The 54,296-nt window shown below is 40.6% G+C and overlaps 2 protein-coding genes across 2 annotated transcripts; both read left to right on the top strand.

The window, feature by feature from the left end:
* Positions 1-10,784: 10,784 nt before the first annotated feature.
* On the top strand, positions 10,785-18,038 carry TMEM45A (transmembrane protein 45A). Its single transcript, XM_010020885.1, has 5 exons — positions 10,785-10,996; positions 13,145-13,357; positions 14,065-14,249; positions 16,381-16,526; positions 17,630-18,038. The coding sequence occupies exons 1-5, from the start codon at positions 10,807-10,809 to the stop codon at positions 17,721-17,723; spliced, it is 828 nt and encodes a 275-aa protein (XP_010019187.1). The 5' UTR covers positions 10,785-10,806; the 3' UTR covers positions 17,724-18,038.
* Positions 18,039-27,035: 8,997 nt separating this feature from the next.
* GPR128 (G protein-coupled receptor 128) lies at positions 27,036-51,681 on the top strand. Its single transcript, XM_010020884.1, has 16 exons — positions 27,036-27,144; positions 30,411-30,518; positions 34,943-35,074; positions 35,869-35,978; positions 37,984-38,139; positions 38,647-38,738; positions 39,055-39,173; positions 39,258-39,371; positions 41,194-41,354; positions 42,805-42,954; positions 44,254-44,366; positions 46,030-46,394; positions 47,949-48,030; positions 48,993-49,154; positions 50,058-50,214; positions 51,463-51,681. The coding sequence occupies exons 1-16, from the start codon at positions 27,036-27,038 to the stop codon at positions 51,679-51,681; spliced, it is 2,349 nt and encodes a 782-aa protein (XP_010019186.1).
* Positions 51,682-54,296: the final 2,615 nt, after the last annotated feature.

The following is a 54,296-nucleotide window of genomic DNA, read 5'->3' as shown; positions in this document are numbered from 1 at the left end:
GGGTGTTTCATATTCCCGGGTGAAAGGACAACTGCTGCTCCATGTTTGCCTTAGCTCGGTCCACGGGGGGCACTCCTGAGGTAAAAAGCTCGGACGCGACTTTTAAATCCGAAGTAGCTTTGGCGGAGGTTGCTGGTGTTAAAATAAGGCTGGAGCCCTGGAGTGCAAGAGTTTTTGCAGCAGTGGTTCAGGATCGTTAAACAAAGGGGGATTAAGTGTTAGAGATGTGAGTAAACGTTCGGTTTAGTTTTAAGTTTCTTGTGTGGGTTTTTTTTCCCCTCCCTTCCTCCTTGGATGTCTCAGATGGAGATGTACATCCAAACTTGAATCTTCAGGCAAAATCAAGAGAATTTAAATGTAGCCATGCATATTTAACGTATGAGAGAAACCTTAAAATTAGATTATCTCAGTGTCTCTATTCTATTTCAAAACAGAATATCACTTGGAAAAACACTTTCGGTCCCTCGATATGTTCCAATTCGTTTCATTTTTATCAGTGATAAACCATATTTTGCTCTCCTAATAACACTTACTACTTGACACAGTATCAAATATTTAATTTTTCTAAAATTTCAGAGCTTAGGAACTAAAGCATTTAAAACCAAAATATTTATGCTTCTTGATTCTTAAAATTATTATTTAATAATTACTATGCATTTACCTACCTAGAACTTGTGATTTCTCCAGTATGTGTAACTTTGTTCGTATCACCTTGTATTACTGTTTCTGTAGACCTCTTTAAATTACGGCATATGTCATACTGTAAGTCATCGTAAGCACTTTGTGATTTGTTAAAGGTATGTATTCAATATCCATTTTAGATGAAAATTCATCACTGACTCTGGGGTTACCTTGCTGAATTTTACTCTCTGTCTTTTCTGCTTTTCTGGGTTGCTTACGTGGGCTTTTCCTGTATGCTTTTCTTTACAAAAGGGAGCTGGGTAATCCAGACTGATTTTTCTCAGCTGTGGAAAGTGAGGGTAGAAATGACTGCTTGGGAAGGAAAGTCAAATGAACCTAAGGAGTGGCTTCAATAATCATGCCTGTGTTTAGGCAAACTGCTCTGTGTTTATTCTTTTCTTGCACACCAAGCCTGCCTGGAAATATCATTTTGCTCAGTACTGCAAATGGCCGGTACAGCAGCACAAAAAATGGGCCCCTTGTTTCTGTCTGAAGACGTACATTAATCAAGACTTCTCAGTGTCAAAACTCTTGTCAGCTGGCTCCTACTCTGTTTCTTAGATGTGTCCAAACTTGCCCATGCTCACTTGCAGTTGGCAGCAGTAGTCATTTTGGTTGTCTCTTCCTAGCTATAAGCAAGGCAAGCTCCTAAAGCCAGGGATTATAAATAATTAAACACCAGTTTTGAAATATTTTAGTTTTTGGTAGGGTGGCACCCTTATGTGGTACTCCTATCTTATTGTGCAGCATGAGCCAGACCTTCAGTTCTGGCACTGCCTTTTGCTCCAGAAGGTAAAAAGGAGGCTTAAGTCCCTTCTGATCAATTTATGCCTAAATTAGGGCCTGCTGTAACATTTTAGTTCTATCTGAGCAAAATCCTAAAACTCTTGCTCCACATAACATTTCACTTGAGACATTTCTAAGATACGGAGTGTAGCATCTGTAAGACCAGTGGTTTTGGAAGCAGATACAGCCCCTTGTGCAGCTGCTAGTCCGATTGAATTACAAAGCTCCAACTCCATAGCATTACTCTTGGTCCTTCCATTAATTCTGTTGTCTGAGGGGCAGCAGGAACTGAAGCTGCTGCTACTGTAGCCTTTCATTAAGTGGACTCTTCAGTTTCTGCTAATGTTGCATTAGCACTAACTGATTCCCATTTAGTGAGTATGAGGTGGTCCCGTAAAGAGGAACTATACCTCTTTCTCTGATGCCTTTTGATTTTTCTAGCTGAGCTAACGCAGACAGCCATTTCTCCCAGCTATTATCAATGTTTCAGACTGCTTTGCCAATGTCCCCATTTATTCATTAGTGTTTCTCTTTCTTTTCTGATCCACACAGCTTTCTGCTGTTGAGAGTGTGTTTCCCCAAAGCAATAGTAGGTAGGATGCAGTGCATTCGGTCACCTTGTGACAAGCAGTATATCAAGCACCCTGATCTCAGCAGGGTCAAAGGCAAGTCAGCCAAGGCAAAGCTCAAGGTACAAATCCCACCTGCTCTGTCGCATAGCTTTATGGAAATTACTGACAAGAAAGCTTTTAATTGTTTTTTTCCCATATCACAACACAATGTTGCAAACCCAAGCACTCATATCATTCGCTACGGCACCCAAATCCATGAGGTTTAGATATTTATTTTGAATAACTTTGTTTGCCATATGAGAGCCCTGATGACTTACACTACCTAGCAGTACTCCACAGTCAGACAGGATGGCAGAAGGTTACAAATAACTTCAGAAAGCACAGGTTTAAGAACAAGTGGCTGGACCTCAGTAGGAGGAGACAGCAAAATGCAGCAATTTAACACCAGAGGCCAATATTCTGGACACACATACCCCTGGTTTCCAGTCTCCTCCCCAGCAGAGGATGGGGGAAGTGTCATCTGCTTGTTGCACAGGTATGAGCTGTTACGAGCATCACATTGGCTAACTGAGCCCATTTCTAATTTTTTTTGTAAGAAAACTGAGTCCTTTCTATGAACACTACCACGGACTTACTAATGCTCTTGCCTTTGTTGAGATGAGCTCCCTTCCAGTTTTTGTCAACTTGAGACTATCCTTAAACTGAAAGCTTACTAGTAGGCACAGCACAGCATCACGCTTCTGTTTACCACATTTTGTTAGAGTTTGGTGATTTTTAAAACAGAGTCATCTTAGTAACATTCCACTTTCTCATTCGAAGGCTTCAATAACCACATTATCTAGTGCTGTACATAATGAAGAGAAATCTTAATACTTTTTCTTCACAGTCACTGGTAGTTATGGTAAGGGAGCAACCCTTACAACCAAAGAATTATAACCATATCATGGTCAGACCTCTCCTTCTCCAGGAACAGAATTCCTCACTTTTCTCTTTCAGATCTGACTTCCTTTCAGGCAGAAAATACCTTTTTAGACCATTCAAACACTGAGTTTTCTCAATAGACTCCCCTTCCCCCTTCTTTTTTGGGGGGGTTGTGTCTTCTTGTCATCAAGAAGTATTTGGAAACATAACAATTGCAGAAACTTCTGACAGTCTGTAAAGAGCTCTGTACATGCCAAATGCAGGATCTTTCACAGCCTAGGTGGTTATCTCTATTTGTTACAAATATTTATCATAGTCTGGAGGTCCTGTCAGCTGTGCTGTCTTACAAGATTGTCCCACTGAAGCCCTGACTCAATTGTTAAGACACTGTAGGTCCATAAAAGGGATGCCAATAAAGACCAAACTGTATTTTATTTCATTTCCCTAAATCATCAGTAGATATATCAAACTTCTACTCTTGTGACATTTTCCTAGCCTATCAGGAAGCAAAGAACATGTAGGTGAGCACACTTGGAACTACAAGGAGGAGCCAGGGATTACACCCTACAAAACTGTTTTTTGTAAGGTCTCCAAGGAGCAATCTTCTTACGGGCAGTGTGTCCTCTGCTTGACCATGGACCTTCAAGAATACCTAGGGTCCTGCAGAGGTGGTTCACTGAAGTGTCTCCAACTGTTTAAAAGACAATAAAAGGTATTGACTTTTAAAAAAGAGAGCATATTGGAATTACATTAGCTGGCACGATTCACGTTAAAATCAGGAAGCACTAATAGCTCTAGCTGAGCTCAGCACTGAGTGCTAGAAAGGGGAGCCATTCTTGTATGTCAATGAAGAGCTCCTGCAGCACAGCAGTGGGATGTTGCAGCTCATCCTTCCTACAGCAGTGGGATGTTGCAGCTTGTCCTTCCACCACGCCATCTGTCCAGCAGTGCTCAGCTGCTGCTGCACACAACCTAAACCTTGCTCCAGTCTGCTGGGTTGGGAGGAGAGGAGCTGTGCACCACCACCACCTCACTTTGAGGGCAGCAGTCTGCTCTGACTCTGAGGGGAAGGGATCTGCTGCTCTGCAGAGGGGACAGCTTGGAAGGTTACCCTGCAGGATGCAGCAGCTACCGTTGGGCTCCTAGGGGCAGGGAAGTGGCTGCGGTGTCTGAAGCCGAACATCCTCCTGCAGGAGGTGGCACTCTCATACCTGCAATAGTTTGCTCACATACCCATGATATTTTACCCTTTATTTCAGGCAATGCTAGGAAATGCTAGGTTTTAAGGCCTATAAAGAAGCTATGAATCTTTCATAGGAAAATATGACTTTTATTGTATCCCATACAATTACAAGATTTTTATTTTTTTTAATGTGTGTGTATGTCTTTTGAGTTTGTGGTAATCTGAATAAAAGGCTTCAACTTGGCAGTCCTGAAGACAAAAAAATCATATCCACAGACTAGCAGCTGCTCTGATACCAAGAGCCAATGGTAAGATCATTAAGGAGTGTTTGTTGTCCCTGGATAACCCCTGGAGATGGTTTGCTTGGCTATGGGAGCAGAAATACGGTCAGCAGATGCACAGAGAATGTGGAAAAAGCCAGAAAACTGAGGGTCACGAAAGATAAAAAACCACAGTGAAGATCACTCAAGGGGCTGAGAAGGACAAGTATCTGGGAAGAAGGAGTTGTTGACAGATGCAGGGCACTGAAAAAAAATGGAGTAGTTCAGGCTGTGGGCCCAAACTCAGCACTATGAGAGATTGCCTCTTGGAGTCTCTCCTTTCTTAGGCCAGTATATAGATTTCTGGACATTACCTCTTTAGGATTTTTAGGTCTCATCCCTGTCTTGTAGGCCTGAAGAGTTTACCAAGGGTTGAATTCTTCTCTTACAGGCTACAGAGATGCCTATTCATGACTTTTTTTTCTTCCTTTTTTTTTTCATTCTGAAAATCCTTATCTCCCACAACCTTAAGCCAAAGATATCAAGGTTGTACTGTTATTTTTTAGCATTTCAAGAAGTCTTGAGTTGTGCTTTCATTAGCATGTACAGTACTTAGTTCCAGTTTAATTCTGAAGGACCTGTGGATGCCAGCTGAGTATTTTCTTAACACCAGAGCAGTGATATCATCTGGAAATGTGGGACTGTAGTTGCTGAAATTCTTTTAGTCATCACATGAAATCAGTAATGCATTTAGTGAATAAAGTAATTACAGCAGACATTGGTTTTCAGATTGGTGTGGGTCTCCATGATATTTACAATTTAATGGCTGCAGGATAAAAAGCACTTGCCTCATGAATACATCTTTAACTGCAAGTAGGAAACTTTGGTACTGGACTGGTCTGTGATTTTCTTTCTCTTAGATGCCTTCAATTTTGCTGGATTCCAGTTTTCAGTAAAAACTGTATGATCGTAGCTTGTGCACTGATTAGGAAGTGTTTGCAAATGGGTTATTACCTCTTCTTATGTGGGTGCACTATTCTCACTGATCATGATCAGTTCCTGCAGCTGTAATGAATAAAAACATTTTCTATCAAATATTATAATCTCTACGTAAATTTTTTCTAATCTAGCACATTTTTATCATTGGAGAAAATTCACTGATGTTAAATCTTTGTGTTAAACTTTTATTATCATACAATTCTGTAGTAGAAATGAATGTATTGCAGCAGTGTGAGTCTGTGGCCTCATAACTTGTGTCATTTCTGGAAAAAACCTCTCATTTCTGGTTGACAGTCCTCTTTAACATCCCGCAGGGCTTCATAAACACAGGAAATTGCAAGGCATACTGGTGTGGCAGGAGTGGGAATGGAAGCTGCCTGCCTGCCTGCTGCAGGGCTAGCTCTGGCTAAGCTACCGCTTGCACCTCCATCCAGTGCAGGTTACACTGCCTGAGCCTCTGGCTTTTTTTTAAAGGGAGAAGGGGGAAAAGGGGAACTAATCTAGCACTTCAAGAAACCATCTAAGTAACCAGGTGGTATAGCTAGCTTCTCCATACCACTTGCAAGTTTTGCCTTAGTCCCCACACGGGTGGCCTCAAGAGGTCAGGAATCAAACTTGTAGATGTTAGGAAACATTCCTCCCCAGAAAGTTGAAAAGTGTTTAAATCAATCATGTAAGTCTGTTTCTTGCACGCCTTTCATGCTTCTGCTGGTGTAAGTGAAGTACTTTTTGGGATTAAACCCCAGCTCTTAATACCCACAAAAATGCACACCTTTTCTTGAATGCTCACTCAGAAACTGCCTTTGCTCATCCTGTCCCTTGCCAGCAGATCCACTATTCCCTTCTGACTCCAAGGAGTAATGTATAGCCTCAACTAAGGGATGAACATCCCAGGTGCACTAAGCATTACTGCTACATAGGGAATTTGTAGGCGAACATCAACAACCTGTGTTTGGTTGGCAAAGTTGGAGTGTAAAGCACTTGTGCAATACTATGCAGCTTTCTAATTGCTGTGAAAGCCTCAATCATGCAGAGTTTTGTGTGATTATTGAAGAAAAATCATGCTTGTAGTTCTCACATGTGGAAAAACACCCAACATGTCACATTCACAGGTAGCAGGTAGTTGTAAATTATTCTTGCTCCTCATTCCAATCAAGTGCAGAAATGTTGCCTGGTAGTTAGAGTTTCTAAACTACCTTGACAATTTCGTTTATTGCCGTATTTACATCTCATTACCTTTTTCTCCAATTGCCTTGCGACCATGGGCCCCTGGGCAGGGATCCTGGGGGTGCACAGAGCAGGTAACAGGGACAATTTGATCAGCAATGGTCAGGGAGTTGGTATAGGGCCGCTGGAAAGTCAAACCCTGTCATCCATGGCGAGGGCTGTGACCAGGTGATGGTGTCTGTCTGTATGTCTCTTGTAGGCGCCAGCACTGGCATTGCCTGGCAAGGTTAGGAGCAGGATTTGGGTAGGGTTGAGTCTGTGCAAGCAGGTCACCCACTGCAGGTACACATGCAGCACCTGGTGTGACTGGGTGGCTTTGAGGGGCAGTGGAGAGAGCATGGGCAGACCCTGCATGGCCAAACCCAGAGCTCATGGAACTCAGCTGTGGGGCAGCCTCAGGATTTTCTCTACTTGTCTCTCTGGCAGATGATGCACTTCAGAGAAGGTGGTGGGCAGCAAGGAAGGTTTGCTACCGACAATGTGGCTGAGGCTCTGCCAGCACCCCTGGCCCTGAAGTCACTGAGGGTAAAAGAGGGCCTGGGATTTGTACAACTTACAACTTCAATCCTCCAGTGATTTGTTTGCTACCTCATGGGATAAAGTTCTGTAAAAAAATAAACCCTCAAATTTATTAAGTATTGTCATAACATGCTGATGCCATCTTTATCTAATAAATAACACCTGAGATAGATACTGTAATTGGATGGCCCCTCAGTGTCATACTAAGCCTCCAAACCATGTGATATTACCTGGTTTACTTGCAGGCAAAAATTCTCAGTCACATCAAAACTGTGTGTGGTGCTAGGTGACTTCTAGACTTACTGAAATATACTCTTAGGCCTGGTAAGAGAAAATTAATGAATTCAAAATTTAATCAATTTAAGGCGATTCCTGTCATAATGTTTTCGTGTTTCCTGAGGATTTAAATTTATGTAAAATTCATGTAAATTCTTTCTGAAGCCCGCTGTGCTGAGATTCAGTGTCCCAAAGGTGTGCCACAACAGCTGGCTCTCAGGTCTGACGTGTCTCTTTCTAGAGATATCCCACACATAATCCCCATTTTTGAATGAACTCAAACTGAAGTTTACACTCTCTAAAGTGAATAAGAAGTGATTGTATTGCTTATAGCAAAACACCAGTTTTTCTGGTTCTGTTTTGTTTGTATTGGATATGCAACAGTAGCTGCCGTATCAGACTTCTCTTCCCTTGTTCTTAAAAGCAAAAAGTAGTTTTAAACAGCGTATCTTGGTGGATTACCCAGACTTAAGGCAGAAATATCCTGCACTGATTAGAGCTCTAGCTAACGCAGGTGTGAATTTACAGACTGAGAATTACTTTTGAAGTTCTGTATACCATGCACTACAAATGCCCTTAGCACACTGTTGTTCATTTGAGTCTTATTGCAGCTGTATGCTGCAATAAGGGTCAAATGAACTCTTAAAAAAAAAAAAAAGAGGGAGGCTTTTCATGGGTTTAATTTACCTTTTAATCCAGTACCACACTTTGATGTGGGTGATGTGAGGTACAGGGTAAATCTTCCTATTTAGAATGCTCTGTAGCTGTGGCAAATAATATCTAATGAATAAAGTCCTTCTAATGAATGGTATTCAGTGAGATCAGACATATGGTGAGGAAAGGCCACTCTCAACTCCTCCCTTCCTTTCCTGCAGAGAAGGGAAAAACCGAATGTGCTACAATGCCTTTCAGGCCAGCAAGTTTTAGAAGAACCAGAAATTAAGGTTTTCAAAGGAAAAGAAGTATTTCAAAGTTTAAAGCACAGTTTAGGCGACTGTCTAGAACTTTAGCTCCCGTTAGTACTGCCCTTTTTTGAGGCAAACTATGGTGCAGTAAGTACTGGCAGTGATGCACAAGCTGGCCAGATTCTTTGAACTAAAGATGACCCAGCAATACCATGGGGCTGGGTCTAACCTGTGGGGCTGAGGCCCCCAGCCACACCACTTAAAGCCTGACTGTGCTATGGGCTGCTCAAGATCGAGTAGTGCTTTTCCCACCTGCAACCAAAACAGGCACAAACCCAGCAGAGCTTTCAAGATGTTGGGGGAGGCAGAGGAAGCAGAGAAAGGCTCTCCCAACCCTTGGACTGACACCTCCTCCTCCTGCACTTCCCAGCCCTCCCTGGGCTAGAACCAGCTCAGCTCACAAGCAGGCTGAGTTAGCACCACTAATACATGCTCAGCCCCAAGTAGGTTTAGAGATTAATTCAGCATTTTGTAAGTAGGGATGGAGGTGGTCATCATCATCCTGGTGGCTAGGGGCACATGCTGAGAGCTGCCTACCAGGTCTGTCGTTGCTTGCTCCTCCTCACAGCTTTTTCTGCTCTGATTGGGGCGCCCAGCCAGCCACCAGGTGAGGCAAAGCCCCAAACAACAGCTCTGGGCATGGCACCCTTGCTTTTGTACTTAACAGAAGACAAGTGGCATGCAGAAGCTCTTGTCCAGACAGCAGAAATCCCAAATAGAGCCCTTTACATTTTGTAAGAATACATAAACATGTCCCTCATTCCCCCTTTGGCTGTGCCATGGCTGGCAAGTGCTACTCCTCCAGGAGCCTTCCCTCGGCTTGGTGCAGCCACCTCAGCATCATTTCCTTCCAGCATGAAGGGAAAAGTATTCTCAAATGCCAGCACTTGGCAATACCTGTGAGGACACATCCAGAAATAGGCTTGCTTGGGCAACCAATATCATGTTTCCCTTTTCTTGTACTTTGGTAATACTGCCCTAGAAAATAGCAAAGTGGAGTTTTATCCAGGGAAAGCTTTTAAAGCTCACACCTCCCCTTCTGCAGCACTTGCACTGAGAGAGATCAGCTCTGGAAGAGGAGGGGACAGGCAGCAGGGACAGGACATTCTTCAGCATCCCTGTTTAAATCACAGCCTGCCTCACACTACACATGAACAGTTGTATATTTCTAATTCTCCTTGTAGCTATATAGGTCACCTCTCCTCACGCTGTTGGGTAATAGTCTTATGGCAGCTTCAGGACCTGTGCATGTGGAAAAGTTTATCTTCTTAAAAAAAACTCAAAATAATGCTTTCAGTGGAGCTTAGCCTCCAGAAACAGGAGAGGGCTCACACTACGTGACTAGACAGCATTACGTGAACCATCTGCAAGTACTGCATGGCCCACAAGCTACAGTTTAAAAATTCTTATGAAGAACTGACCATACAAAAAATACTTACTGGAAAGAAAAACATACCAGAGCCTCCATATTCTATTCACAACCAGATGGCTACAGTGTAGTATGGCAATCAGATTTATAAATCAGCAACAATAACATCAGAAAATACAAATTGCCAATGCTTCTAAAGTGGTTATTCGTGATTTTTGCCTCTGCAAAGATTTAGTATGCCTTTGGGTCATGAGGCACAATAACTCAGTTTATAATTTAAAGAAAAATTGCAATTTAATGTTAGAACTGTCACTTTAATAAAGAAGCTATTAAAGCTAAGTTAACTCTCCTTAAAAGTTTGGATGATGACAAGAATTACTAGGTTTTATTAATGGCACTGCTTTTAAATGACTGTATAACACTGACCAACTAATAACCTTATCACTCAGTGTACTTAATGTACTTGATAATGTGTATTTAGTTGTGGGTGCATAATTCACCTATCAAATACTGAGAATGACTTGATGTTTGTAAATCGTAACAAGACATCTGATTGAAATTTATTACTGAGTAGCTACCCATTGTGTAAGTATACAACCTGAATTTCCTTCAGTCAAGTATTGTCTTGATTTCTGTTTGTGGAGTGAGGAAACAAAAAAACCCTCTAAAGGTGAGAGAACCAAACTGTGAATATTCAAGTCCCTCTTTTGCTAATATAACTTCAACAGCATGATATAGTGCACTATGGCTTTTTTTCTCTTAACTTGCCAACAGCCAACTATGCATTTTGGGTCAGCTGCCTTGCAGTTGGGTCTCTTACTTTGATTCTGCAAAGCTATGAAACTGGGGAGACTGGCTGGGTGTTTTGAACAGCCAGGGAAGATGAATACCCAAATTTATTTTTGAATAAAGTGTGAGTGTTAATTAAACGATACTTTTATGATCTATGCAATGAGATACTTTAAAATTATAACCCACAGAATTCTCTTACTACTCCCATAATCAACCTGCATCTGTTTCACCTTCAGGTATCACCTAGCAGTAAACCATGGGCAATTTCAAAGGGCATGCCCTCCCTGGAAGCTTTTTCCTTCTTTTTGGCTTGTGGTGGTCAGTGAAGTATCCACTGAAGTATTCCTGTCGAAAAAACAAGAATGCTTGCTACCTTGGTTCCAGGGCAGGATTTCAGCGCCTGGAGTTTGTTGAGGGGATTATCAAAGCTGTCTTTGCCCTGATCGGTAAGTAAGGTGGGCTGAGAATGAAAAGGCCACGTCTTTTAACACTATTTTTTTTCCTCTGATAAAACATCTCATTGTGTTTTGGTATGTTGTCTTTTAAACACCAAGAATCTAAGTGGGGCTACTGCAATTAATTACATAGTTATAGCTGTAACAGGGTTTCCATCCATAGCACTCTTCTGGAGCTTCTTTAAGGTCTCCTGACTAGTTCACAGCTGGTCTGTCTGAGTGTTCCTATACTATTCACTACATCAGGGAGGGACAAAAGACGTATAGGCAGGGGGCTCTCACATGCAGACTGGGAGCACCAGACTGTGGGGGCATTGCTTTTGTGTTTTGAATCCAACCATCTCAGATGTCGTTAGTCTCAACTGAGTTATTGACAAAACATGTAAATGCAGATGCTTCTCCACTGATGTCATTCAAAGTGAAAATATTCACAAAGAAAGACTGAACTCCAGATGCTACTGCTGCAGGACTGTTGCAACAGGGGGGTGGTGGTGGATTGTTTCTCCTTCTGATGTGGACTGGCCTGGGTACAAAGCCACGGAGATGGTTTAGTGAGTTGTGCAGCCAACTGGAAGTGCCTAGTTCTTGTTTATGTTCCAGCAGGCTGTATGTCAGCAATTTATCTTTTTAGAGTAAGTAAGCTAAGTAACAGGGGGGCTGGGGAGCTCAGCACATGTAGCTTTCAAGTTGAAAAGGATCTTAACTTTTACTATTTTTTGATTTTTAGATTCTATCTAACTACTCTTCTTTAGACGCTCAGAGTTGCTTGGTTTCTGATCAAGGTGCAGGCTGTGCCAAAATCTTGTTCTTGCTTTTCCTCAAGATCAGCTCCGAAGTGATAATGTGTGTACAGGACTTCGATATGCCTTAAAAAATTATCAAAACCTAAATAATAGCATTCATTTGAGGTGTGAGTGGGGATGTCTTTCCTACAGGTCTCCCAGTCAGTGTCTAGAGGTAGCTGAGCAGCTAAAACATTCATTTAGCATTTTATTTTCACCCTGAAACAAAAAGCTATTATTTTAACATATGGTAATTTCAATTCCCAAACATGGACAAGAAAGCCTGGCAAGGACAAAGAGTAAAAGTAGCAGAAAGAGTAAACCCTGCTGTTTCTGTGTTAGGAAATTTGAAATAAAGGTGGAAAAGTATTGCTTTTGCACTGCAGCTTATCTACTTACACAGCATGATGCTGGCCCACTAACAATGATTTAACTTTAATGTTTTTAACTTTTAATGTATTTAACTTTAATGTTTTAAAGCATAACACATTTTAAACCCTTCCCAAACTTCACCAATTATACAAAGTATCTAAAAGCAGCTTTTCTTTTGCTGGAGTACTGCAGCTAGTTAGTAAGACACTGAGGGGCCAAGGTAAGGGAGGCAATGGAGCAGCAATTCAAATACTAACTTGGTATACATTCTCATGGGACTTTTAACAACTGCATAGATGGAGGGATTTCCTTTTATGGCTTTGTAGGAAAAATCCCCTTTGAATTAAGAGTCTGAACTCTGCCATCCTGCACATTGTAGAGGACTGAAATGCAAAATCTTTCTTTTGGGGACTTTAGCATGTGTTATACTCATGATTGAACCACAGGAAAAGGCAGCTGAAAAATTCAGTTAGAGGACTACTACAATAGCAATTGTTAGGAAAAAAAATCAGCTCAGAATAGCTGTTTGCTGCTGGAAACTGCGAGATGCAGATAGTCCAACCAGGAGAGGAAATGAAACCTCATTTTCACTGGCTTCCTCTTCTCCGAATTATGTGAAGCTTAATATATGCTTGAGCTCACTCTGTGGTCTTTCCCTCAGCAAAGCAGCTTATTTCATATCTCCTCCACCCATTGCCTATTTTCTTGTAAATTCGTGTAAAATCAGTATCTTTGAGGCCTCTGTGCATTTTCACTTGAATCTGGATATATTAAAAACTTTATTGCAAGTGGCTGAACTGGTCAGAAAGGAGGAAAACATAGCAATCACCCAGAAACATAGCAATCCTCAGGCAGCCAGGCTGAACCTCAGATTGACTGGTTTTATGCTGTGTGGGGATATATTGTGTCCTCTATTGTTTGCATAAAGACTTATCATCACCTTAAGCATCAGGACAAAAAGTTATACTTCTCATTTCATGTGCAGGAATGGTGGCTGAGCAGTTTGTTCCTGATGGACCTCATCTGAAGCTGTACAATTATGAGGAAAAGCACTGGGATCACCTCATGAACTGGCAACATGCCACCATGTACCTCTTCTATGGCATTTCAGGGTTGGTTGACATTGTGGCTCACGGGACCAATGCATTGCCAGTGGCCATGGACAGGATGATGCTTTCTTTAGCAGTGTTTATTGAAGGTCAGTTGCGGAAGTGTGTGTGAAACTTACACAGGGGTATTCGTCTTGGGTCTGGGAATCTCAAATCAGCCTTAAAGAATGAGCTTACAGGAGCTGGGTGTTTAACTCCCTGAAATGCTTAAAAAAGATCAGTCTTGGTCCTCCTTAAATGGCACTGCAGCCCAGAGCTGATCACACATCCTAAAGGTGCATCTGTGCTTTCCTACCTGGCTTAGATAGCAAGAGAAATGTTATAAAAATAGCAGCACAAGCCTATTTTGGGTAAGTGCTCAGTAGCTCAGGTATGTGCTTCAATGTATGTACAGACATGGCACACAACTTGTTGGAGTACATTTACTTGTACAGCAATCATGTTGAAATTGCATGGAAGAGACACTCATTTTGTGTTTTCTGTACACACAGCATATCTCATAGCATCCCTCGTTACACTGCAGAAATAGATGTATGAGACTTTTTGTTAATGTGTTTTAAACAAAAGGTTACAGAGCTACAACTTCCCATGCAATTTCCTGGTCTGAGCTCAAGAGTGGAGGTATACACTATGTAAGCATTAGTCTTAAAAATTGCTGCTAGTTCAAGCAGTTGACTAAATTCACTAAGAAGGTGATATTGGCATAAAGAGAAATGCTAAAGGTTCACTGTTTTCTAAAAACAGATGCAGGGAGATTACAAGTGAATCCTTAAACCGAACACTTAATTTATTCCAGGTTTTCTCTTTTGCTACCATCTTCATGGGAGAGCCATGCTGGATGTTCATGTTCATCAGTTACTGCTGTTTGCTATCTTTGGAGCTGCTGTTTGTATATTTCTGGAAGTTTTCTTCCGTGGCAGTATTGTGCTAGAGATGCTTCGTACAAGCCTCTGCATATTACAAGGCAGCTGGTTCTGGCAGGTAGGTCACTTTTCTGCCTTAGGAACTTCTTCCTTCACCAAAATTAGTGGTTTAGCCCTTTGAAGATGTTTCATAGGGGATATAATATGCCTTTTAAGCACAGGCCTAAAAGGACTCATAGAAAACAAGGCACTCTTAATGTTACTTTAAAGAGGTAAAAGTATTTCTCATATCAATTTTACGGAAGAAGCAGAAGCCGTATTACTTCTTGTGCTATCAACAAAAAGCTAAGGAGGTTTTCTTGAGCTCTCCCTTGCTACCATCATTGACCATTCCCTCTGACCCCTATAGCATCCTGTTCCAAATCTGCCAGTCAAATGGCAGTGATTTTAGAGCCCAGCAATCTATGCTGTTCTTTATGAAGTCAATCTCCAGTCAGCTGCCAGAGCAGTGAATGGATGCACAGCAGAGTACTGAATGGGTGACACAATGCACTCATTGACATTGCCCGTCTCAAAAGGTATTTAAGCTCCCAATCCACATTAAGAAACTGGGTGATGCAAAGCCTCCTGTTTTTCCAGGGCTCTGGAAACTGAGCAAAAGAAAAGACAGCTGAAACTGTGGTATTTCCAAGATGCAGCTCCCAAAAGGACTCTTCAAAATGCAGCTTCCATGCCCTCACTTACTTATGATTCTACCGAATTAACAGATGTTTGATAGTGACCCTGTCTCTACTGTCAGAACAAGAGAAAGAATTTAATGAATTGTTGTGATCTCATAACAAAGAAATAAGAGCGCTAGTGCTGATGTGTATTTCATCTTATAGTGGAGAATTGAGGTCACTCTAGTGATTTTTCTTTCCAGCATGTCTAGACTGGCTTCCCTTTTTTATATGCTGGCCAGACATGATGAATAAAAATGTTTGCTGTTCCTTAGGAGAACTGGACACTCAGCACCAGATCAAATATTTAAATACTTGCTCTGGCAAGAAGACAGACCTCCTCAACAGCAGTATTTTTCTATAAGTGAACTCAAGAACCTGGTGCTGTAGCACTTGGTGGTTTATTTTCTTGTTTGCAAACTTTTTGTTGGTGATTTAAGAAGTTTTACATAAGAGCAATTAGATGTAACCATTTATTCTTTGTTGTCTGCCCAGTCTAATTTTAGAACAAGTTATTTCTTTAGCTCTGGATACAATGTGTTTTTCGTTTCAAAGTAAAAAGTTGAAGAACTAAAAAAACAAGCGGTTTAAGTGTGTAAGCGATTTAAGCTTTTTTCACACCCGCGTCAGACTTCAGCTGTACGTGTGATGAAAACCACATACTGGCTGCAGCATGACAGATCTGTAAAAAGTAAACGGACTTCTTTCCGCATCATCAACACCCTCATTCACTGAATTCTCTGCATGAAAGCGCAAAATGCATTCCTCCCATCCTCCTTCCTCTCCTCTTCCCAGCTCTGAAATTCTCAGCTGAACTGCTGAGCCATGACTCTGAAGAGTATTAGGCAGTACAGAGGACCAGTGCTTGTCACGCAGACCCCTGTGTAGCCACAGGATTATTAGTTTCCCAGCTGATGCATTAATATGAATTTGATCTTTCCCTGCTCTGAACATACAAATTAGCTATGTATTTCACATGACCTTATAGCCTTGGGTAACAGAGCAACATTTTTAAGTAATTTCAAAACCTGACCTTTCCCCTGGATGGCCCAGGAGAAATAGACTTATATTCACCTTTATTTATTAATTTATTATTCATCTTCAGAACCATGTAGCACACTCCCAGACACTGTTGGAAAAAAGTGAATCAGTGAAAATGGCCAAGCAGGCTTTCCTGTTGGCGATGTGTTTGCAGTCCAGACCATATCAGGCTGAGCACCAGCCCCTTTCTTTACAGTAGATAACTGTGACTGTTGTGGGACTTGTTGGGCAGAGTCCTTAATTCTCTAGGCAAGAGCAGGGGGTGTCTGGGACTGGCTCTGCATCTTCAAAGGCACTTCTTCACAGAACTGTGTAAAATGATCCATTGCATCTGAGTGTGACTGCAAAATTGTTTTTAATAATAACCACAGAAATAATCAGCACTATAAAAAAATGAAATGTCTGCCTTGTGATAAGTAGCATAAAACATGATATGGCAAAGGATACACATCAAATGACATTTGCTAAGTATCTATTATTTTATTACAGATTGGCTTTGTGCTTTATCCCCCAAATGGGAGCCCAGAGTGGAATCAGATGGATCATACCAATATGATGTTCCTGACCATGTGCTACTGCTGGCATTATGCCTTTGCTTTTCTTATACTTGCAGTGAATTATACAATTGTCAGCTGGTAAGTTATTTGAAACACTAAAACTTTGGAGACTTGTCTATTTAGTCTAGTAGAAGCTTAATTTTAGAAAAGTTTCACTGACAAATCAAAAGCTTTCTACAGAGTAATTAATTGCCTTGAAAGGTAAAATAAAGATAGGTATTGTTAATCAATGAAGACAACATGACTCACTGCTTCAGTGGAAAGGGGAAAAATATTCATGAAGTACAGCTCTGACAGGTTAATGCTTCTCACTTATAAGGAGCTCTTTCTGATAGTGTTCCACATAGGTAAGTGGATATGAAGTTAGAAGTAGGAGAAGCTTTTTTTTCCTACAGCATCTTCTCTCCCTGTGATCATCTCTAATTCCAAGTGACTTAGTCAGCAGGCTTCTTGACTTTGAAGATTATTGGACAGGTTTCACTGCTAGCAATTTTCTGTGATCAGACCTGATTTCTTTTTCATTAGCCAGTTTCATCTCCTCAATTTCTAAAGTTAGCCTTTTTCCTCATCGCCCAGTGCTAATGCTGATAAAATTTTGCCTGCACTGTCCTAAACATGCTTCTCACCTCTTGGTTTACCCTTACTATCCTAATAGCCCTATTTAATCAGGCTTCAGCCACATGTAGTTCTTGCAGTCTTGCAAGAACTGAGGTGCCAGTTCTTTTTGGGTCTTGGTCTGAAAAGAACTGACATTCAAGGCTGGGTAATTGGTTTGTTGCGTAAAAGATGGCAACTATAGAGTAGGTGACAGCAATCCTACATCCCTTCTGATACTGGAAATGGTGGCTGCTGCAGCATCTCTTACAAACAGTATATTCAGGTGGTATCGTTAAAGGTAGCTCATACTGATGTCATGGTACATGTTTGCATTGTACAGTTGTCACTCATGCTAACGTACAGCTATATACAGCCAAGTCCTGTGGTTAAATACTTCCCGGATTCTGCTTGAAATCAGAAGACATCTTTACAATGTTTTCCACAGTGGGCCACTACAAGTCTTCATACATCAGTCATCCTAACTCCCTGGTGAGATGCTAGAGTTAGACAGCTATTAACGATGTAAAAATGGCCAGATAAGCCTTTGAGTTCCAATTGACATCTCTTGGTTTTGTTGTTTTCAGGGCAGTTCGTTCAAAGGTTAAACAGTCCCAGTCCATGGAAATGGGATTACTGAAGACGTCTGAAAGAGATCAGGAATCAGAAGATGAAATTTAGTATGGATATGGCTTGACTAGTTTACCTGCTCTACCATTAGGCTAACTGATACCTCATTTATAGATTCTTTTTGACATCTTATTCATTCTTTACTACAACTTGCTATGCAAATATCATCCATGAGTACTGTCTACATCGGCACAGTTACATCTTTATTTGTGGAGGGTAAGCTTGATATTGATTTGCAGCAGTTGCACTAGTACCTTGCTTACCACGTGCTTCAAAGAAAACCAGACTAATATTAGACAGACTTGGACTGGATAAGGTGGCATGATGAAGTCTGTGTGTTTGCCTCATTAATAGCTAAGCAAAATGCTTTCCAGTGGCTGCTGAATGGACCCAAGTTTCCATAATTAGGGTGTTCAAGTAAGTGCATTCGTTGCCCTGCAAGTAGCTGTGCATAAATGACTGTGCAGACCTGGAAGGAGTAGAACAAGATGAAAAATCAGAGTTTTGCAGCTGTCTTGTATAACACCTCTGTGTATCTGCTTGTGGCTTTATGTTAAAAGACGATCTGTTTTAAAGCAGGGTGCTATCCCCCATGCTCGACGTTTGGGATGTGCTCCAACCTCAACAAAAGGGAAAAAACTGATGTGGCAAAAGTCATCAGAAAATGATGTTGTACATAAGCACACTGCCCCTAAGGGGCAGACTTTCGAATCATCACTCTGGCTCTAAATATGTCTTTCAAAAGACAGCCACAGGCAGCTTGAGGTACGGCAACACCTACACTCTCTTTTACAGAGGACTGAGCATGGGACACATGCTGGTGGCCAGGGGCTGTTTTACACATCCATCAGTGGTAAGGTGGTCATGGTAAGGTGGTCGTTCTAGAAAACAGCCCCTTCCCTTTAAAACACCTTCTAAAGATATTATTATCTTATTATTTTCAGAAACAGGCTAATGCAGGACAACAAATTCTGTTCAAGTAGTGCCAGTTCATCAGGTCTGGTGCTGTGGAAGCGTGTTTCTTCTATTATTTAAATATTTCCAGATGCTCCTAAGGGAATTCAGACCTGGATTCTGTTAGATGATGATCTGATCCCTCCACTTTTGAGTTTCTTTTAAATTTTTCCAGTGTGAAGCAGAAAAATTAGTAGCTAAAACTTACTAACTGCAGGAAGCAGATTGCTTAATTTAGGCAATAATATAGTTTGTAGCTCACAGGGATCCCAGGAATCAGAGGGGGAAAAAAAAGAAAGAAGAAAAGAAAAAGTAAAGACTTTTCCTAAAGCAGTTTAACCTTCAATGCAACATAAGCATTCATTTCATTTTTAAGATCTACCTTTTGTGTCCCCTTTTTCAAGAAGCACCTTCCTTAGCTGCACATGCTAATAATGCTGAACTTTAAACTGCCAGATTTATCAATGCCTTTCCAAAATCAGTGGTGCTGTTTATTTTGAAGGACATCTTCAGAAAGTGCTTTGTTTCTCATAGGCAGGAACAATGCCAGTTTCTTCACTGCTCTTCTTGATAAATATATTTGATACTGTACAAGTACTAAGGTGCTGTATCTCTAAACTAAAGGGATAACCTCAGAAGAAAAGTGTGATAAACTGGCTGAGCTTTCTTAGAACATTTAGAAGACTTCAGATGGTAATTTTTTAGATTATTTTAGATCTTTGCCAAGTATTGTGAAGTGACACTTGTAACCAGGTATCAAATTATCCATACAAACCTACTTTGGAAAGCAAGAGTAGTTGGCTTACAGACATTTCTACATTTACAAATGTAAAATGGGAAACTGCAGTTTGCTAAGCAAAGATGACTTTTCTTAATAATTGTTTTCCCTTCTTCAGCACTTTCTCTGAAGGGTCTTGGAGATTGTGGTGAACTTTTTTGAAGCCTGTCTCAGGACATTCTTGTAAGCGAGGTTTTGATATGACACTTTTGTAGCTCCATGTCTCAGCTTTACAGTGGTCTCACTATAAATTCTGAATTATTTTTTACTCCACTCTACAAATCTAAGACTTGAGTTTCACTGCTGTGGTTGCATTAAAATCAGATTTTCTGTTGGCATAAGCAAGAGGCAACATTCATGGCTTTGCTGAGGAGCTTACCTGTTAATTGCAGCAGGGATACACTGGTGAAATACAGTGTGTCATTACACCCAGCTATAAGTTTACCCTCATTGCGCCACATCATTCATGTTTGTAAATTGTTGGGACTATTTTAAAGGGCAGAATTTTTTCTGGTTAGAATGGCTGGGGTACAAAGCTTCTGCAGTGCTGGGAGTGAAGATGATGGCTATGTATCAAAGAGAACTTGGGAATTATTACAGAAGTCTGTTGTGATAAGCCCAAATCAGTTGGCAAAGTGACACTCATGGGATTCAATGATCTGAGTGACTTATGATCATGGAGGGTGCTCAGCAAACTCTCCTTTTGAAAAAACTGCTTTTTCAGAAACAAGAAGTGCCAGTACTTGAGTGTCATGTCCAGAAGAGTGGCTGTCTGACACGGTTCCCCCTATGACTGCCTCAGCCTGGTAGCTCTGGCTCTGTCCTTACTTACATACAGCAGTGGCTGCAGGTCTGTGCAGTTTTTTTGGAGAAAACATGAGCAAGACTCTCAGCCTGCTGAGAGGTATCATCACCTGTATGTCCCTCTGTCTCCCTACTGTGAATCTCCCATAAATGATCAGACAACTGGGCAAATAAGCCCATCAGACACATCTGCTGGTTTTGGTGCAACCATGCTCAGCAAAGATGCTTTTAAAGAAGCCCAACCTGGAGGCTAGTGCAGTCTGTCATACAGAACTGTAGGGCAGGCTTCTTACAGAAACTCTCTTTTTGCATAGGAGAAAGTGGCATTGCGTTATTAAGCTTGAAGAAATGCAAGGAAAAACAGATTGTGAAGCCTCAAAGACACGATAGTCTCTTGGATTTAATTTGTAATGCTTTTGTGCCTGCTATATTTTTGGTGCCACAAACGAAAGAAACACCCCATTTCAGGGTGGGTTTTTGCTACACAGAACACCTTACCCATTCTTCTCAAGCACTGTTCAAAAGAGATGCTCAGGAACAGTAAGGTAACTCTTAGAAGTTAGAAGGTACAACAATCAGCATTTCACTAGCAACAGATTTTGCTTCAGTTGAATGAGTGGAGGGAAGTCTGACAAGTTTACAAACACCACTCAGAAAAAGGTAGCTGCTCTCAAGAAAATTTAAATTATTGTTAAATATCGGTGCTTTTGAAAAACTATATGGTAGTTTATAATAGACAAGATATGCCTGTAATATTATTTAAATAAAATTGATATATTCATATAAGATGTCTGTCATGTTTCAGGGGGAAAAATATATGCATTTATGCGGTGTGATAGATATTACTCTCATAGCCAACCCAGACATTTGAGCAAGTTGCACTCAAATTCAGGAAAGATCAGTGCTGCATTGTCAAATTCCCTTGATTCTATCATTTAGTCATAATTTACAACCCAGTTGAAGGCAACTCTTCTTGAGGTCTGGGGAGTATGATCCATGAAAGTTAAATGCTATGGAAAAACGAGGTCCCAGATCTGGGTCTAGTCTCCTATGTCATACATGATGGAGCAGCCAGCAACCAAGTAAACAGAACTGCATGAATGGGATCTTTCTGTTTTGCCAAGCTTTATAGTAAGAATATTTAGAATTTTATTTGACTTTCCTCCCTTTTTCCTTTAAAGAAAAAAACAAAACACTTTTTCTGCTGTAAGGTGAAAATGCATTCTGAAAGAAAAAAGCTGAGATACTTGAAGAAATGTTGGCAATTACAGATTTTTTTAGAGTGGGATGCACTTATCTGTGCATAAGAGAACTTCTAAATTTCTCTAGGACCAAGTAAGAGAGAGAAAGCCAGCACTTCCCAATTTCCCATTTCATCTGGTTGTTCACAAATCTGAAAGAGCTGCATAAGAGTTCTGAAAACTATCAGTCAGAAACTTTAAAAATCTAGAAGTAGCTTTAAATAAACCAGCTGGGGAATCAACCAGTTTGCATTAGAAAGTCAAATGTACCAATGTCATTGTACATCCTAGGGTTGGGGCCGGGGTCAGCTGTCTCCAACCACATAGCCAGTGTGACTGTTTACTGTCGTGGTCAGCCTCAAAGAAAAGCTGGTGATAAGATACATGCCCCATCCCATTCAGGTAATCATGGAAAATGCACATTTTAGCATTAGTTTTCTGTAAGACATACCAGCTTCAGTGTGTGGCAGCTTGGCTTGCAATGGGAAGGTGTTTTCACCTGTGTGGATCCATGGCTACATTAGTGTTGGGGTGAGGCATGGAGGGAGGCACTCATGCAGAGTATGGGGAGTCTGGTCTTGGGACAGCATTGCCTGAGCCCAGGAAGCTCTCTCAGTGTTGTCACTGGGCTGCAAAGGAATCAGAAGCCCAAAGGAAAGGAGGCTGAAAACACCCCCATGGCAAATAGGGAATACGTCCCAGGGCAAAAAGAGCATCTCCTAGCTGGCAGCATAAAGGCAAGACTGCTCTTGTAGTTCCTGGGTCCATGACCACAACACTGGCTGAACCAGCCCTAGCATTTTTATCTGTATCAAGAGACCACTTTGGATTTTACCTGCTCATCCTAACTTAAATACCCAGGTTTGTGTCAAGGAGAGGAGTCAGAGCATGGGATCTGGAGTCCCTTCACAGGAAATGAAGTTCAGTGGTGCTCTCCAGCATTGCTCCTTGTGTGCTCCAAGCGCTAATGAGCATCTGCATCCCTGGGACAAAACTAGAGTTCCAAAATGCCTGTAGTGCGAAATGGTTGTGCTGTAGAGGTATACTCCTTTGGCACCACTGATGTGTGCCTTACTCTGAGACACAAACGTGTAAGGTGAGGAATTTGTCTGACAGAAGGGAAGGAACCTGTTTAAGTTTTATCATGATGGTTAAATGTGGTTTTCTCTCATTTACATTACCTGTGTCTCTGTAAAACTTAATAACTGTGATATTTGTTCTATATTCTGTAAATATTTTTTTTTCCTTGTATCTAAACCTAGCTTGAACTAAATAAATTTGCAGCAAGGAATTTCAATCCTAGAGGCACAAGAAAACTTTGGTGTATCTGGCACCTTACATCCTCCTCCCACATGTTTCAATTCCTCTGAACTACAACAGTTGGGGTAGGAATTACTGGTACAGAAGCTGGTGGAAGACAGCAGTAGTTTTGTATCCAAAAAGCCCTTTAGCATGTGCCATAGTGGAAAGAAGTGTGACTCCAAGGACTGAGCAACAACAGCACATCTGTTAAAAGGGAGAAAGACAACTGGAAAACTGCTGGGCACTTGCTTTTAAAATCTATTCTGGGTAAAATATGTGCTTACTAAAAATATGTGGGAGTAAAAAAGCCTAATATTTGTCCAATAAGGCATAATTTGTCCTCAGATGGCTTCTTCAGAATAGTAATTTCTAACACTTTTCTATGTAATTGTTGCAATTCTTAGATTTCCATTGATACACTTCTTAGAATGATAATGCATTTTAAAAGGAGTTTAAAAACATTATTATAAATACTACAGAATACTTTAGAATTTGATTCAGAAGGAGAGCTCTTGCATGTAGACCACTGCCATTCAACGACAAAATATTCTGAAGAGGATGGTATCTTAGAGGTCAATGTCACAGTAAGTGCATGAAACGGTTGTGTCTACATACCAGCCATTGCCTCCCTGAGGAGAAGAAAGAAGAAATGGAAAATAGACTACAGATCTAAACAACTGAATAGCAATTAAGCAATTAGAAAGCATTCCCAGTACTCTAAGACTATAGGAGAGATAGCTGCATTCATGGCGTACAGGATTCCAGTAGGCCTTCAGCATTATTTACCAGGGACAAGGTTCTCAGACACACTCTGGAATTTTTATGGCTCCTGTGTGGCAGGCCAGAAGCAGTAATGCTGATCTCCCGCTCTTGATGGGAATGACAGCAGGAGTGAAAGCCTGCACTGCTTTGCTGGAATTTTACTTGTTTGTGACTCCAATTCAGACAGATGCAACTGAAACATAAAAAAAGTCAAAGATGGTGTTTACTGCTGGCACCACACTTCATTCAGGCTTGAAAACAAACAAAAAAAGAAAGGAAATAAGAAACATCTGGCTCTAATTAAAGCTTAAAAGAAATGGAGGAAAGCAGAAGAAACATATCCAGCCACTCAAGAATGGTTTGTGTCCCTGCAGCTGCATCACATATGCAAATTTGCAAGTAATAAGGTTTTCTTTCAGTTTGATTATTCTATCATATAAACATGGTTTAATATTTTCATAAATAAATGAGTACTATCCTTTAGGATGTATTTATTGATTTGTTTTGGTTTTGCCAAAGGCTTATGCCTTTTTTTTTCCCCTCTAAGATTTATATAAAATATTCATGTGAAGTTAGAAGTTCCCAATCTTTTCAGTTCACAATCCTACTTCTGCTTCCCAGCTGACAAACTGTCTTCCATTTGCAAACTTGGGCTTGCAACCGAAGGTTTTGGACTCACAGTATTTTATATATCTAAACACAACATGCTTCTCAAAGATATCCATGATGATGTTAGCTATGTAAAGGAATGAAAGCACGGATGTTATTTCCATTGAATAGGAAGGGCAACGTCAGTAACCACAAGAATAAATTCTTATTTCTTTCCTACCTTGTCATTTAAAAATCTTTGCAAGTATGCGAATAAATGATCCAGCAGCATTTCTACCAGCAAAGGACCCAGACCTGTGATTCAGAAGCTAGGTATGCTTTTAATATACTGTAAACCTCAGACTTTGTGCCACATTGGATGTAGCTTAACTTAATGTTGCTGAACTGCTCTATGGCTCAGTTTCCCCATCTGCAAGATCTAGTCTGTCTGCACTATGTTTGGTTCTGCTTTGCTTTGTACAAGTCCTGCAGAGGAACAGGCATCTTGTGTGTTTTGAACTCTTGGCCTTTCTAACCTCAGAAAGGCAAACATTTAACTGCTATGGCAAGAGGCTGTAAAGTAATTAACATGTGCAAGGGTACTAAGCATTCTTGGTGAGTAGGACAAGGAGGAGATCTTCCCCTCCAGCTGAGCATTGTGGTTGTTCATGGTTCAACAGCAGCAACATAGCTGGGCCCCACAGCTGACAGGCTGACAGGGCTTGCCTGGTTGACTCCGCAAATGCTTCCTAGCCCACAGAATGGCCTGGCAGTGGGATGCATGCTGGGGCCACCCCTGCAGCTGTGCCACCCAGCCTCCACCCATGGCTGCTTTCACCAAACAAAGGGGGCACCTCTGCTGCCTTGCCCCACAAAGCCCCATTTCGGCCCCTCTGATGAAGAAAGCCTGACAGTACTTGTGCAGCCCCCTCGAGGAGGATTTGCAGTTTGGCACTCTATTGAGTTAAAAGGCTCAAATGTCCCCTCTGAGCCACAGAGATGTCTGTCTCCTTGCACTCGTGCACTCCCTCCCACCCATCGTCTGCATGCCACGGCCCCTGTGTCCTCCTCGTGTCTCAGTGCTGATCCGGAAGGCGATCTTTCCCCTTCTCTGTTTTCCATACTAATAAGAACAACGTGGAGAGAGGAAAGATCTAGGACAAGAGTCAGACTCTTAACCCAACAGCTACCTGGGATGGGCAGGGAGATCCCCAGCTGGCCAGAGCTGTGCCCAGAAGGACAGCAAACAGCCGTGTACTGCCTTCAGCTCTGCCCCAGTACCAGCCCCTGGTGTGGCAGTGCAGCCTGTTTTAACTAAAACCTCTGTGAGCAGGCTGTTAAGCCATTAGGCTGTCTGAAGAAGCATATTAACAATTTTGGAGCTCTCATTTGTAAACCTAATTATTTCAGCATTTCCTTCGTCTTTCCTATGTCCTTAAGTACTTTCTTCCATACAGCGTATCTTGATCACTAAAAATTAGATGTCTGGTATTTTCTGTATCGATTTTTTGAGTATGAGCATTTTTATGAATATTTTGCATATTGTCACCAAGGAGATTAAATGCATACCTTATTTTAGTAATCTTTTTTCTTGATAAGAGTAAAAAAAAATCTTAATAATATGTAAGGTGTTAAAGAAACAGTAGCATCTAGCAGAACCAGTACTATCCAGTGGCTAGACCACTGGGCTTCATCCCAAGAGACCTGAGCCCTTTTTTTGACTGTTTTTTTATAACCTTGGCATATTACATCAGTTTTTTGAGTCCTGTTTCTAAAACTGAGATGAAAGTACTTCAGTAATTTAAAAAAACCAAACAAGCCTCCTTTCCTCACTAATGAAGAACACCATGTAAGAGCAAGGTACTGTTCCTATTCACATGGAATTCATCCACTGATCACTGATGATACAAAATACAGTGTTTATTCCAATTAGTTCTTTAAACAACTCTATTTGCTTCTTCACTTTGACTGTGATATTTATCTCTTAGCTTTTAATTTGTTAGTGGGAGACACAATAACATGCAGAAGAAGATGCTGATTTTGGCAGTTCTGGTGGTGTAACTTTTCTTTCCACTTCACATTTTACTTGTGCCTTTTACCCATTTTCTTTTCCTTCCCCACTTCTTTCTGGATGGATCAGATGTCTTGGGAATCTGATGACAGAAATTTCATTCCTAGTTTTGCCAGTACCTGCTGAGAGACCAGATGTAATGGTGGAGTTGCATAGAGGGGATGCATGTACACTGCCTGTCCAAATTATGTAGTATGGAAATGCCATTTATTCTCCTGGTGCATGCCAAGTACATGATTAAGGCCAATCCTAACACAGTCAGCATTTCCACTTCCTCTCAGCACAAGACAAATGTTGCTGTAGAGGAGAGACACTATTCTCACCCTTCCACAAACTCCTCCCTGGGTCCAGCCTGGCCTCCCTGCTGCAGAGCCCAGTGATTATGGCTGTGCCAGCAAATAAAATGAGGCTACACAACAGGACTAATCCCTCAGGTGCGAGCTACACTGCCTGACGTGGTTTTGGCCCATGCCATCCAGCACCTCACCAGACCATGTGCAGGTCTAATTTGAGGCTTAGAGTCAGTTCCAGAAGGCTATATATATAGTATATATGCTTTGCTAAGAGGAAAGAGACATTCTCTGACGTGGCTCTGAGCCTTACCAATATAAATGTAGCTGTCCGTCTGAGCTGGGACATTGCCCTGTAGCAAGTAGAAGACATGACATTCAATGCCTTGCTAAGAGAAATGTTTTATTGGTTGGAAAATAGTAGAAGTAATGGTGTGCTACTTCGGTTTTTTCCTAAGTAGAACAGAAAGGGTTAATGTTTTAGCAGTAGACAAGTAGTTAATAGTTCACCCATCACAAGGTTATGAATGTATATTACCATTTTATAGCAGAGCAGACAGTCTGCAACGCAACATGTCTTCACTCCACTGGGGCAGAATATTGGTTGGAATTACCTGTTGTGTAGTAACAACAACCCTTTGGGCACTGTGTATTTGGCAGCTTGTCCTCAGGTTTAAAACAGGTAAGAAATATATTTCTACTCCATTTAAGCTCTGTTTGAGTTCTTTGGGTTCTTTTTCCTTTCCTTAAGTATTTAAACATGATTGCTGATACACATTATTACCTCTGTGCTGTACGCTTCTTAGGTGGAATCATTTTTGTTCTTACCCTGATGTTTAAGGAAGTATCCCAAACACTGCATTCTGCTGTAAAACAGAACAGGATGGCAAACACTCTCTAGAGTATTTTACTTGTAACATGTCACACAGAAGACATTAGTCTTCTGATAGAGCTTTGAGAAACGTCTTGATATTTTCTCACTCTTTCAGTAGAAATCTGATTTATTTTTCAAGAGACAAAAATAAACCTCTAGCTAATTTAGTAAGTTATGTTTTAAAGAGGAAATATTTAGCTTTACATAAGTTTATGTTTGCATGTGTATACGCAAATCATGTTATATAGCACCTGTTCATGTTTTCATTACAATTTGCATTACAGAAAAATTTGTTGAAAGAGTATGGGAGGTACGGGTTTGCATGTTCTATACCTGAAAATCATGTACCTGCACCCTTGTAAGACACTTCTGTGTGCAAATTTGTAGCAGAAAACTGGCCAGTGTTTCCTTCCAGGAAAATAATCACTATATTAACATGATACAAAATTATAATACTGACTACAAGAGATTTATCAGATGTTTGGAGGGAACATATCCATATCCAAGAAATGGCTCATAAGTAAACAGCAATTATTTAACATATGTCAGTAGTAACCTACCTTGGCTAGTATAAATGTATACCCAGCGCTTTGTTTGACTTGGTGGAGCTAAACCTGGATGAGATGGGAGTTAACTCCTAGTACTCCCAGAGAAGTACCTCTGCTTATGCCTAGGATTTACACAACTGCAGGTAAATGAGCTTCTGGGTTGGATTTAAACTGCATGTACTTCAGGGATGGAGAATACCTCCATGCCCACCTGATGCATTGCTTGTTGTACATAGTGGTAGTGTTTATTCGTTATTGAAACTTTATCTGCAAGTATTAGCATTAACAGTTCCAACAATATTTGATTAAGAAAACCCCAACGGTTCACGATGACATAGTATTATGCAAAAATATTTTAGTTTTAGTTTAAAAATATATACAATCAAAATCACTGTGATTCTTGAGGTGATTAACATCTGCAAAAATTCAAAGTTAAAGACAAATAAAAAGATGTTTTCTGAATCTTAAAATAAAACCAGAACCCCATTATTTTAAGCCAGTGCCACAATTAATGGAGCCTGATGAGTTTTGTTGTGTGGGGGGTAGATGTGACTGCATTAGTCATCTGAGGAATTTGTGTTTGTGAAAGACATAGATTTCTTTCTGCTTAAAAAAAAAAAAACCAAAGCTTTATAATGGCACACGAGACCTTGAACAGCTGAGGAAGGCTATCAGCAAGCACTAAATAGAGCCACAGTTTCGATCAGCATTAACAGATCCTGCAAGCATCACGTTGTTTTTACGGAAGGGCTCTTCTGGGGAAGGCAAAGGTAAGGCTGAAGCTGTTTGCTGGCATCTGCTTTTTGCTGCAAGGGCTGTGTGGCAGCTGTGTCTGCACCTCCAGGGATAAACACCGGAGCTCTTACCCCACAGCTTTGTGCTTTTCTGTTCTACTGCTGTCAAAGAAGTGTCAGCCCTGATTTCCTTTCCCTTTACTTGCACTCCTTTAGCAGCCTGTGACTAACAGTGCCAGAGCCAGACCCTGACACCCTAGCTGGGCTGTGGAAGTGCCACTACCACTGCTCCCACCCATGGCTGCTGCAGCTGGTCCCCTGTCCTGCCCCTCAGCAGGCAGCCCAAGGCCTGTGCATTTGCAGGGCAGCGCTGCTCCCTCCCTGTTTTCAGAATGCTCTGTGCCAGATTACTCTGCTGTGTCACCTTCTCCCTCGCTGCTTCAGGCATGTGCTCACCAAGCAAGACAGAGGCTTGGAGCTGCGCTGCAGGTTCCGCAGTATTTTGCAGGTTCCCAAGCTCCCAAACCCAAAGCAAGTATCTGAGCCCCTGTGTGACTCCTCTGGCACATGTCCCCTTGCGCCACATGCATGTGCCTGGTGGGTGAGCCAGTGCTGCTGGGTGGTGGGGCAACAGCTGCCCAACCAGGCACCCAGCTCCCCAGATACAGCCATTCTCCACAGCTACTTGGCTTGGGCTGCCCAGGTCTCAATTGCTGGAGGAGTTTTCCTTTCCTTTCTTTAAGATTTCCAGAGGAGAGACAATGTGTTTTCAAAAGCTGATGGCTAGCAGAGACATTACCTAGTGACACATAGATGTTATTCCACTATCATCACAGACATCTGGCTGTAATGTAGCTGAGACAGCCTGCAACACAAGTGCTAAACAGCAACAACGTGAGCAAAAGCCAAGCGATATGTGCCAAGAACAGAATTACCCCCACCACGTGGCATATCCCGTATAGTTTGCAATAATCTTCCAGTTATATGAATCTAGTTAGAAAGTAAGAAGCTAGGCAATCTTTTTAGCTCAGTGAGAATATTAGAAATACACAACAGCACATGTTCCTGGCAGCAGGTTTTTACTTCTGAATTTTCTGGCTTTACTGTATTTATCAGCATCTCAAAACGTAGGCACTAAAATGTCAGCTCAAATGGCAGTCCGCAGCTCCAGTTTTCTGCATTATTTCAAGGCACAGGTGCACAATTTCCACCATGAACCTTATGGGAAGGGATTCCAACTCCATTCCTCACTTTGGGACTGTGCGAGGTTGACTGTGACATGGGGCGTGGGGTTTTATCAGCTTTATTCAATAATGCCTGTCTCAAATCAGGGTATCTCTGTCTGATTCTTGGATGTGTGACTATCCATGTTCTTGTCATTGTTCTGGGTCCCTCAGCACTGGGGTTCTGTGGCCCTGTTTTGCCTTTTTGCTCCTGTGAAATCCTGCAGAAGTAATTTTGGCTTTTCATGGATTCAACAGCTCGTGCTTTTGGCAGCCTGGAGGCCCATACCATCACTCCTACTTGTCCAGCAGCTGCACAAAACTGTTTCCACCTACACTGTTGTGGGAACAAAGATTCATGTTTGAAAGCTTTGACCCCACATTCATGCCACTGGTTTTAGGGTCAAGGAGGGATCAGTGATTGAGCACATGGGGGAGACTGTGGGTCACATATATTTTTAGTTGAAGACTCAAATTAATCATGTTTGTTTCTTTCCTTCAACAAATTAAATAGGTACGTGTTTTTACACCGATATTAATGAATATATCTTGATTGTTTATTTATACAGACACTACAGAATCCGAGGTACCTCTGTGCTTCTGCCTCAATGGTGGCATCTGTCAGGACGGAACCTGCGTGTGCCCAGAGGAGTGGGTGGGATCTCTTTGTGAGATAGGTCAGTACAAGCCAGGCAGCATGGGCAGCTGGTGTAATTTCTGGGAACCCCTCTGCTTTGGGAGGCCTCTGATCTTCCCCTTTTGCTGAGGCATGGTCAGCAGGGTGGATCCACAAGCAGTGACATGGCTCTTCTTGCTAGGTGAGGCCGTATCCTTCACCCACTTCTGTTGTTCTTTCAAACAAGTAATATATTTGGGGACGACATTACAGGTCTGTTCCTAGCCGTTTTGCTCTTTGTTTGAATTCCTGTGTTTGAAAATCACAGTGAGTTGAAGATCTGGCGCAGACCACAGTGGCCAGTATTGATATATCTGTATCTACCATTGTTTAAAGGGACACCAGCCAGCTCAGCACCCTGCAGGACAATGCCTGTCCTCAGTGCCTGCTGCCACTGGCAGTTTTTGGACGAGTCACGTTCTCTACGCCTGGCATAGCACTGGACTAGTTGACTCCCACTTCAGTACTCTCTGCCCCAGCATGGCACTGCTGTAATTGGAGCGGGTGCTTCCAGCAGGTGCTGTAAGGGTGCTGGCTCACCAAGCTGCAGTATCTCCACAGCTAGTAACATCCCCAGCTTGTGTTTTCCAAGCCAACAACCTACACTGTGGCCAGTGTGACACATGGATACACTGTCATTTATGAGCTGTGCCTTTGTAAAATGAAATCACATGTTTGGTCAAAAGGATGTCAAAAGATCATCGGAAAATATTCTTGGTGAAGACTGCTAGATAGATGAAAACTTCGTCTCCCATGTAATTTCCTTAATACAGGATGGGTAGCTCATCCAGCAGACAATGACAGATTGGATGGCTTCATGATGGATTGGAACATTCGGGCAAATTGTTTTGGAGAAATTGGCTTAAACGAAATAATCATGGCTGGAATTTCAGCACTGGAAAACATTATGATGACTCTGTAATTCCCTATCTTCACTCCTTTCGTATTCTGTATTTGATTTGCTGTGAATTGCCTTAAAGAATAGATTTTAATTACTGTAGTTCTTAAAATATATGAGGTAAGAATATTTGGACTGGCATCATTAACTTGAAATAACCACAAACATTATTTCATTCACAAAATCTGAGGAATGTTTATACTGCCCATTTGTTTGTTGTTCTACCTTCTTGGCAACTCTAACTTACTGAAAAGTTTCAACTAAATTCACTAGATGGTTACAAGTCTTAAAGGTTTTGAGATCTTACAAGGTTTGCACATATCACTAGTTGGGTACAGAAGACCAACCCTATAAATACCTCACTGAGAAAAAGGGAAGGAGACTTAAGCTGGCAGTGTGGAGGTGGGGACTGCATGGACAGTCAATCCAGTCTAGCCATTAAGATGCACAGCTCTAAACTACCCATGACATTTGTCTCCTCTCCACCAGCTAAAAAAATAAAGATCTGTATTTTATGTATTGGGAATCAAAAGATGGATGTGGGAGACAGAATTGAGGGAGGGGCTGAGGCATGATGGGGCATAAAGAGTGTGGGAACATAGGGCTAAAGGTGTTGGGGAAGCTGGAAGGAAGTGCAGTTGGGTGTTGGGGGTATAATAGAGGAGGTGATCTAGTTTATTGCCAGCAGGAGAGAGAAGGACATAGAGGGTAGACAAATTTTGTAAAACAATTACTTTTGTTCCAGTGGTGATGGAAAATTTCCACTTTGCTCATATTTCATTGCTTTTGTACATTATTTCGTGGTTATTTCCTTTAAAGATCATGACATAAGGGGCTGGTTTTCTTCATACTTGTGGTTTGTTTGGCTTTTTAGAAAGATCTGGAGCAATTCTGCTGAAGTCAGAATATTTGCAGTAATTTGAGATTTGCCTCAGTGGGGAAAAAAGCACCAAGCAATTTTATTTCAGATGGACTCTCCTTTGTAAGTCTAAACCCAAGAAGTATAGATATGTATACAAACCAACCCAAAGCTCTTTCAGATCGCAGCTTGAATAACTAGAAACATGAAAAATAAAGCTTGAATATGTACTTAAGTATGAATGCATATCAACTTATTCCTGGCTTTCATCTGTCAGAAGGAAGGCAGGATCACCACAAAAGTATTCAAATCCTTGGATCTAGACAGTATTCAATCGAAGCTGCTGAAAGACCTGGCTGATGTCACAGTGGGACTGCTATCTGTCACTTACGGTGATCCAAGGGACACCACAGAGAATTGAAAAAAGGCCAACATTATGCCCACATTTAAGAACAGCAAGAAGGAGGACTGGGGAAACCGTAAGCTAGTCAGGCTTACGTCAGAGCTAAGAGTATTATGGAGCATGTCCTCTTGGAGTCTGTTTTCATGCATATAAAACACAAGAAGATAATCAGAAACATCATGGATTTACAAAGGGAAAATCATGTCTGACCAACCTGTCTGCCTTCTGTATGAAATAACTGGCTATACAGACAACAGAAGAGCAACAGAGGTAACATACCTTGGTTTTAGAGATGCTTTTGACACCATTTCCCTCAGCATTTTTGTTTGGTAGGTGAATACATATGGGTTTGGTGAATGAACTGGGTTCTTTAGCTGGATTGAAAATTAACAGCCAAGCTCAAAGGGTAGTGATCAGTGACTTGATTGGCATATAATAAAAGTAACCTGCTGATCAGTACTAGGGCCAATGTCATTTCATGTCTTCATCAAAGACCTGAAGGATGACACAGCATGCCTTCTCAGCAAATCTTGATTTTAGAGATCCTTTGACACCATTTCCTTCAGCATTTTCATTTGGTAGGTGAATACGTATGGGTTTGGTGAATGAACTGGGTTCCGTAGCTGGATTGAAAATTAACAGCCAAGCTCAAAGGGTAGTGATCTGTGACTTGATTGACGTATAATAAAAGTAACCTGCTGGTCAGTATTAGGGCCAATGTCATTTCATGTCTTCATCAAAGACCTGAAGGATGACACAACATGTCTTCTCAGCAAATCTGTAGACAATACTAAACTTGAGGTGGAGCAGAAGTATTGTTGACACGGTATAGCACAGTTTCAATGCAGAACCATGAAAGACCTGAGGATAATGCCAACAGACCTCCCAGTGTCTGAGAAGGACTAGTGCTGATCTCCGTGCCAGGGACATTGGTACAGATCAGGAACTTGCTGGCTGAGGAGCAGCCCTGCTGGAAATTACCTGGGAGAGATGGTGAATGCCAAGTTCAGTATGGGCCAACAGTGTGTGTTCATCACAAACAAAGCAGAGCAATTGTGCTTTGTGGAAAGAGAAAGGTTGACAGACACTATTACTCTCACCTTCCTGGCACTGGTGAGATACCACCAGGAAATAATAGGCCTGCACCCCAGGCTAAAAAGACTTGGAGAAGCTGGAGATGGTCCAGCAGAATGCCCTGCTAATCACCTCCTGGCAAGCAAAGTTCAGGTTTGGTGCTATGAAGCAGACCTAATCTTTGCAGTCATGCACCCTTATTTGTTCATAACCATTTCTATAGAAGGAAAGTATCATTGTGTCATGGGAAACTGAGACACTATAGAAAAAAAGACCCACAGAAAGTTAGTGACTTGGCAAGAAAGCCTGTGCCAGAATATGGAGAACACTGCAGGCCTCCTGAGCCCCCCTCAGGACCTTAACCATAGGTATGCTTCTCTGACTCAGCCCTGCTAATAGAACAGAGTCAGCTGAAATGTGGTCCAAATTAACAAAAGTTAGCAAAAACAGGATGTTGCAAGTCATAAGACCAAGCAAAAAATTTCTGCCTGTGTGCTGCAGTATTTTTTTCAAGTGTTTGCAGCAATGCAAGGTAAATTTGTATTACATTATAGCGGTGTGGTATGTTATGACATGAGCAAGCAGTAAGCTGCTGTACTGTGTTAGGCCACAGGTCCACTGAGCTCATCATCCTGCCTTTAGACATAGATAGTACTAAGTGCTTAGACAAGGTGTGGGGTTTGGGGTGGCCACCCTGTACCATTGTGGCAGGCAGCGGGGCAGTGACTTCCTGCGCCAGAAGCTGCATTGGACCCATCATGGTTCAGGGTCACCAAAGGACTGTCCCCCATTAACTGTCCAAACCCCATTTTGGAGCAAATGTGTGGTTTTATCCCCTGCTACATCCTGTGGCTTTAGGCTACCAAATCTGATTTCTGCTTGGATAACAAGACCCTGGGCAAGAAGCTTTATAACCTTTTACAAATTTTCTAGGACCAAAGCAGTGAAAGTAGAAGAGCTGGAAAAAAATATGAGTGTCAGGTTTTCAGTGACTTCATAAGTATCACTTGTAGCAGCTCAGCAGCTGGTTTGCTTGCATTTAGACAAGTTTTACCCAACTGCTTTTTTTTCCTTTAGGGCAAAAGATTCAGTGAGCTTCTATTGTCTCAATACTATTTAACTTTTGAAAATTGGTCCTTGTATACTAAAAATATTTGATCTGCATATATGTTTTCTTTTCCTTCCGTGCAGTTAATTTCTGTGAAGCCAGTACTTACACAGTGAACGTTTCTGAAAGCATTACAAAAAACCTTACTTTTGGACGGATTATAGTGAGTAAATATGGCAACTCCGAAGAAAAATGCAAACCTGATACTGTGAATGGTATGTGCTTCTTTCCTTTAACTTCTACTTCCCATAAGTAAATACAAGGTTTGTGAAAGATGTTGGATTATTAGACCAGATGAAAGGTCAATGTTTGAAGCCAGAACAGCATAGCTCAGGCAGCAGGCGCACAAACCTTTCCAGACAGCTTTCTACCTCAAATGCAGAGAATTTAAGGCACACACTCTGAGTCATACCCATGTCTGTCTGAGACTGGGCTGAGGGTCAGTTAATATCTGCTCCTGAACAGCCTTTTGATAGAAAAATAATCTATTTATATCTTACTATTTAGCATTAGGATTCAGGATGCTTTCCATCAGCTGTGGTTCCATGACCTGTCTCAGCTTTCAGAGACCTTGTAGAGGAGTAAGCGTCGCACAGCTGCTCCACACGCCCTTTGCATTTCTTTCACAACATATAAGATATGTTTTTCAGGACATGATGAAAAGTCTTCCTGATAGCTCAGTGCTGGTGCCTGTGCCTCCCATTTAAGAGATGTGTTTCTGCAGCTCTAGTGCAACTATATCTATTTGAATTTGGCATGAATAATGTCAGCCACTTTGACAAGATTGTGTATATAAGAATAAAAAACATACTCTAAAGAGAGTAACAACTAATTAAATAATTCATGGTCACTTTTAACTCTGAAAGACAAATATTTTACATGCAAGCAGAAAATAGCACTGGATACGGTGTCACACCCACGATATAGTTTTAATTCCCAATGAGGTCATGTGCATGTGAGTGAGTGCTTCTCTAGTAATGCCTGTATTTCTGATTTTACAAAATTACAGGTAACACTTCAATATCAATCAGGATGTGCTCCAGAGAAGGCAGAACTCCTACTTTAGAGCCCCCCAAAATTCTGAACTGTGATGAAAATCTGGACTCCTTAGCATCACAGGTAATCTTAAATTACTATTTAAACTGTGTCTGAGATTCTGCATCGTCCCAAGGGGGGGGGGAAGAAGTGATAGGAAATTGAGGCAGGAAACATATATGTGTTACATTTCTTAAAACTTTGCAGAAAGCAAAATGAAGGACTAAATCCTTTTTCAGTGCCATTCGTGCCATGTGCCTGCTTTGCAAATGGCCTGAATTTCCAGGGGGGTGATTATTTTATTCTGGTTTTGCCTGAATGTAGCATCCCATTTCATATTCCTCAACTGGCCTGTAATTTCCTCACTCAGGTTCCCAGTTCACAGCAAACACCTCTGAATGGAGGAAGAATCCAGCTACATTCACTTTAAATAAGAAAAGTCCCTTTCATAATGCATTTTTGCTTGACTATTTTATCTTCAACCCAGTGTTTCACCTGTCTGGATCCTTTGAGCTCAATATTGTATTTTCTCAGTACACAGCCTTCACTAAATGCTTCAAAGGCTAAATCTTCTCTAGATTAATATATATTACTAGTAGTACCTATTTCTAATGCTAACAAGATGCAACATCAGGATGCAACATAGGTTTATTAAATTTATCCTGCTGCCGTTAGCAATTTGAGGTTTTGTTACGAGTTGTGATGTGGCGCTGCCACCTAGTGAGCCTAGGAATGCTAGGGAATGGGAGGAGAAGGAGGTGTTCATGCTAGTGAACTAGAGCTCAGGTTTAAAAGGATTTTATTCCTTTTAAATATCAATATCTGCTTTAAATCCAAGGTAAAAGTCACAAGTAAGAATAGTGAAAATAGGTGTTACTGTTTGTTCATGGTGCATATGCACATGTTTTCAAATCAAATAATATAATCTCCAGGCATAATAAATGTAAATTTTCTCCCTCCCTATGCAACCCATTCACCTTTCTTTCCTATCATTCCAAGGTTTATGAACACTTCAAAGCTGCATGATTGAATTAATCTCGATTTTGATAGCTTCCCAACATAAATAATTCGAGAACAATTCAGTTACTGAAGCTGTTCATTTAAGCTATTCATTGACTGGATTAGAAAAGGGATGACTTGATACACTGTTTAGTTGGTCTTCACAGCCTACAAAGGCAATTCTTCTGATGACAAGCAGGTTTTCCATCTCCTTAAGCCTTACTCTTACCTAGCTATACCTTCATATAACATACAGCTAATGCCTCATCTTTTTTTGTTTAGACTCTTAAGATACTCTAGACATTTACACTCTACCTATTAAGTGCTAACTGACTCAAACTGGACCCATCCAGTGTTTCTAGACATTCTTATTAGTATCTCCAGCATCAGAATATTTTTTTTCCCACATTTATTCCAAGCTGACACTACATACAACATACTGAAGTGAGGATAAGGTTCTCGGTGCAGGTTACGAGCACTGTGATGAGAAGCACAACTATTCCAGATGACATTTCTCAAGTTCCTCTGATGGCTCTGCAAAAAATCCATTCTGGTTATTTAAGGAATAGTGAAAGGTGTACAGAAGTTTCTAGACTCAGATGCTCAATGAACTCATGACAAAAGAGGTCCTGCTGATATGTACAGCTACTTCACTGCAAGGTGTGGAGAAGGATGAGGCCAGGCTCTTCTTCAAGGTGCATAGTTCTAGGATGAGCAGCAATGGAGATAAGTGGCAACATGGGAAATTCCATTTATGTAAGAGAAAATTCTTCCACTTGATGCTGGTCAAATACAAGCAAGTTTCTGAGGGAGGTTGTGAATATTCAAAATGAGCCTCTGAGCGGCCTGGTCTCAGTTGGCCTTGCTGGGTTAGGAGACCTCCATAGCGCCCTTCCAACCCAAGCTACTCTGGAAGTCTGTGAAATCATTCCCCAGGGAGAAACTGCAAATGCTGCATACTTGACACAAACAGAAACGATTTAGACCACCAATTTCTTGCATATTTTGACCTTATGTGAGGATGTTATAAAAGTGGTGACTCTTTTTCCTGTTCTCATTTTCTTTCTGTTGAATGGCATTCTCATAACAGGTTGAGGCTATGAACTCCAGCAATATTGCAGCTATTGCAAGTAACACTGAAATCCTCACCTCCATGCCAGACCAGCTGTCCACACAGAACATCTATGCTGCTGCAAGGATCACAGTGCAGATTCTGAAAACACCCAATGTGTCAACAGATGCTCAGGTGAGACTTACTAAGACTAAAATAAGACTTCTGTGGATTCATATCTGGGATATCAATTCTTTCCCCTCTACCAGCAGAAGGTACATAACACCACAACCAAATGCATTCATTTTGCCATTTAGGAGGTATTTAAGCAGCCTGAAGTGCATACTTTTGGAATCGCTGCTGGGTCAGTTCTCAGAGCTGAGTGTAAATTTTGTTTCTTAACAGATGTTTAGACTGTTAGATATATGTTAAACTTGCATATATCTGAAATTTTAATATCAACATTATTGGATGTTTATCATGTAATCTTTACTGTCTAAATTAATACAAGTAGGTGCAAAGTTTGTGTTCTCTTGAATGACATCCTGTGCTTTATTTACTCTGTAGTGTGTACTTTCAAGCAATGCTTATAAAGTGTTCTTTGTCCATCCACTATGTGGATCACATGCGGATCCAATAAATCACATGGGGTGATTTATTTCAATTGCATTTGAATACTGCCTTTTTTTCTTCTTGTCTCAGGTATCTACGGCAGCAGTGGCTACAGTAAGTCAGCTCTTGGATGCCAGTGAAAGAGAATTCAACCATAGTAATCTTGTCAATGTTACAACAAGGTAACTTTAGCTTTTGCCATTTTTTTAGATGTAGTAAACTGCATTTTGCCTTCTGTTTCAGGATGAAAGTAGTTCATGGACAAGTCAAAACACTTTTAGTGTTCAACTCCGATGTGAAATTTCATTGGTTCAGTAGATTTATACTGGCATAAACAATTTTGGATTGATTTTTCTGCTTTGGAGAAAGGGTAAGAACAGGGAATAAGGAAAAGTTCCTGCTGGATAACCAAATCAGAGAGGAAGCTGGGAAACTGGACCTGTAGCCATATCTTAACAAATAATGGTAACTTCTATGCCACTCATTATTTCAATGCAGCCTCACAAAAACAATGGAGGAATTTTCTTTGACTGGCAACATCTCGCAGACCAATGTTGCAGTCCAGTCTGCTCCACTGAAATTAAGCTCCTCTACAATTCTGTTTTCAGCACAGAGGGGTAAGTCTGTGTGTGTTGTTTGATTAACCTGGACAAGGCAGTATGTACCATAAATTCTAATGCACCCACTGCTAATTTTTGCAGATACAACACTGGGATATTATCAGCCAACAAAACTAGAAATACAGGAAAATGTCCCTGGGCTTATTGCTGACACCAGTACTGAAATTCAGATACTGTTCAACATTACAAATCACAGTAAGTTCTTTCTCCTACTGAAAAGTGTGCCTGGGAAAATTTTGAATGAATATTCACTAAAAAACTCCTTTGGGAAAAAAAAACCCAAACCCAAACCCTTAGGCAATATAAACATTTAATTGTTTTTTTATGCATGTTGATGCTGTATGGCACAAGAAATGCACATGTTGAATGAGATGTTTTATCTTATTTATAGATTAATGCACAAGTATATGTAATGGCTAGAATGCTTTTGGAGTTTGGGAGTTTTTGTTTTGTTTTCTATAATAGAGGATGTAATGAAGCTTCGACCATGCCTCTGTAGACATCAAGAGCTAGTACATATTACTTTGCCTGAAATCCAAACACATCAACCATTTTAACTAAAATTACCGCTACTGGCAGGTGTCAGCCAGGACATGCACATCTTCACACCTACATATTGGGATAGTCTTTAATGGCACAGTCACACGGGATTTTTCCAGATATCCATTACTTACACTCTGCAGTGCTTAGAGGACAAACTGGTATTGCTCTGAAGAAACAAAACAAAACAAAACAAAACAAAACAATCAAAAAAACCCCCAAACCCAAACCAAACCAAAACACAACCAAAAATACTCCCCAAAACCAGCAGCTTACAGTTCCTCTGCTTCGTTTGCTGCAGAAACTGGTGAGTGTTGGGGAGCTGAGCTTTGGACATGTGTATTCCTATGTCATACTAAAAATCACAAGTTTCAGGCTGGGCACCTGAAACCAGCAGACTTGTCCTCAGTCTCTCTGAGGACATCACAGCACAAAAGTATAATGAAGGTGAAGTTCGTGGAGCACTTAGACATCAGAATTCTGAACATCATTCAAGCCCACAGGGAAATTAATAATTCAGTCCACTCACCAGGGCTAGAAAATAATCAGAGGAATAAATCAGGTAGCCCCACACACCCATCAGTGAGAATAAAAAAAACCTAAACAAACACAGAATAGCTTATTAACTGGTCACTGCCATTTCTTCTAACTGTTTCAGACAATGATCCTGCGGAAAAACAGTATGATTGTGTAATTAAAGCCTTGATCATAACACTTTCCTCAAGAGAGCTAGATTAAACACACGGTATGTCTTAATAAAAAATATATTTCTTCAATATTAACTGCACAATCATGACATTTCATGTCATGTCTTTTCATTAGTCCCTCTTGATAATCAAATCAGAGGGAGATCAAATCAGTCTCTCTTGGTCTTAAATAAAAAGCATAAAATCAAGAACAAATACATATATATAAACATATATATATAAAATATATATTTATATAAACCAGGATTTTTGCTTCCTCACTTGAATAACAATTAAGACTAGTAATTTAAATCACTTAGATGAAATCTCTCTGGTTTGGTAGAAAAGTGCAAAAGAAACGGAATTCAAAACTTGGATCTGAAGACAAAAGTCCAGCCAACCTCTCATACTAACTTCCTACTAACTGTAAATGTCCTCGGTGTTACTGTTTGTTTTTTAGTGTTATTATAAGCCTGGTCATTTGGAGTGCGTGCATGTATTGGGATTTAGGATTATTTTCCTCACTACCAGTATTTTTCCCCAGAAATGACAGTAAGAGAAAGATAATAATTATTTTCGTGCTCCACCTCAGCAAAAATTGAAGATGACCCTCTTGAGATTCATGGGAAGAGAAGCTCTTCTCTATTTTTTAGATGGATTCTAAACAAACATCTAAACAAAAATCTGCTGTAAATACTGGATGTGTGAAATAGCATAGTGTAGGCTTCTTCAAAGGCGCCAGCTTCTCTGATATATGCTATTCATACCTACTTTTCTGTTGCCTTGCGAAGGTTCATCAGGCAATGGGAGAGTTGGCTTTGTCCTGTATCAAAATGACAAACTCTTCCAGTCAAGGATTTATCAGACTCAACGTAGTTTCTCTAGACAAATTGTCTCTGGCAACATCGATGGTGGAAGAACCAGCAGTGTTGAAATAGCCTTCAGTCCCAAGGTAAGCCCCAGTAAGAAATGAGATGTTAAGTTTGAACCATTGGCTGCCTTTGCTCTACTACCTGTCTTCAGGACTTGGATAAAGAGACTCAAGCAGAGGGGTTTTTTTTTTTGCATACTGCCTTGATTTCTGTCTATAAGCAGTTGAGAGAGTTTGTGGGATGCATAGGTGACGTAGGTGAAGGGTATTTAGATAACATGGCATAGAAAACGTTTTTCAATTTTTGTGTTTAACACCTGATGTTACTGACTCAGTACTGCTAAATTAGGATGTTTGCAAGCAAAACTGTATTCCATAAAATGTTATAGGTATACCAGAGTGGATTTGTCCTTGGGTAAATTAGTCCTAAAGCAAGAAATAAAAAAGCCAGGATGCTAGAGGACAATTTTTCTTTCCAGAAAAATATCACAACTATTGAAAAAAAAAAGAAAAAGTCAACATGACTGGCACAGCCCAACACACCTCCCAGTGTGGGAAGTGTTCATTTTTCATACCATCTTCTAACTCCTGCTTTCAGTTAAAATCATTGTGCATTTTGTTTTGACTCCCTTACCTAGGAACTGATTCCAGATGTCAGTGCTTTCTTGCAGGAAATGCTCTATGTGAGTGCCCATTTGCTCAAATAGCTGAATTTTTAGATAATATATACTCCTGTTTAGAATGATTTCTCCAGAAAATGGTAGTTGGCTTCTTCTTACAGTATTTAAGAAAGGTTTTAAGCTCAAGTACATGCACATGATAGATCACTAATCATCATTATGAACCCATACACTTAAGTGATCTCAAAACACATACAATTTTTTAGGAAATCACTGAAACAAACTTATAATTGATTTTTTACTCCTGCTTTTATTCCTCATTTTTAATTGAATTACCTAGTACTGTCAATAATTGTTTTCATCACTTATTTGCGTTTCAGGCTGCTCACTGCTTATTAAAAAGCAGTTTTAATTCCAGTACTCTGCAGAGACGTTGTCCAAAAATGACTGCATGCAGTTTGACATGACTGCATGAGCACCGCAATGCTGTAGGATGGGAGGGGATGGTTCATGGCATTCATCATTGTTTGCTTCCTATCAGTGTGGATTCAGTTCCAGTTGGCAGTAATTTAATGCTACTAATATCTGAAAGCTGTTGTTCGGCTTACGCAGAATTCGTATGGCAGTTGTTTAATGCCTCGTCTATGTGCATCTGAACCATACTTACCTGAATAATTTATAGAAATGCCTAATTTCTTGGCAATATTGACTGAGAAAGTCACATAAAGTAACTTCAAAATGCCAAATTATGCTATTAGTATCGTTCATAAGGTTTACTGGAAACCCTGTAAATCCATTAGTAGCTGTCAGCTCCCTTTTCAGACAACAACTGTCAGTACACACTGTTTGCTGATGCATTATCTGTTTACATTTCTGTAGCCACTTTTTCTCCTTGCAATCCCAATCCATAGTACAACATATCCGAACTGTATCTGCGGGATCACGCCTGTGTCTTTTGGGACTACACTGTCAATGACTGGAGCACTGCTGGCTGTGCAAAAGGAAGAGACCAGTTCCTGAGATGCAGGTGTAATCACACTACTAACTTTGCTGTCCTGATGGTAGGGTGTTATCCTTTCTCAAACGGGGAGAGTTTTGGGGTTTTCTCTTTCATTTGTTTGGTTGTTTCCAACTGTAAGACCAGCATGCCAATGTAAGGGTATATGTGTGCTGAGCTAGAAGTCCCAGGAATAAGATGACCCTGTGCACTTGTTTCTGACCTGTGGCACAGCTGGCACTGAGACATGTGAGTTGTCCCCAGGCTGCTGGAAAGCCAAATGTATAAGGCAAGTCCTGGCTTCCTCTAACACACGTTGTGGCTGTGCCCACCTGCCAGGCACCCCAGCAGTAGGGAAGGGCTGGCACAACTCATTGCCCTTGCTCAGCTCTGGTAGCCTCCAGCTCTGCACCTCCAGTGCTGCAGTTGATCATTGAGCGAGTGTACAACTAAAGCCAAAAGTGCCCCGAGACCAACAGTAGAATAGCTTAGATCTGGGCTAGCTGTGACACTGCCTTGTGCTGGGTAAATAACTCGAAGTACTTAGCATTAACTACTTCTTTTGCTTATATGTTTACAAAAAGCAATCGATCTGTTACCAGTAAGTTTTAAAAAGTGCCCTCTTGTACTACCAAGGCTATTTCAGAATGACTGTCTCTGACATTTGTTATTCTTTCAATATTTGTTTCAGCTTCTCTAAACAAAACACACCATGGGTAAAATCACATGTTCGTGGTCACTGACTTCAGCAGTGTCAGGATTTCAAAGTTTCTTTTTTGCTCTGTCTCCACAGAACAGCATTTCCATATTTGTAATATTAACTTGTTTCTGCATTTCCCTTTATCTTACTCACGTCCTTACAGCACAAAATGACTATATTATAGAAAAGATTGCCATCCACTTATGCAAAGATAACAGTATTTGCTGTTTCACTGAATACATTTATATTTGCCTGCTGCTTTATTGTCACTATACAAACAAAGACTGATTTTGATTTGTAATTCTTTGTAACATCTTACCTTGGGCCTTATCCTCAGAAGCCAAAATTCAGAATGCACATCAGTACAAAAAGTTGAAGCTGCTTTTTTCAGTCTGTGTCGCCTTGCATTTTTCTCTGAATATTTTAATCTGCTATTTTGCTAAATATTTGATTGACATTGTGGAGTCTCTTCGTGGAGTTCTGCAGAAGCTTCTCTAGCTTTGAGGTCCACAATAATTTTGTGTGATCTGAAAATTCTGGCAGTGACTAGCAGTAGTCATAACTTCACTAAAACAATTTATTTTCTATGTGCAACCAGAAACACAAATTTGAGAAAGAAATTTATCTCTTCTCATCCTATAACTGATATAATTTGCTTCCTAGGCCTTTCAGATCAAATATAAATATGCAAAGCCTTTGGAGTATATTTCTTACATTGGTGTTGGATTGTCCATGGCTGGTGTGATCATTACCATTTTGTTTCAAATATTCACTAGGTAAGAGTGAAGATGTAAAACTGCAAGCATTTAATGCTAAATTACAATATTTTGCTCTTTATATATTTTGAGGAAAACAAAGGGAGTTGCCAGTTTGGAACATATTTCTCACCTAGATGAAACTTTAACCTGTTTATATTAATGTTTTAATGTGAGGATACATATATACATATATGTTTATTATTAAATAAATCCACCTTCAAAAATGTGAGCTTTGAAAAGAAATAGTACAACAGCGTACAGAAGACTCTAGTATGGTAAAAGGCCAAGCCTTTCATAGGAAACACTGGGCATGACGCTGACAAGAAAAATCTTCCCATCACTTTGACAGGGCTTTCTGTTGCCTATTTGATAGTTCCTATACTCTACTGCTTTCTGTTTTTAAACGTTTTGTAGGGAACAGATGATTTCAAAGCACAATGTAGGTTATGAGCACTGCTTGTGCTACAGTTTTATCGTGACTTAATTCAAATACAATCGCAGCAAACTTCCTTGATGGACGTGTGTCCTGGGTTCAGCTACAGCAGTCATTTTTTCTCCTTCTTAGTAGCTGGTGCAGGGCTGTGTTTTTGACTTTCAGTCTGGGAACAACGCTGATAACACCGATGTTTTTAGTTGTTGCTAAGTAATGTTTACTCTGACCAAGGACTTTCTCAGTCTCATGCTTTGCCAGAGAGGAGGGGAAGCCAGGAGGAAGCAGAGGCAGGACACCTGACCCAAACTGGCCAAAGGGCTATTCCATACCACAGCACGTCATGCCCAGTATATAAACTGGGGGGAGTTAGCCGGAAGGCCCAGATCGCTGCTCGGGTCGGGCTGGGTATCGGTCAGCAGGTGGTGAGCGGTTGTGTCCTTTTCCCTTGTTATTCCTCTTATCATTATTATTGGTAGCAGTAGTGGTTTGTATTATACCTTAGTTACTGGAGTGCTGTTACCTCAACCCGTGGGAGTTTCATTCCTTCGATTCTCCTCCCCATCCCTCCGGGACAGGGGGAGGAAGGAAGAGGGGGGGAGTGAGCGAGCGGCTGCGTGGTTCCAAGTTGCCGGCTGGGCTTAAACCACGACAATGTGCCTGTGATAAATGGTGTCATGTGATTCCCCCTTGAACGAGGAGCAAAGGGTTGCCAAGAGTTGTAGTTATTGTAGATGAATGCATGTTTCTCATTCTGTTTGCACTAATGTAGGTTTGGAGCAATTCCATCAAGGTCAATGTATTTAAGATTGTAGGAGCTTCCAGACTCTGCCGTTTAAAGGCATTTGTAAGACAGAGTTTGGAAGTAGAGGTTTATTATTCTCTTGGATCTTGAAGAGTGTTTAGAAATACTCACCCTATTTCATCTCTTAAAACTGAAGAAAAGGGTTCTAAAAAGACCAGTGTGGAAAAAAGAAAATGCATCCCAACTGCTGTTGGAAAAGCCCCAGTCCCAAAAGGTACTAGGTATTCTCTGTTTTAGCTGAAATTGGACAAAACTGATGGATTTATTAAGTTGTCTGAGAGTAATGATGGTGTAGAATCCTGCAAACAAGTTACTGCTTTCTTTTGTCTCTATATTGAAGACTACATACTCTACCTTGCTTTTAATATTGATGGAAATGAAGAAATATTTTGCAGTTTTAATGATTTTGCTCTACTTTTTTCTTCTAAATGTATTCCTACCAATAGGAAATCTCGAAAGTCATCTGTAACGTGGATGTTAGTGAGTCTCTGTTTCTCTATGCTCATTTTTAACATCATCTTCATCTCTGGAATTGAAAACCGCAATGCCAGGAATCACAGCGACAGTACCACCAGTCACTACCAGCAGTACCTTCCTTACGATACTATCAGTAACACCTTACTCACATCTGACTTGGTAGATCCTCCTGCTGACTCCTGGTGTACAGTTGTGGCTGCCCTACTGCACTATTTTTTGTTGACAACATTTATGTGGTCAGCACTCAATTCTGCACAGCTGTACTTACTGCTGCTTAGAGCCATGAAGCCCCTGCCCGAACACTTCCTTATAACCACGTCAGTAATTGGATGGGGTAAGATTTGAAGTCATATATATGGAAACTCTGAGCAAAGTATCAGTACACAGCACATTCAGGGAGAGTTGTAAAGATAGGGGATCAGGCGAGACCAATTATAATCAGCATCTCTCTGTTTTGGTGAAATGTGATTTAATAAATAATCCCCTGTTACTGCTCACACTGCCAGTATAAACTGAGCTTGTTTCCATCGCCCTCATAAGGCATTGAAACTGATAGCTTGTGCACTGGCACAGCAACACAAGCCTGTTGCATGCGGGAGAAATTTTCACAGCAATCAAGGGTTCCAACAGTCTGTTTCTGCCAACTAAGTAAAAAAATCTTTCAGATACAGTGATTGCATAGATGGATTCAAATTCTTCATTTAGATACCTCTGAGATTCCTCACGACTTCAAGCCAGAGCCTTGCATACATCCAAAAGCAAGGAGTGACTGACTAATTGGTACATATTATTTATTAATAAGCAAAGAGCACATTCTTAAGTCAGTACAGCAGTCAGCAGTGACACTGCAAGCTGAAAGGGAACTACTTGGAGGACTGAAGAATGAAGGCAGATGCCCACTAGGCAGAGTAAAAATCTCATCCTCCAAGAAACTCTTCCAATAGAGTGTACAGGAATACCTGTCTTTTCCATGTTGTGTGGTCAGCTCGTGCAGTATGTCATTTCTGATGGCACCTAACCAAGCAGTTTTAAATCCTCACTCTTTCATTATTATGTTTTGCATTTGGGTGGAGGTAGAAGCAATTCCTCTAAAATTTTTAGAATTTGGACTGCATATGCAACCCAGCAAATGCTGAGCAAAAGCTGCCTGGCTACGCATCACTGTGCTCCATTCGCATGATAGCACAGCATTAGATTCTTCACTTTGTCCTGTGACTAGCTGCGCATGTCTAAACCAGGATGATTCTGACTCACTGCTTTTCAGACCTACTTTGAGAGCACAGCAAATACTTGACAGTCTGGAAGATCTCCGCTAGGGCTGAAGAAGGAACAGGCTTTAAGAAGCACGTTTATTTCCTAGATCAAAATGAATGCGGGAAGCTCCTTCTCAAGTGACGTGCTGCTTAGTGAACACGTAGGCAGGGGACGTAGAAGACAGGAAGTGAAGCAAAGACATTAAGGAGGCAAGCCTACGCTGCCATGCTTTTTGAAGGACAAAAGTTATGCTTTGCATCAAGCTGGTATAAAATGTAGTGATGCGTGGTGCAGAATTTTCTTAAATTAAGTTTCTCATTGCTGACAAGAGGGTAGGATTGCACAGCTGTGATAAGGGAGTCAGCTACGGCACAGGAAGGAGTCTGCTCAGTCACCATTGGTGTTGTCTCTGGAAGCTCTGTTGAAGCTCTTTAACAGCAAAAATCAGCAAATCACGGATGTGAGCTGTCCTCAGAAAAACAGTGCTCACAACCCTCAGTTCTGCCTTTTTTCTAGGCTATAGAAAATCCATGTAGTTTAGTGCAAGGCAGATGAAACAGAGCTCTTAAAATCTATGGAGTTTAGGAGGCAATCAACTGAACAATAAATTGCTAATATCTCTCCTATTAATTAGGAATCCCCGCTGTAGTAGTTGCAATAACACTTGGAGCAACTTACAGAGAAGGAAAAGCTTTAAACTACCGACAGGAGGAATTGTAAGTTCATGTATTATTACAACACTTGCTCACACCTTTTGTGATGGCTCATTATTAGTACAATTCTAGATTTATTGTTGGTATACTGCTTTGTGTATCTAAGTACTTAAAAGAAAACAGAACTTTCACTGTAAGAAATTGCAGTTTCTCCTAAGGATTTAGGGAACTGGATCTGCATCTGCCTTGAATCCTCCTGCACGATCCCCTGTGACTTTAAATGGAAGCTGTAGATGTTCTTAGTCTAAGTGGTATTCAAGACCTTCACTGAAGTGCATAACTGCATTTCAGTACCTAAACTTAATCCTCCCATTTATTTAAAACCCTTCTGGCCAACTTAAGTATATCCCTATTTACCCTATGTTTTTGGTATTGATATTCATTCGAGTGCCTGCATATCAAAGTAGGCTATCAGGCTTAGTGTGCCCTGGTGATAGCAGGCGATACAGAACAAAGGTAGACTGTAAAAGAAATCTAAACACAAATGTAAACAAAAACCCCCTTTTACATGGGGGTTTTACACCCACTTTTGTTACTCATTTAGGGAGAGTTGATTTCTAATTTAAAATTATTTGGCAATAATAAAAAAAAGACATAAAGATTATTGCAGGATAACTGTCCTGAAGTTGCCCCTGGTTTTGTTTCACTCTTTCTTCTTTAGGTTTCCCCTATTACTTTGCTCTTCAGCTCTATTTTAACATGTACTTTAAGGTAAACTTGCATATCGTGGCCAGATATCTATTTGGTTAGCTAAATTGCACTATATTATATCTCTCTCTGCAGTTTCTTTTTGATAAATCATTTTGCATTCCTCAGAGAAAGAGAAACAGTTCTCAAGGAATGGTTGCCTTTGAGCCCTATGAGGTCTTTTAGGATGAAAATGGAATATTTTTTTTTTTTTTTTTTTTGTATTCTGAATAATGCATCTAACAAATCTTTCAATTCGTCTCTCTTTACGTTAAAAGTTGCTGGCTTGCAGCACTGGATCAAAATAAGAGTTTCAGTGTGAAAAAGCCCATGTTGTGGTCGTTCCTCTTGCCAGTAGCACTCATACTCCTGTTTAACATCATCACTTTCATCACTGTCAGTGTCTCTGTGATATGGAAGAAGAACAAGAATTTGACAAGGTGAGATGGCATAGGACTCCTCAGATCTTTCAGCAAATGTATTGCTCGGTCTCTTGTCACCAGCTCAGACTTTCTTATCATGAACTCAGGTTTCTGACAAAGTCTTTTGTTTTAAAGAAATGCGTACTTACAGCAGTCAGAAAATTAATTCACTTCAATTAAGGTTATCCCCAGTTTAAATCCATATAAGTGAAAGCAGAGCTGGGTCCAGCCAAATGAGAATTAAAAATTTCTCAGCACATCTGAACGTCAGACCAGTTCTTACCAGCTTTGAAGCAGATTTACTTGCCGAGTTTTACATCAACACTCCATGTCTTGTCACAGGCTGTGTCAGAAACTCTGCAGTGTACAGTGTATTACTATAAAAGGGATTGCTTTAATTTTAATCCCACAGAACTGATCTGTTCAACAAAACTTTGTACCATTTCTTCATTCTTTTTATGTATGATTTTCATGGTTGGAGCAAACAAAATACCTTATCTCTGTCTCCCCTCAGGCTTGAGAGAAACAGGATATCCAGACTTCACTGGCTCCTTATTCTTTTACTGAAAATTAAGCACATTTGGATTGAAGTTATAAGCCTTCTAAAAAGTTTATAACAGCTAACATGCTAATTTTCAATGCTTCTTGTTGACTTGGTAATCCTCACTTTTTTGTTAAAGAAAGAATCATTCAAGCTACATACTCAAAACACAAATTATTCTGATAAACTTGGTTAGATTACTTTTTCTGGATTTCTTCTCTGGATGATAGGTCAAACAAATATAGAGAGGTGTTTGTTCCCAACTCACCTGAATAACACATCTTTGCAATGTAACTCTAAATAAATAGAAAATTTAACACTTAAAAGGATATTAAATAGTATACAGAAAGGTCTAATAACTTTTTAATGTGTGTTTCTAGGAATAAAAAGGATTCATTTATGAAAAAGATGATTGGCACTATCTCTATAGTGGTAGTGCTTGGAATCACCTGGACGATAGGCTACCTCATGTTAATAAGTCATGAAGAAACAAGCCTGTTTTTCAGCTATCTGTTCTGTGTTTTGAATGCTACCCAGGTAAAGTATTTAGTAATTCTGAGACTAAAAATCGAGATCATGAAAAAAAACCCGAGTCAGATCTAGTTGTTCTGTAGGCTGGGAGGTTAATACAGCCTGGGAACTTGTTGGAAACCAGTTACAGGGATTCAGAATTTTTGTTCAGAAAGGGATGCTATCCTTCTGCTCTGTCACTCATAAAATTCTTCCCGTTGTATAAATCAATGTGGGATTTTATTTCAAGGATACCTCTGAAAAGACCTTCCCGTCTGAGTGGCATCTCTTCTATCAGATCATAGATTAAATCATTCGGAATGAATATCAGGAAAAAACTTCTGTATCAGCTGTAAGAAAGACTCCCAGGAAAGTAACTAGAACTTCATTGCTTGAGACCTTTCACGATGGTCCTGGATAAAAGCCTACAGGAATGCACCTGCCTCTGCCCACAGCCCTGCTGCATTCTTGGCTTTATAGTCATACAGGGCATATGAAGTATGAAGTACATGGATCAATGGATCCTCCATTATTACACCACTGAATATATTCTACAAAATAGTTAATTGGAAACGTGAAAATCCCCCAATACCCAAACATTAAGTTGTTTATTACCAGTTTGAACTACTGAAAACTGAGGGCCTGTACACCAGTGGGGATCAGATCTGCAAACTCTCTGTGCAAGAAGTCCTGAAGTGGTTATTACTATACTGATGGATGGATTACACCCACCCCGATCATGATTCCTCTGTTCCTGGAATCATGATCAGGGAACAGAGATCCTTTTATTTAGAGTTGTGGGTTTGTTTTGGTGGTTTTTTTTGTTTGTTTGTTTGTTTGTTTTTAACCCAGGATACTCCTGATTAGTCCTTGAAATGAGAATTTAGAAGAATAGAATAGGCATGGAAATTTTGAAGTCCTGCTTCTATCTATGTGTCTGACTGAAGTGTTGAAAGGGCACACAAGCCACATGTAATGCTTATGGTATGCTCAAGTAGGTCTTACCTTCATCCTACCCAGCAGGGGGTAATAACATGATCCTGAGACATAGCTAATCCATTACAGTGTGCAAATGAGGTGACTATAGTTACAAATCCATAGTTACATGGAATATCTTTACTATTCAAAGTACTTCTTGTATTTCAAGGTATTAATGTCATTGTTCATGGTTACTGAAAATCGTTTCATGGTTGCTTTTCAAGACAAATAATACTGACTAATCGTTTCTGGGTTTAGAAGGAAAATATTAACTCCACATTTTAATTTACTCTACAGGGACTTCAGATCTGTATTCTGTACACTTTCAGATCACCAGTCTTCAAGAACAAAGTTTCCAAGGTGTTTGCTGTTATTTGGGTGCCAAGGGTATCTTTGTATCTGCATTCAAAAACTTACTATGTTTCAAAAACACAGCCTGCAAAACGCTCACAGGAAACTTTCAGATCAACACAGACTTTATCAGAGAATACTTCCTTGTCTACTGTCCCTAACTGAAGTTAGGAACCTGTAAATAAGTGAAACATAATCCTGCATTTTTCATGGTTTGCTTTATGTAGATCTCACAGATATCTTGAATGACATTATACTACTCCAACTGCAGGTAGCTTGAAATAGATCATAAGGCCAGACCACCAGGAGTCAAAAGCAGGACCACACACTAGCAAGACAGTGTGATAGTTATGCCGCAGTGCAGTGCTAGATTGTCTGGCTTCTACTCGTACTGCATGTCACTGCGGAAGGTCTTTGAAACAAGCTGAGGTTATTACAGTTTTATATTACAGCACAGATGTAAAGAAATCATGCTATTTATGCCCTTCTCATTTTTCAGGCCTGTTGAACATGTTTATCTAGCCTATGCACTGTAGCTCTCCTCTCCCTTTTGTAAGAACAGTTTTGTTTTAATTTAATTAGAAATCAAAAGATAAACAAGGAAAGAGCACAGTTCTGACTGGCTCTGGGTCCAAACTCTACTACCTCAATAATACGTTGGCTTGGTCTTCCCAGAAGAAAATCTGATTCTTACAGTGGTTTTCTCCATTTCTTAGCTAAAACATCTTTATTATAAATTGTAACTAGACAAAATATTCTGTTTTCATATAACGAAGTGGGGGTGGGAGTGGGGGTGGGGGGGAAAGCGAGATGCTTGAAAAAACAGGCTAGGAAAGAAGTTCTTTGTAAGTATGAAACGTAAGTCCTATCAGATCACCCCCAGTATTAGCCTGTGATAGGAAGCATGTTTGCTTTTGGAGGCGGATTGGTGTTACCAGAATAGCAGCTGAAAGTGCTTGTTAGCTCCCTGCTCTGAACGGACTTTGGGCTGCATCTTTCTCTCTGTCTCTATGTTCTTTGGCATTATGGGGACCTTGGAAGAGACGTCTCTTGACCTACACATCGAGTTTGGTTTCTAAACTTAAGCTATAACTAAAAATAATCCTCTCCCTTTTCCACTCACCTTTTATTGATACTATTCAGTACAAAAAGGTTGAAAGCAAAGTCGAGGAGAAGAGAGCTGAGTTTCTGGATGTTGAAGTGAGGAGCAAGGGAAGGAAGTGTATGGTGGCTTGAGCACAACCAGTGCATGAAGTGCAAGCAGCTCCTCCCACTTGGTGACTGAGCAAAGTGGTAAGGCCCACTGCAGTGGGTTCTTGTCTAACAAATGGGAATACTTATGCTGACTCATCCCATTCTCTCCTGTGTGAGAAAAACACCTGAGATACTTAGACAAGTAATTTTTAAAAAACTTATTTCTTTATTCTGTCCTCTCATATTTGTATGTTTTGCTATGTCTGATTTTAATAATAAAATAAGACAGTGTTGAATTTTAAATAATCTGGTTTAAGAAGTGTGGTCAGATTTACCTCCTGCTTCTATTTTTTTCTGAAAATGAATGTGGTGTGCTTTGAAAACTTCCAAGCTACTCCAAATAAAATCATGGCATGAGCAAATGCAGTGGCTGAGCATTTAGCACCTCTGAATACACTGGGCACCTTACATAAAACTTTCTGAATATCTCCAGAGAAGTGTTTCAGCTATCCTGAAAAGTTCTCTACACCTTAAAAATCCACGTTCTCCTTATGAAGCAGAAATTAAGTGTTCTCTAGCATTGATAAGACTCCAAAAAGCGCGCTCACATCAGATGCAAGGCTGAAGCTCATCACCACTGACCCAGAAAAGGCGAAGAAGCTAATTAAAAGTTATCCAGGAAAGGTAACTCATACTACTTTTTACATCCTGTATGTATTACAGATGTTAATAAAATGCTGTTATAGCCAACACTGCGAATGTCTCACCTAACATGAAACATTTTCAGCATAAAAAATCCCACAAAATAAAATACATTTTATGGCTTTAAGTCCAGGGAATCCTGATTTCAAAAATGGGACAAAGGAATACGATCTTTTTCACGATATATGCTTAACTGTTACAGGAACAATAGTTCAGCTCTTATCTACACGTGAAATATATTGAACCTAATAATTTAGCGAACTTTGGTATTCTTTGTGATGTGTAGGCTTTAAGGATCGTTAAGTTTCTTCTTGTTAACACTTTGGAAACACTGCTTTGATAAACAAATGGACCAGAGAAGGGCTGAATCATTAGTACAAAGGTCAAAATACGAGCGGCAGAGACTGTAATGGATGGAAAAGTCCTGTTTTCCAGGTTGCTTTCCTGTATTTTTAAAAGCAAGGAGACAAGATTTTTTTTGGTTCTTTTTCAATTGAAAATGCCCGTATTATCAACTCCTGAACCACAACCCTCCTCCTCATCTTTAATAGAGAAAACTCAGATAACCAGTTTCAGATTCATGTTTTACTCCCTTAGGTGGACAAGCTCCTAATGCAAGGTGGGGGGCCGAGGGGGACAGCAGTGAGTGCCTGGAAGGACAGTCTATCAGGGCAACCTCTAATCGGGGACGGACACACTCTCACTGTGATTCTGGCGAGCACGCTGGAACTTCATGTCGGATCTCCCATCCCCGCACCGCCACCCTCTGCGGGCACAAGCCCGCATTTCGAAACAAACGCCCAGTCACAGAGAGGCTTCTCCCCAGAGCCCGGCTCACACGCACCGTCCCTCCCGCGCTGCCAGGGGCGGGCGCTCGTCCTGGG

Source organism: Nestor notabilis, unplaced genomic scaffold (genome assembly GCF_000696875.1).
Source record: "Nestor notabilis isolate BGI_N333 unplaced genomic scaffold, ASM69687v1 scaffold8598, whole genome shotgun sequence".
NCBI lineage: Eukaryota > Metazoa > Chordata > Aves > Psittaciformes > Psittacidae > Nestor > Nestor notabilis.
The sequence above is the reverse complement of the archived record's forward strand: the minus strand, read 5'-3'. Positions and strand labels throughout refer to the sequence as shown.

Excerpts from the sequence above, each read along its gene's own strand:
- TMEM45A (XM_010020885.1), top strand. The coding sequence starts at position 10,807 with ATGGGCAATTTCAAAGGGCATGCCCTCCCTGGAAGCTTTTTCCTTCTT. Across the intron at positions 13,358-14,064 it reads TTTAGCAGTGTTTATTGAAG|GTTTTCTCTTTTGCTACCAT; the intron begins GTCAGTTGCGGA and ends AATTTATTCCAG. Across the intron at positions 14,250-16,380 it reads AAGGCAGCTGGTTCTGGCAG|ATTGGCTTTGTGCTTTATCC; the intron begins GTAGGTCACTTT and ends ATTTTATTACAG.
- GPR128 (XM_010020884.1), top strand. The coding sequence starts at position 27,036 with ATGTCTTCACTCCACTGGGGCAGAATATTGGTTGGAATTACCTGTTGT. Across the intron at positions 49,155-50,057 it reads AAGAACAAGAATTTGACAAG|GAATAAAAAGGATTCATTTA; the intron begins GTGAGATGGCAT and ends GTGTGTTTCTAG. Across the intron at positions 50,215-51,462 it reads GTGTTTTGAATGCTACCCAG|GGACTTCAGATCTGTATTCT; the intron begins GTAAAGTATTTA and ends TTTACTCTACAG.